General features: G+C 36.5%; 4 protein-coding genes across 4 annotated transcripts; 3 read left to right on the top strand and 1 right to left on the bottom strand.

Annotated features, from left to right (window-relative positions):
- The first annotated feature begins 22,920 nt into the window (after positions 1–22,920).
- LOC128558828 (uncharacterized) lies at positions 22,921–26,951 on the top strand. The gene is made up of 4 exons (XM_053549040.1): positions 22,921–22,996; positions 24,881–25,007; positions 25,916–26,061; positions 26,723–26,951. Exons 2-4 carry the CDS (start codon positions 24,912–24,914, stop codon positions 26,796–26,798), a joined length of 318 nt encoding a protein of 105 aa, XP_053405015.1. The 5' UTR covers positions 22,921–22,996; positions 24,881–24,911; the 3' UTR covers positions 26,799–26,951.
- Positions 26,952–30,820: 3,869 nt separating this feature from the next.
- Positions 30,821–33,115, bottom strand: LOC123553981 (uncharacterized). Its single transcript, XM_045343787.2, has 2 exons — positions 32,892–33,115; positions 30,821–32,119 (listed from the first exon to the last, which is right to left on the bottom strand). Exons 1-2 carry the CDS (start codon positions 32,989–32,991, stop codon positions 30,993–30,995), a joined length of 1,227 nt encoding a protein of 408 aa, XP_045199722.2. The 5' UTR covers positions 32,992–33,115; the 3' UTR covers positions 30,821–30,992.
- A 3,642-nt stretch (positions 33,116–36,757) lies between these two features.
- Positions 36,758–48,851, top strand: LOC123553982 (uncharacterized). The gene is made up of 10 exons (XM_045343788.2): positions 36,758–37,048; positions 38,741–38,779; positions 39,151–39,234; positions 39,835–39,940; positions 42,375–42,413; positions 43,427–43,539; positions 44,662–44,833; positions 45,515–45,658; positions 47,917–48,114; positions 48,549–48,851. Exons 1-10 carry the CDS (start codon positions 37,037–37,039, stop codon positions 48,785–48,787), a joined length of 1,146 nt encoding a protein of 381 aa, XP_045199723.2. The 5' UTR covers positions 36,758–37,036; the 3' UTR covers positions 48,788–48,851.
- A 7,679-nt stretch (positions 48,852–56,530) lies between these two features.
- LOC123553983 (uncharacterized) lies at positions 56,531–71,195 on the top strand. Its single transcript, XM_045343789.2, has 11 exons — positions 56,531–56,735; positions 59,026–59,067; positions 62,548–62,589; positions 62,898–62,981; positions 63,402–63,504; positions 64,463–64,498; positions 65,092–65,210; positions 65,738–65,894; positions 66,247–66,393; positions 66,919–67,116; positions 69,246–71,195. Exons 1-11 carry the CDS (start codon positions 56,724–56,726, stop codon positions 69,425–69,427), a joined length of 1,122 nt encoding a protein of 373 aa, XP_045199724.2. The 5' UTR covers positions 56,531–56,723; the 3' UTR covers positions 69,428–71,195.
- Positions 71,196–72,089: the final 894 nt, after the last annotated feature.

The raw sequence follows: 72,089 nt of genomic DNA, 5'->3' as shown, positions 1-72,089 counted from the left end.
AAGTTTCATTAAATTGTGTCAAGTGGATGAGGAGAGTTAGGCCAGAGTTTTTTAATAACTTGGGTTACGGGAGCGCCGGTCCTAATTCTCCAAAAATCCAAATAAAAATAAAATTCAAAATTGCGATTTTATTTTTATTTTCCCCGACGCTTGCATCTATGTTCCGTGGTGGAAAAAAAAACAGTGTCTAATAAATATCACAGCGCGTACAAAGGACTTCCGATATTCCCAAGGACTACAAAATCAATACACCGTGACGTAACTTTACTAGAATGACGTGACTAGCTCCGCCCCATAACTAATCAAAGCGGTTTAACACTTGATGATTGACAGCCCCGTAAAAACTGCCGGCAGTGTTTGAAGTGTGTGAAAGTATCGTGTCTGATAGAGAACGTCTGTAAATATAAACCGTTATCCAGATCAGCTGACATGTTTAGAAGGCGTTAATTGCAGACAACAAAAGGCTTGGATTAAATTGGTGAAACAAGCTCCTAAGTTGGAAGACAAAGTAACTTAATTGTGGAAAATATATCGATAATTTCAGCACAAAAACCTCAGCAAGTAACTATATTTTAGCAAATGACATTTCACATCCAGTTTAAATTAATACACTTTTTCCGACCGTAATAAATTTGCTACTTACTTCGGATTTTCATCAATGATAAATCCGTTTACAGTATTTTTAGAAGAAAAAAAAACATTCAGTTTGTCTCCTGACCTCTTAAAAACTGATATCTTTGACACATTTCGACCAGCACATGGCGGCTGACATCAAAAGGAGTGTCGGCAAAATTTTCCTTTATTGATTTTCTTTGATGTGGGATAAAAGTTAACTGGTTGGGTATTGCAAGGTGAATGACGTAATTTGACATAATTCTACTCCAAGTAAAATGTACTTCAGATTTTTTTAAGTGGATTTTCATTTTGTAGCTGAACAACAGTAAGTCTGGTGATTTTAATAAAATGCTGACTGTTGCTATAAATTTAAAAAACAATAAAATATTTTTTGATAAATAAGATGTTTTCTAATCAATCTAGTGGTCCTTTTCTCTAAAATCTATTACTTTATGCACTGTTCTGAACCAATTAGTATGATGATGAAAGTAATGATTCACGCTGTCGATCACCACTTGAGCCATTTGCGAAAAAAAATTAAATGTGGCTCTGAAATTTTCTAAATGGCGAAAATGGCCCGAAGCTATGTCTGTCTGCACAAAGAGCTATAAAAATAGTATTTCATACTTCTTTGGTCTGCAAAACTACGAATATTGCCAGTTTTACGAACCAAAAAATCGATAATCTGTGTAGACACAACATCCGTTATTGAAAGGGAGGGAGCCAATTTGCAATTTTTTTTATTTGATCAGGCAGTTAATTGGCGATAATTAGATTATTGAATAACAAACTGGATAATTATAATCAACATTTTGTGCACCTGATACGATTTTATGAGCAGTCGGCCGTTAGACAAATTTTCTATGATTGCCGAGGGTTAGTTTGGGCAAAAACAAATATAAATGCTTTACACAAGCAGACATTGTAAGTATTGAATAGCTATGATGATAGAAAAGCAATAAAACATAGGTATTTTATCAAATACTTAATTCTAACTTACGTTTTCTGAATTTGTCACCCGTTTTCGCGACCATGATTTTCGGATATTTCTGTCATTTCTGACGAGATTTTTTTAGTGCAGTCTTAATAAAAAGCCAATAAAAAGTCTACATTTAAGAAAAATATGACAACTGTTGCAAAAGGAGCTCTTATTTTGAAGTATTTTTCGAGAATACAACATGCGAAGGCATCGAACCCCACCCACTTATAGGCAATGTGCAAAATAAAACACTGTTTTTTTTTAATTTTCTATTTTGACATCTTTATTTTCAATGTGATTTTCAGAATTTTTTTATTAAATGGCAGAATGATGTTTATAAAAATGATAATTTTAGAAATTAACACAAATTTATTTTCTAAATAGCTTTTTAAAGGGTTACTAAGAAATATGTAATAACTACATTAATTTCTTGAGTAGTATGAGTACTTTGGTACATATAATGTAGTCCTACAAGAACGTCAATGCTATGCTTTCGCCGTTGTTGGCCTCATAATTTTATCTTCGGAAAAAGCAGTGGCTCAGAGAAAAAAAAATTCCCAGTGTGACATCATAATTTATGATGATGATGGTGATGATGATGGTATTGAAAGTAACTGTACAAAGTGAAAATATGTAGGACTCCAAGAAAATTTAAGAGGGACTCCAAAATCTAAATGTTAGGCAGTCCTGACTCCATGAAATTGAATCATAATGGAAGCCCTGCAAGGGTACTGAACTCCATGTATGGACCAATTACTTTTAACATTTTAAAACATTTGAAACTGAGTAATATTACAAAATCTTGAACTATTAAAGAAAACGTATGTGTAAGTTTGAATGTAGTACCTTTGCTGATTGTTTTTAAAATTCGCAATTTAAATTTTAAAGTCTACCTCAAATTACTTTCAAAGTCGTAGCCAGATATGGAGTTCAGTAACTTTTAAGAGACCCCTCACACTTAACAGGCTTGGGACTGTCTGGCATATATTGTGTAAAACGGCCCATGTCGGAGCATAAATACATCCGTGCAGACTGATGATTGTCTGCACTGTTCGCTATTCAGTCAGTACATTTTGAGTGAACACCCCTTCGAATGATAAATGGTATTGCCCAAATTGAATGATGAACCTGTCCATTTTAGAAACTTAAGAGTGCTAAGGGTTAAAAGGTCAGAAACACAATATGCATAGGATGTGACAACAATACTACACTACACTATATATAATCACACCAACACCAGAAACAGAATACAATGCCAGGCATGTTTAGTCTCTATTTATTAGCAAGCTATATATATGTTTAAAGCAGGCAAGCAACATGCAAAAAAAATTCAAGCATTTAATAGTTTCTACAACATAATATTATAACATACAACATGGAGGCTTTAATAAAGAAAGTGGGAATAAAATGCTTCAAATTGGGAAAATAACTTGTCTGATTTATCTAGACTGTGTTGTGAATATACATTTGCCTGAAACAACAGTTTTTTTTAACCCAGTGGCACTTTTTACAAAATAAAATTTTTTGTTTTTTTTTCATTTCATTTTTATTTTTTTTTTCCGATGCTAACATTTTCCTACTTTATTTTTATTTTTATTCCCTCCTCCTTATGCTCATTTTTGGAAAATCTCCCGTAACCCAAGTTATTAAAAAACTCTGGCCTTAGTGCGCACTTGATTGTGTCTACAGACAGACAACCTGAAACCAGTATACAAACCCTGTCCCCACCCTTACAACTTCGTTGTTCGGGAGCACAATAACTATGTTAAGTTTCAGGTCAATAGCTTTGAAAGTATCCGAGATATTGGACGTTAAATAAAACTTAAAACAAAACATTCTTAGTTATAAAGGGGCATAACTCTGTCAAAATTCAATCAAAGTTATGGAGATTCTTTCTTCTGGTTTAGACTTTGATAGTCGATATAACTATTTAACAGATATTTGACGTAATAAAAAATTTAACAAAAAATCTAAATTAAAAAAGGGGCATAACTCTGACAAAATTCAAATCAGCGTTATGGGGATTGTTTCTCCTGGTGTAGACTTTGATAGTAAATAACTATTTTAAATTTAACCGACGCCGGGGCAAGTGCAATAACTTTCCTTTTTTCTCGAAATGTCGAGCTGAAATGACCCCTTCTCCGCATATTGTACATTTAATTTATCAGATGATCAGATCTGATGAATCATTAATCCTTCTTACTTTAAACGTTTAGAATATCCTATTATATATAGTTATTATTTATTCTGAGCAGAACGTTCTTTGTGCTTATACCTGGTTTATATCAACACATTTTTTTGTCAAGTGACTTGCCTTGTGATTTGTGATCATGTTCACATGGGCCTATGGCCTATGGCCTATTGAATCTGAATTAAAATCTTCTTTTGAATTTTGGCATCTGGTGAGAAGTAAACACAGTTAGCGTGACACCATGATCAGTCACAATTTACTTATTTATTTTGTTGGGTTTAACGTCGCACCGACACAGTTTTAGGTCATATGGCGACTTTCCAGCTTTGATGGTGGAGGAAGACCCCAGGTGCCCCTCCGTGCATTATTTCATCACGAGCGGGCACCTGGGTAGAACCACCGACATTCCGTAAGCCAGCTGGATAGCTTCCTCACATGAAGAATTCAACACCCCGGGTGAGGCTCGAACCCACATCGATGAGGGGCAAGTGATTTGAAGTCAGCGACCTTAACCGCTCGGCCACGGAGGCCCCATAATCAGTCACAAGTCGTAAATTTGAAATTTGGGGTTGAAAAAAAAAACAACAACAAAAAACATATAAACTATTTATTTTACGGGACGTTTTCTTTATTCATTCGGGGAAGACAAAACAAAACACGCTTAAGGTAAACTATAGCTAATTTTGGCAAAGGAAATAGCCTTTATTCAGCTGTTAAATAATTAAAAGCATCAATGACTTGCTTTCAACAGGAATTTAAAAGGACCATGGGCGAATAACAAAATTTGACTTTCATTTGTCATTTTAGTGACTGAACAGTTCGAGTACATCAAAATACGATTTGATTCATTACATCTTAGCTGTGTTTAAATTCAATCAAATATATTACTCATGGTGTTTTTAGTCTATTTGTCATAAGGAGGTCAAAGGGAGGTAACTCCTGAAGGTATTCAAATTTTGCATAATTATGCCGTTTTTCTCTGTATTCAGATCTTGTCTTTTTCACACAGGAGATATCTCCCGAGGTTACTCAAGCTCCTTTTCTTCTAAAAAAAATAGGCTCTGCATAATCAGAGCTATAAAAAAATTGCTGCGAGAGTAAAGGCGAAAAAGTAGAAATTCAGAAAAAACAACTAAAAATGGTTACTAGTATGTAATCAGTTGCCGCACTAAATAATTATATGTGGTCATAATATTCTGATAACATTATTGCTTTCATCCATCATTATTTCATATAAAATTCTAGAGTAAAATGAAAGAAGAAATTTCAAGAAAATCAAAGGGTTTGTTAAAACATTTCCTCAGACAGAACTCTTTCCTGCCAAGATAATTTCCATAGACCGATTTCTGTTTTGATTCCTACTCTGGTGGATTTATTTATTAATTATTTCGCAGTGTTACAGTTCAGTTTTTCCTTAGGCTAATTCTTTTCCTTTAAAATTATTTCGCAGTGTTACTGTACAAGCTGTCAAACAGTCAACCAGAAAAAAGTAGGGTAATGTAAGGTATTTTTAACAAAAAGTAGTGATAGTAGGGATTTTTTTTACACCTTTTGCGACACCACAGGGGGCACCAGAGCACCAGATTAGAACAAAAGCGTCACTGGCGAGGTGCAAAGCGCCGAGAAGGGGAGGTACGGAAGGGGAACCTCAGTTTGTGTGATCTGGGATCAGTGGGGGTTCCCCCATCCCCAAACTGAAAGCTTTTTTTTATTAACATGTTGAACTACAGGCATGAAATGCTGGGCTCTAGTGCATTTTTTGTCAAAAGTTTGAGAAATGGGAGGAAGTATCCCGTTCATGGGCCTCTCCACCTGGAACATTGTGAAATACAGATATGAAATGGGTGCCGCTGTTGAATTTTTTGGTCTACATTTTGAGGTGATGTGAAGGGTACTCCTCTCACCCCGGGAAAATGTCAAAATATAGGTATTAAATGGAGGTCTCTAGCGTGTTTTGGACGCAAATATTTTTAGGAAATATCATTCCTTTGCCAAAATAGTTGGCTGCAACGTTGATGAGTATGTCACTTCTCAGTCAACTGGGGGAGGGGGGGCACGGGCCCCTCAGCCTGGACGGGGGGGGGGGGGGAGGCACGGGCCCCTCAGCCTGGACCAGAACCCGAGCATGCTAATTGATGAATTACTCAACATTTTTCTTCAGTTGTTTTGATCCGATGATTGTACTTCAACGAGAAATAAAATTACTTTAAATTACCTAACTGGCTAATTGTTCTACTCATCAGATAACCTCAACTCCTTAAGTTATACCGGTACCCCTCTTGAACCACTGCACCAGGCAAAATCTTCAAAACACTGGAAACAACTTTAGTAAAGTTAATTCCTTTGAACAAATATACTTGATTACCTTCTTCTATATTTCGATGACATTATTTTTACAAAAAAAGTAGATATAGTAGGGCTTTTTCAGAAAAAAAGTAGGAAACTGTAGGAGTAGGGAAAAGTAGGACACCCGCTTGACTGCCTGAATAACTGAAGTCTGTGTATGGTATTCTGGCTGTAAACAAGAAAAACGCCTTATTACAGTTCGTATGGGAATTATAAAGTAAATAGCAAATATATATTAAGGACCAACGGGTTAATACTTGTACACAAGGTAAGCTTTACTTGAAAAATCTTATATTTCCATTATTTCTCCATTCATTAATCAACAATCCTGCTATATTATTACTTTCTCCTTTCCCTCTATAATCTAAAGCCATAGTTTTCTTAATTTAATCATTATTTGAACTATAATAATAGTCTATAACATGTATTTTCCGTAAAGTTCTTTTATTGTCAAAAAATTAGATCATATAAAGTTATAATAATAACATTTGTAAACACCAATTTTCAACGCAAGATCACAGGTGCTCGGCGCATACCCCACCCATACTCTACAACCCTCCATATACTCCCCACATCAACCCCCAGTAAAAACTGAACACTTTAAATTGTCCAATCACATGTAGATATCATCCGAATATCATGTTACAACATTGTCACAACTTTTTGAAATTGTTTTCTAGTGACATATGCCGAGCACATGTGCGCAAGATATGAATTATAAAAAGAAGAAAGAAAAAAACTTAATACATTTGAGGTTGGGGAGGATGAGGGTGGTGGTGATATGGCAAAAAAAAAGTGGAACAAACTAATAAAATCTTATTACGCGCGGATGAAATGACCAAAACAGGGACGAGTTGACCATACAGTATATCCGTTAATCATTATTAACGAGATTAAGATTTTTACACTAACTTTAGATGCAAAAATTATCTTCCTTTGCTCCATACGTCAGGATCTGCCTACAACACTGTGTACGAGTATGCTCAGGTACACACCTGTAGTAAAACCCCATGTGCAGCTCCTGGCGGGATTCCTGGCAATGGCAGAACGTGCGATAGTCCACATGCTACTATTTTACACACAAAACGAGGTTTCGAAACCACATTAATAGGGTGCAATTAAGTGATTCGCCTTTAACCACTAGGATGACTACTCCACAGGGAGGTCTCTGCGAAGATAGGCCTATCATATAAAGGCTGGAACAGTTTAACAGTTATTGCTTAGTGCCCTATATTTTTTTCTTTCAAGATTTTGGAATAAAACTCTTAACAAGTCAGTCTGAAAGATAAGTTTATTCCCCGCTGCTGTTATGAATGGTGAAAGGGTTGATGGTATTGGGTGGAAGCATTAACGTTTTTAAGTAAATTTTATAGTCCATGTATGACGACATCAATACCTGAAGTTGTGACCTTGACCTTGAGCCTACATGGCTGACTCATTGGTTTTGCTAGTCGAATGTATTTGACGATGACGTGAGCATTACATTTCATTTTATCGTCACCGTCAGTATATAAAAGACCATATTTAGTTATGGTCTCCAGAACTAGGGTTTTGCAAACCATCTCAATAAGGTGAACACTTGAAGAAAATCCTTCAACTTCAAGTGGTTTAGCAGAATATGAGGGGGCAGAAAATTGAAGGCTCAAACATTTGAGCTGAGACCTTGAGCTGGCATGGGTGACTTAGGAGTTCTGCACATCCTCTTGATGAGGGGAATGTTACAGCCAAGTCATAATAATTATTATTATTATACCAGATTTATACAGCGCCCTTTTCATGATCAATTTCACGTTCAAAGGCGCTTTACATAGTTCAAATGCAGCCATACAGGGCGCATAATTCATCCTCTAATAGTACAGATACAGAGCGATCTGACCAGAGGGACAGAGTGAGACGAAGCCCCCACGACAGAGAGATCAGAAATCAGATACAGGCTTGTAGACAGCATGGGTCTTTAACGTGTCCAGTGTATAGCACTGATACACGCAGGATTGCCTGGGTTCCTGACCAGTACACCTCTAGCTGGGTGGGAAACACTGAAAAGCGTTTCTGAAAATTCCCGAGTAGCTGCCGGGGATCGAACCACCGGCCTTTGAATTGGAAGGCCAGTGTGCAAACCACTGAGCTATCCGTCCACCACCCATAGCATCATAAAATCCTTCAAGGGGTTTAGGAGACATAGAGCGGACCCAGAATGAAATGCTCAAAACTTTAACCATGAGTTGTGACTTTGACTTAGTCTAAATAATGAGACCTCGGGTAGACCGATTTTACATTCTGATATTTCACGTTGTCTACCTAGAGGGGATATCGTCCAGTGAAAAAATATAACGATATTCACCTCTTGAGTACAATTATTTGGACTAACTTTGACCTTGAGCCAAAATGTCTGACTCATGAGTTCTGCACATCGTCTTCATGAGGTGATCATTTTTCATGAAAATCCTTCAAGGTGTTTAAGTTGTATGGAGCGGACACAATTGTTACAGACGGACGGACGGATACCATTCCTATAATAACCCTGACCACTGCCAAACCCTGTCCACCTGTGGCAGGAGAGTACCAAGAGTCAAACAGAAAAAAAGCTACTTTCAAAGAGTGTCCACAACGCAGCAATATTACGAAGATTACCGCTAACTGATGAATGGCAGTGAACTGGACACGAGGCGAAACAGGCAGAATTTCTATGTTCAAATAGCTCTTTTAAGTTTGGAAAACACCCTGTGAACGATTATGGGTAAGGATCTAGAAGTTAAAAGTCAAACAATTACTCACACATTTCCGTATAATCCTGATAAAACGCCAATCCTATTTAACACATCCTTCCAGTTTGAAATCAAGCGTGGAAATGAGATGAAGCTGCGCCAAATTTAAAATCGTGGGCTAACCGACTTTGATTGGCTGATTTTCCCGCTGCATCTCGCGCGTATTTTTAGAAAAACGGTTGCTGTCAGTAATTTACCAGGAAAAATGTAAATTTCAGCACTCAGTTTACAGAAATTGTACACGTTTGTTTATACATGATCAGGCTCACACCCGTTAACCTGTTCCGAGCAAAACAGTTCGTGGCGGACAAAACAGTTCACCGATATTTTTGCCGGTATCTGCATTGGGGTAAGTATTCTCTATCCAAGAATCGGTTGGTGCAAAATATGTTAAAGATTTTTATTTCTGTAAAAAGTAGCATAAACGAAAAACATGTCATGTGCTTCCCGTTTAAAAATAACCTATATTTAATAAGTTATGACGAGTTAAAAGTGTGATTTTGTTGAAAAAATGTGAAAACGAAAGTTTATCACATTATATTTAATTCACTTTTCAATTTCGGTCTATAATATTAACGTCAACCTTTATAATAATGTTTGCCCTGAATATTGTCCAATTTTTAAGCGACAAAACGCAATATTCAACGAGTTATAGACATTCAAACATGATATGGTCGAAAAAAAAGTGTGGCGGCATTGCACAGCTTAAGGTTATTTGTGTTGCGAGCAAGAGCAGTCCTGAGTCTTTTTTATTTTACTTTAATAAATGGTCTAAACAGTGATATCCAGCTCGTAAGTCTTGAAAAATAACCTCTGTAATCAGACAACAGCAATTTACACTAATTTTTATTAACAAACAGATGTAAATCAAAGTATATATTAGTCATACAACCGTCTAACAATGTAATATATCATCAACACTTCTTCATACATTTTTAAATTATGTTTACAGTGGTACGTGGTTTGGTGTGATGCCTTCCCATTTAGGAACGTTCCAATTACTGTATTATATCATTTGTAATATTTCTTTCAGGATCACAATGCATATGTACCTGTGCTACTACTGCAATACGACAGCTGACGTTTATAGGCACTTCATTCAGCACCTCTGTAATAGCCATAGGTTTGACACGTTAAAGTACAAACAACTTGAGCTTGACTGTCGTACAGGAAAAACTAGATATCGAACAAAAATATTTGAATGTATTAAACCTGTGTCACATATATTATCCGTTGATGAAAACAATCAGTTACACATATCTCTTCCTGAAGAAAACAACACTGAAAATTCTTTTTTATCTGAAGTAGCAGAAGACAATCTTTCACTAGACGTTAACGAAAACAAGGAATTAGGAAACACTTCAACATTCAAATCAGAATCCTCTCCGTTTTTTTTCAGAAGAAACGGACCCACCTGAAATAAATTTAACTGATATTTATGACAATATACCTGAGGTAATAGAAACATGACATGAACATGGTCAGTTAGAATTATATATATAAAAAAATGGCTATCACTAGTCGCTAGTAAACAGTTCCCAATGGAAATCATATATTATTTGTTGTTCCTCGATTTTGTAGAATGGTCTTCGAAATCCTCTTCATCCCGGATGAGATATATGCACGATTTGTTTTTTTAAAAAAACTGGAAAGTTGGTTACAAACTGTTCCATGGGAAATTGTTGCGTTTCATGGCTGGTCCCCGAAATACAGGTCGAGTTGTAAGTTGGCAGCAAGTTCTTGGTGATTGTTCTACACAAAACTCAAGTATAAACTTTTCAGTGCCTTCTAAACCAATCATAGCCAAGGACGTATTGGAACCAATACTACTAGGTGTTTTTGTAGACACTATGAAGATGTTTGCAAACTATGTAGGGGAAAATTCTATCAAAACTGGCATAGACGGAAAAGGGGAAAAGGCAAAACAATGGGAGATATAGATTGCTGGTGGTTCGAGCCTGATCCAACACTGACTGACAGAAAAGTCCATTTAAAATATGTTCTTTTTACAAAATACATGTGCTGGTTTAATAGTGCCAACTATGGACTGGTGATGTGTATAATCATCACTATATGCATACGAATTGCATCATGTCATCCCCGCTGTATTTTCTGAACATTGCTGAACTAGTACCACTTGTTTTTGTCAGATTATAACGAGTAACACGCTTGATATCATCATTCAGACCATTTATTAAAGTAAAATAAAAAAAAAGACACAGGACTGCTCTTGCTCGCCACACAAATAATTTTGAGCTGTGCAATGCCGCCACACTTTTTTTCGACCATATCATGTTTGAATGTCTATAACTCGATGAATATTGCGTTTTGTCGCTTAAAAATTGGACAATATTCAGGGCAAACATTATTATAAAGGTTGACGTAAATACCATAGGCCGAAGTTGAAAAGTGAATTAAATATACCGCGATAAACTTTCGTTTTCACATTTTTTCAACAAAATCACACTTTTAACTCGTCATAATTTATTAAATATAGGTTAGTTTTGAACGGGAAGCACATGGCATGTTCTTCGTTCATGCTACTTTTTACAGAAATAAAAATCTTTAACATATTTTGCACCAGCCGATTCTTGGATGGAGAATACTTATCTCAATGCAGATACCGGCAAAAATATAGGTGAACTGTTTTGTCCGCCACGAACTGTTTTGCTCGGAACCGGTTAACGGGTGTGAGGCTAATACACCGGCGGTGGACAGAAGACAATAAATAAAAGCACTCATCAAAATTATGTTCGATACAAACTTTGCATTTTCAGACAGATTGTTAAAGTTCATCCTACTATTTTAGAGTACAGATAGGAGTGGGTGCATGAATCCTGCTGATAAATGTTAAACACCTACAGGAAAAGTGATGCATTTATTAAAGCCATTCCAGACAAACAATCTGAGCAAATCAGGTCGACACATGTGCTTAAAAAAGAAAAAGATTTCAGCCTTGACCAGGAATCAAACACGGGACCTCTCACACCTATGGCGGAATCTATGCCACGTCGCTAAAAGGCTAACTTTAGAAATAGTAAGGAAGTACACGTATTTTAAATGCACCCTTATACTCCAGATATACCTGCCCGCTTAGCTCAATAGGGAGAGCACCGATCTACGGGTCGCGGGGTCGTGAGTTCGATCCTTGGGCGGGCCGTATGTTCTCCGTGACGATTTGATGAAAGACATTGTGTCTGAAATCATTCGTCCTAAACCTCTGATTTGTGTGGGGAAGTTGGCAGTTACTTGCGGAGAACAGGATTATACTGAAACAAAATCCAGGCACACTGGTTAGATTAACTGCCCGCCGTTACATAACTGAAGTACTGTTGAAAAATGGCGTTAAACCCAAATAAAACAAACACACTTTGAGTAAAGATACCGACCGAGATACAAGGGTCTTCATAAAGGACTTATGAAAGTTTGCTTTGTAAGCCATACAGACAAAAGCTCTAGAGAATTTTGTTGCGAAATAAACCTCTACTTGCCTAAATACTTGATAAAGATGTAAAAATATCGGTTAATAGGGTCCCCCCCCCCCCCCCCCCCCCCCTAGACATTTTGAAACTCAAGACACAAGGGTGTATTTTAAAGCCCTTTTATACAAAAAAAAACTCTCAGATCAGGTTGACAAGTAGCCTGGGAAATTGGAATACAGCTACTGTTGGAATTCGCGGGTCCTTCCAGAGAACTCTTTGAAATCTACTAGTACATCTTAAATCCATTATAGACAACAAAATCTAAGCAAATAATTCTTACAAGTGCACAATTTAAGAGCTTTTTTTTTTAGTTGAGCTTAACGTCACACCGACACAATTGTAGGTCATATGGCGATTTTCCAGCTTTTCTTCAATCGGGTAGAAGAAGACTCCATGTGCTCCTCCGTGCATTATTTTATCACGGACTGGCACCTGGTTAGGACCATCGACCTTCGTAAGCCAGCTGGATTGCTTCCTCACATGAAGAATTATACGCCCCAAGCGAGGCCCGAACCTCAACACCTCCACCGATAAGGGGCAAGTTATCTATTTATCATATACCTTAAAATAAATAGTATCAAAAAAGCCGTTAAAATGGTCATTACGTCCGCCATTGACGGATCCGTAATGGCACAGTGTGCCTTATGCGCCATAATAATAATGGCACAGGTTAACCGGAATATCAGAACGTTTTGACACTGACGTCATAAATCAACGTCATTATGGCGGATGGAAGACTGCTGGTTCATTTTTAGAACGATTGTTAAATTATGATGACATTGTTGATGAAAAAAACAACAAAGAAACAATACAAATGATGCTTATTGATTTATGGTAAACATGTAAAATGAAACCACCAGGATAATTATGAAGCAAAGATAAATAATAAAAAGGTCAACAAATGGCTGATGTGTGCCTTCTAGTCATAACGGCTAATGGAACGTCGCCCCGACAAACGTCGTCTTTTTGCCTTCCGGAATAACATTGAGTATTGATTTCTAAGCTAAACAATTTCGAATGCCGATCTACGACCTGCTCTTTTCGGATGTCGATCTACGACCTAGACATGTTTAGTGTTGATCTGCGACTGCAGCCTCGGATCTGCATTAAAGGTTGGTCAACGACCTGAACAATTTCGAATGTCGATCTACATTTACAGGCGCAGTCTACATACGACCTAAACAGTGTCGATCTTCTAACCATCTTCACACAACTTGTATTTTATTTATGTATACATGTACAATAAATCGTGTTTGTTTCAGATGGATGGAAAACTGCATCATGGAAATAATGGGCTTGGAATTTGTATGTTTATACAACAGCGAAATCATGATTTGCTTGTATTATAGCAACCAAACAGTACAGGAAAGGTGAATAAAATATATCTATTTGGAAAGAAAAAATGTTCTCCAAGCCAACATTATCTGGAAGATAAAGGGATACTTCCGCATAAGTGTATAAGTGTATTAATGGACAAGGGTCTGAATGAAGCAGAAGTCGTGTAAGTACGAAATGTCACCAGATTCATTCGAAATGATAATGAATAGTACAAATAATCATTTTGCATGAATGGTATAATCGTTTTGCATGTCATGCATGATTTGTGTGCCCCCAATTTATCTGTCCGTCCGAATTTGTTCCGAACATTTCTCAAAAGCATTGACCTAAAGAGATTATACCTCATAAAATTAATGTTCTTCAGTAGGAAGTTGTGTACCACGAGTTTTATTTAGATCGAGAGCTATGATCATTTACTTACTGAAAATATGCTTAACATGCCAAAAGGTTAGTGTCGCACTTATCTCAAAAATATATAAACCAGGGGCATAAAACATTAGAGGATTGCTACAGTACCTGGTGTTCTGTTTGGGATTTCAGTCGGCCAGGCCAGAGCTATGGTCATTAACTTACTGAGAAATATACATGAAGTGATTGGAAGTTTGTGTTGCATACATCTGAAATAATATTTGACATAGTCATAAAACCATGTAGGAATATTATTCATCGTTTGAATTTATGCACCTGGGTTCAGTTTAGAATTTTACTCACAAGACAAGAGGTATGACCCTTTACTAAGTAAACACTCATCTTAAAAAGAATTGACCTGGAGTGTTAAAACTTTATAGGAATATTGTAAACTGGATTTACTTGGGACCGAACTCCTCATACTTCACTACTCCAGAAGAAATAAAGAAAAATCAATTTTCTGTTATCTTATGTTTCTTGATATTTTTCGTAGTATCAAACCTCTAACCCCACCCCACCACTCCTGGTGACTCATATACCCCACCACTCCCGATGACACACACACCCCACAACTCCTGATGACTCACACACCCCACAAATCCTGGTGACTCACACACCGCACCACTCCTGGTGACTCACACACCCAACCACTCCTGGTGACTCACACACCCCACCACTCCTGGTGACTCACACACCCAACCACTCCTGGTGACTCACACACCCCACCACTCCTGGTGATTCACACACCCAACCATTCCTGATGACTCACACACCCAACCACTCCTGATGACTCATACACCCTACCACGCCTGATGACTCATACACCCCACCACTCCTGGTGACTCATATACCCCACCATTCCTGGTGACTCATACACCCAACCACTCCTGGTGACTCATACACCCAACCACTCCTGATGACTCACATATCCAACCACTCCTGGTGACTCACATATCCAACCACTCCTGGTGACTCATACCCCACCACTCCTGATGACTTACACACCCCACCGCTCCTGATTACTCATACACCTTACCACTCCTGGTGACTTACACACCTCACCGCTCTTGATAACTCACACGCCTAACCCCTTCTGACGAGTCACACACCCCGTCACTTCTGATGACTCACACACCCAAATGCAAGAAAATATGAATGCTTAATTAGTCTTGAATTGTCAACAAGTAACATATGACCATACAGTGACAGGAAGCGGGGACACCAGTGACCTATGGATATACAGTGACAGGCAGTTGGGACACCAGTAACCTATGGACATATAGTGACAGGAAGCAGGGAAACCAGTAACCTATGGACATACAGTGACAGGAAGTGGGGACACCAGTAATCTATAGACATACAGTGACAGGAAGCGGGGACACCAGTGACCTATGAACATGCAGTGACAGGCAGTGAGGACACCAGTGACCTATGGACATACAGTGATATGAAGCAGGGGCACCAGTGACCTATGAACATGCAGAGACAAGCAGTGCGGAAACCAGTGACCTATGGACATACAGTGACAGGAAGCTGAGACATCAGTGACCTATGAACATGCAGTGACAGGCAGTGGGGACACCAATCACCTATGCACATACAGTGACAGGAGGCACGTACACTAGTGACCTATGGACATACAGTGACAGGAAGCGGGAACACCAGTGTCCTATGGACAAACAGGACAGGAAGAGGGGACGCCAGTGACCTATGGATAAACAGTGACAGGAAGCGGGAACACCAGTGACCTATGGACATACAGTGACAGGCAGTTGGGACACCAATGACCTATGGACATACTGTGACAGGAGGAACGTACACTAGTGACCTATGTACGTACAGTGACAGGAAGCGGGAACATCAGTGACCTATGGACTTACAATGACAGGAAGAGGGGACGCCAGAGACCTATGGACATACAGTGACAGGAAGCGGGAACATCAGTGACCTATGGACTTACAATGACAGGAAGAGGGGACGCCAGTGACCTATTGACATACAGTGACAGGAAGCGGGAACATCAGTGACATATGGACTTACAATGACAGGAAGCGGGGATGCCAGTGACCTATGGACATACAGGACAAAAAGAGGGGATGCCAGTGACCTATGGACATACAGTGACAGGAAGCGGGAACACCAGTGACCTATGGACATACAGTGACAGGAAGAAAGGACACAAGTGACCTATGGACTTACAATGACAGGAAGAGGGGATGCCAGTGACCTATGGACATACAGTGACAGGAAGCGGATACACCAGATACCGATACAGTGACAGGAAGTGGAAATACCAGTGACCTATAGACAAATAGTGACAGGTAGCGGGAACCCCAGTGACCTATGGACTTACAATGGCAGGAAGAGGGGATGCCAGTGACCTATGGACATACAGTGACAGGAAGAGGAAACACTAGTGACCTATAAACATTCAGTGAAGGCATTGGGGACACCAATGACCTATGGACATACAGTGACAGGAGGCACGTACACTAGTGACCTATGGACATACAGTGACAGGAAGCGGGACCACCAGTGACCTATGGACTTAAAATGACAGGAAGAGGGGACGCCAGTGACCTATTGACATACAGTGACAGGAAGCGGGAACACCAGTGACCTATGGACTTACAATGACAGGAAGCGGGAACACCAGGGGCCTATAAAGTGACAGGAATTGAGAACACCAGTGACATATGGACATACAGTGACAGGAAGCGGGAACACCAGTGACATACGGACTTACAATGATAGGAAGAGGGGACGCCAGTGACCTATGAACATACAGTGACAGGAAGAGGAGACACTAGTGACCGATGGACATACAGTGACAGGAAGCCGGAACACCAGTGTCCTATGGACATACAGTGACAGGAAGCGGATACACTAGTGACCTATGGACATACAGTGACAGGAAGCGGATACACCAGTGACCTATGGACATACAGTGACAGGACGCGGATACACATGAGACCGATACAGTGACAGGAAGTGGGAACACCAGTAACCTATAGACAAATAGTGACAGGAAGCGGATACACTAGTGACCTATGGACATACAGTGACAGGAAGCGGATACACCAGAGACCTATGGACATACAGTGACAAGAAACGGGAACACCAGTGACCTATGGACATACAGTGACAGGAAGCGGGAACTTCAGTGACCTATGGACTTACAATGACAGGAAGAGGGGACGCCAGTGACCTATGAATATACAGTGACAGGAAGCGGGAACACCAGTGACCTACGGACATACAATGACCGGAAGAGGGGACGCCAGTGACCTATGAACATACAGTGACAGGAAGCGGGAACACCAGTGACCTATGGACTTTCAGTGGCAGAAAGAGGGGATGCCAGTGACCTATGGAGATACAGTGACAGGAAGAGGAGTCACTAGTGACCGATGGACATACAGTGACAGGAATCGGATACACCAGTGACCTATGGACATACAGTGACAGGAAGCGGATTCACCAGAGACCTATGGGCATACAGTGGCAGGAAGCCGATACACCAGAGACCTATGGACATACAGTGACAGGAAGCGGATACACCAGTGACCTATGGACATACAGTGACAGGAAGCGGATACACTAGTGACCTATGGACATACAGTGACAGGAAGCGGATACACCAGAGACCTATGGACATACAGTGACAAGAAGCGGGAACACCAGTGACCTATGGACATACTGTGACAGGAAGCGGATACACTAGTGACCTATGGACATACAGTGACAGGAATCGGATACACCAGAGACCTATGGACATACAGTGACAGAAAGCGGATACACCAGAGACCTATGGACATGCAGTGACAGGAAGCGGATACACCAGTGACCAATGGAAAACAGTGACAGGAAGCGGATACACCAGAGACCGATACAGTGACAGGAAGTGGGAACACCAGTGACCTATAGAAAAATAGTGACAGGAAGAAGGGACACCAGTGACCTATGAACATGCAGTGACAGGCAGTGGGGTCACCAATGACCTATGGATATACAGTGACAGGAGGCACGTACACTAGTGACTTATGGACATACAGTGACAGGAAGCGGGGACACCAGTGCCCTATGGACATACAGGACAGGAAGAGGGGACGCCAGAGACCTATGGACATACAGTGACAGGAAGCGGATACACCAGGGACCTATGGACATACAGTGACAGGAAGCGGATACACCTGAGACCTATGGACATACAGTGACAGGAAGCGGGGATGCCAGTGACCAATGGAAAACAGTGACAGGAAGCGGATACACCAGAGACCGATACAGTGACAGGAAGTGGGAGCACCAGTGACCTATAGACAAATAGTGCCAGGAAGAAGGGACACCAGTGACCTATGAACATGCAGTGACAGGCAGTGGGGTCACCAATGACCTATGGATATACAGTGACAGGAAGCGGGGACACCAGTGAACTATGGACATACAGTGACAGGAAGAGGGGACACTAGTGATCTATGGACAACAGTGACAGGAAGCGGATACATCATGGACCTATACAGTTGCAGGAAGTGGGAACACCAATGACCTATGGACATACAGTGACAAGAAGAGGGGACACCAGTGACCTATGGACATACAGTGACAAGAAGAGGCGACACCAGTGACCTATGGACATACAGTGACAGGAAACAGATTCACCAGTGAACTATGGACATACAGTGACAGGAAGCGGGAACACCAGTGACCTATGGACTTAAAATGACAGGAAGAGGGGACGCCAGTGACCTATTGACATACAGTGACAGGAAGCGGGAACACCAGTGACCTATGGACTTACAATGACAGGAAGCGGGAACGCCAGGGGCCTATAAAGTGACAGGAATTGAGAACACCAGTGACATATGGACATACAGTGACAGGAAGCGGGAACACCAGTGACATACGGACTTACAATGATAGGAAGAGGGGACGCCAGTGACCTATGAACATACAGTGACAGGAAGAGGAGACACTAGTGACCGATGGACATACAGTGACAGGAAGCCGGAACACCAGTGACCTATGGACATACAGTGACAGGAAGCGGATACACTAGTGACCTATGGACATACAGTGACAGGAAGCGGATACACCAGTGACCTATGGACATACAGTGACAGGACGCGGATACACATGAGACCGATACAGTGACAGGAAGTGGGAACACCAGTAACCTATAGACAAATAGTGACAGGAAGCGGATACACTAGTGACCTATGGACATACAGTGACAGGAAGCGGATACACCAGAGACCTATGGACATACAGTGACAAGAAGCGGGAACACCAGTGACCTATGGACATACAGTGACAGGAAGCGGGAACATCAGTGACCTATGGACTTACAATGACAGGAAGAGGGGACGCCAGTGACCTATGAATATACAGTGACAGGAAGCGGGAACACCAGTGACCTACGGACATACAATGACCGGAAGAGGGGACGCCAGTGACCTATGGACATACAGTGACAGGAAGCGGGAACACCTGTGACCTATGGACTTTCAGTGGCAGAAAGAGGGGATGCCAGTGACCTATGGACATACAGTGACAGGAAGAGGAGTCACTAGTGACCGATGGACATACAGTGACAGGAATCGGATACACCAGTGACCTATGGACATACAGTGACAGGAAGCGGATACACCAGAGACCTATGGGCATACAGTGGCAGGAAGCCGATACACCAGAGACCTATGGACATACAGTGACAGGAAGCGGATACACCAGTGACCTATGGACATACAGTGACAGGAAGCGGATACACTAGTGACCTATGGACATACAGTGACAGGAAGCGGATACACCAGAGACCTATGGACATACAGTGACAAGAAGCGGGAACACCAGTGACCTATGGACATACAGTGACAGGAAGCGGATACACTAGTGACCTATGGACATACAGTGACAGGAATCGGATACACCAGAGACCTATGGACATACAGTGACAGAAAGCGGATACACCAGAGACCTATGGACATGCAGTGACAGGAAGCGGATACACCAGTGACCAATGGAAAACAGTGACAGGAAGCGGATACACCAGAGACCGATACAGTGACAGGAAGTGGGAACACCAGTGACCTATAGAAAAATAGTGACAGGAGGAAGGGACACCAGTGACCTATGAACATGCAGTGACAGGCAGTGGGGTCACCAATGACCTATGGATATACAGTGACAGGAGGCACGTACACTAGTGACTTATGGACATACAGTGACAGGAAGCGGGGACACCAGTGCCCTATGGACATACAGGACAGGAAGAGGGGACGCCAGAGACCTATGGACATACAGTGACAGGAAGCGGATACACCAGAAACCTATGGACATACAGTGACAGGAAGCGGATACACCTGAGACCTATGGACATACAGTGACAGGAAGCGGATACATCAGTGACCAATGGAAAACAGTGACAGGAAGCGGATACACCAGAGACCGATACAGTGACAGGAAGTGGGAACACCAGTGACCTATAGACAAATAGTGCCAGGAAGAAGGGACACCAGTGACCTATGAACATGCAGTGACAGGCAGTGGGGTCACCAATGACCTATGGATATACAGTGACAGGAAGCGGGGACACCAGTGAACTATGGACACACAGTGACAGGAAGAGGGGACACTAGTGATCTATGGACAACAGTGACAGGAAGCGGATACATCATGGACCTATACAGTTGCAGGAAGTGGGAACACCAATGACCTATGGACATACAGTGACAAGAAGAGGGGACACCAGTGACCTATGGACATACAGTGACAAGAAGAGGCGACACCAGTGACCTATGGACATACAGTGACAGGAAACAGGTTCACCAGTGAACTATGGACATACAGTGACAGGAAGCGGGAACACCAGTGACGTATGTACATACAGTGACAGGAAGCGGAGATACCAGTGACTTATGGACAGGAAGCGGGGACACATATGGACACACAGCGACAGGAAGCGGGTACACCAGTGACATATGGACAGGAAGCGTGGACAGCAGTCACCTATGGACATACAGTGACAGGAAGCAGGGACAAAAGTAACCTATGGACATACAGTGACAGGAATTGGTGACACCAGTGACCTATGGACATACATCTGGTTCAACTATATTTCTACATGAATAGATCTATGTGCATTAAACCTACAGACATACTTGTTAACTTACAGAACTTCTATAATAATCAAAATACTATTACCTAAAGTTAACTAGATGAGTGAAGAAGTGTGGGTTTTTCATGAGCTAATATGCCTATTTTTACGTTATCATTCTACAACTACACTGATACCTTGTTTCTCTAAACTCCTCTTGCAGGTTCTATCGAATTCAAATAAATCGTGGTATACATCATCAACATGGAGTAGACATGCACATCTTGTGGAGAATTTTATAACCATTGAATCTTTTCTTGAGTTAAGGCCCCTTTCTGACTGTACAAATTAAGATTACATCTTCATTCGTTTGTGTACACAACTCCTCCTTCATTTTCTTTCTTGTTCTGAAGGAACTTGTTATACATCATTACAATAAAGTAGACAACATGCATATACGAGTACATATCTAACGGGGAACATGGCCAAACGTTTTGTGTTTGTTATGTAACTTTTACACTTTATTTGATCACTTAACTAGGTTTGTTTAGTATTTTTCAGAGTTACTTCGTCAAAACGGAAGACTACAGAAGTTGAGGTCATCCGAATCATTCGTCTGCCGTGAACCTGACCACGTGCCTGTTTTCAAATCAGGGTAGCGAAACAATCTGACAATTTGAAACATGCTGATATGTTGTAGGACATTTTCTGCGGGTTGGTAGGTGAAGGTGAATTTGATGAAATTATGCTAGTTTTTTAGAATGACCAAAGGGTCTGTTTTATTACTAATTTAATGGGCGTCTAGATAGAATTCATAGGACGCTTATTTTGTAAAGAGATTATCACACGTTCGCGTACACACAGAAGTACATGAAGCGTAACATGTGGTTTTTAAAACTGGACTTCACAGGTTACGGTTAGAATGTTTCCAGTTCTTGCGGACTTAGATCCGTTTTGTTCAAGAATTGCTTTTCTATATATACGGCATTGGTCAATTTTCCAGAAGTGCATGCCTATTAAATATGTTTTTGCATGAGCTCCTCAACAAGGTCACGTGACCTGCCGCTGATATGTAACATACAAGACTTAAAATATACCCGAAGTCTGGCTCTGCTGGCATACATAGTTTTATACCAAACATACAACGTTTTAGTCGGTTTGTACTAGATCTACGTCATAATGAATGAACTTTGGTACCGATAAGGTGTATATGGAAATACAAAATATTAGAATATGGGTTCAAATTTTAGCTTACGGAACATAGTGCGGATGCCTTTATGTAGGCGTTGTATCATTGTTTGCAAATATTTTTAAAGCTGATACGCGTAAACATTTTCTAAGCAAAGCAATATCTTGACCCTTTTCCAGGCTGTAAGCACTAATGAAAGATACTTATTTAAAATGGCACGTATGAACAATTTGATAAACTTTTTATGATAAACAAAGGCTTACGAATATGAGAAGTAAAACCCTAAAACAAATATTCACCCGAGAGGAGGCTTCAAAACACACCTTGAACATATTATAATAACTGAATAACTAGATGCAGCATCACCATTTTTTGTCGGTCCCTTATAACTTTTATATTTAAATAAGAAAACCTCAATTTAAAGTCGGTATGCGATATAAAAATAAACTTTAGCTATCAGCTATTTTTCGACAAAAAGTGATCACAAAAAACGCATAACATACGTGTACTTTCAGGTTGAACATATTGACTATATGTACATGCGGGACATGATGGTAGACCAGAACTTGTTACACTCCGCATTTATTGATGTAAGTTTTTTAGCTCGACTATTCGAAGAATAAGTGGAGCTATCCTACTCACCACGGCGTCGGCGTCGGCGTCACACCTTGGTTAAGTTTTTCGTACCAGTCCACATTATGACAAAGTCTTTTGAGATAAAGCTTTGAAACTTTCAACACTTGTTTACCATCACCATGACCAGTTATAGGCAAGAATACATAACTCCATCAAGGATTTTGGCTGAATTATGGCCCCTTTTGACTTAGAAATCATGGTTAAGTTTTTCGTACCAGTTCAAATTTTGACAAAGTCTTTTGAGATAAAGCCTTGAAACTTTCAACACTTGTTTACTATCACCATGTCCAGTTATAGGCAAGAGTACATAACTCCATCTAGGATTTTGGCTGAATTATGGCCCCTTTTGATTTAGAGATCTTGGTTAAGTTTTTTGTACCAGTTAATATTTTGCGTAAAGTGTTTGACATATGGCTTTGAAACTTTTATCACTTGTTCAGTATAGTAGTCTCTATCTGAAGGAAAGAGTACATAACTCTGTTATCTATTTTGGCTGAATTATGGCCCTTTTTGGACTTGGACATTTGTTCTTTTTTCATAAAAGTCAACTCTTGTCAAAACTATTTGACATATTGCTTTTAAACTTTGAACACTTGTTTATCATCATGATTTCAAAGTACTAACTCTGACAACTATTTTGGCTAAATTATGGTCCTTTTTGGACTTTGAAATTGGTTCACACATTGCCATTTAGTGCAAGACTTATCGAAATCCACAAGTACAGGAACCTTGTTTGTCTAATCTTTTTTCTTCTTTTGTCTGAATATCTGTGGTAATATTTTGACCCCATTCTTCAATCAGTTCTTCGAATAGTCGAGCGTGCTGCCATCCGACAGTTCTTGTTATTTTATGCTCTTCAGTGAAATACTGAAATTTACCAGTGAAATAAGGTTTGTATTTTCATTGTTTCAAACTGTGAAAATATCATTTTCATTTTTCACTGGTGCGGAACTACATTTAAATGCGAAATATGAATTATAGGCCTAAATGATGGGATTTCCTTGCAAAATGTTCTTCAGTAAAGGTAAAATGATGTATAAAAATAAAAAAATGATCATAAATATTTACATTTTATCATAATGAAATGTAATTTGAAAAACAAATCAGGAAACGTAATAGAACTATTTAGCCTATAGTTTTTTCTACAAAGACATCCTGACGTCACGACATTATGACGTTATGATGCGATGCACGTGAGGTTGCGCGGACAAACTAAGTACAATTTGGTTAAAAACATTAAAAATGCATAAAATGAATAGAAAATTTGTTTGTTTCAGTGTAAGTTCGAAATATATTTCACTCGTGAACACCATAATTTACATTTTCACTCGTGGCTGTGCCACTCGTGAAAATATTGCATTATAGTGTTCACTCGGTAAAATATATTTCGGTCTTACACTAAAAGAAACAAATATCCTCTAGATCTATATATTCTTTATGTTAACACGATAGGTATTTCAACAACAACACGTATTATGTATAGTTTTTTTTTATCTCATCAACGTTTCGGCTAACGCCTTCATCATGATAATTCACATACAAAAATTTATATAAACAAAGGACGTGACGTAAAACTGATAACGTAACGTCAAATGGTGGGAAAACGTTAACCAAAATGCAAATACATAATCTATAAGGTACTATCCCGGATATGAAAATACCAAAAACTATTCTTTATGTTACACATATACTCAAAATGCCGTTGAATAATGTTTTCAATGATGTTATAACAACACAACTTTCTATTATATGAAAACAAAACAGTACTTTCTATCGAAATAACAACCGATGTAGAAAAAAAGACAAAACATTTAATATTAAAATGCCTCCATTTTCAGAGCATGCAGCCAGGGTCTATGGGCGAACGTCATGTCCAGTGGCAACGGCAGCGGTAGGTTCGATTTCGACGCATCCTTCGGGTCAGAGACCAATTCAAAAAAGTACAGGGAAGTTACTGGGAATAAGGTAAGCGTATAGCTCGGAATAAGGCAATGTTTGTCCGTTCTGACTGTTCAGTCCCAAGAAGTGATTACAGTTTTAAAATTGATTTTTACTTTATTTACAGTTTTCTGTTACACATTTTGACAACATTTGCTAGTTTTTGTGTTGTATCAAACGAATTTTACCCGCTACGCGAATGATGTAAACAGGTGGTCATCTCATTCACATGAAGATTACTTAATAAAGTATCTGATTCACTATTCATATGTTGAAAAAAATGATTAGATATACACGTTTTCATTTATGGAATGCCTTACACGTCATAATGTTAAAATAGAAAATTGTGAGAAAACAATTGGTATTCTCTAACCTTTAGACGTTATAGGGATGGCCAGGCACAAGAGATAACACTATGCAATAAAACAAAAGTATGTGCAAAAGTATACACAAATTGACCCTGTGGAGTAATAATTCAACGTCCAATACGTATCGCCTTCGTAATGTATTGACTGGACCAAGCAGAGTTTTATTTTAAAATGTTGACATAAATGTGCATCAACTTTTATTTTTATAACCTTTGTTATTTTCTTACCTGTCACGTTATCAGATCTTTGGAAGAGGTGCCAATAAACAACACGTTGATAGAAGAGAGTGGAGAAGTTGTTTTTGTATAGTGATGGATGGTGGGTCAAAACGTGGCGGTCTAAAATTCTTGTAATCTGATGCGGTTTCTTTCACAGTTGTGCTAGTACTTTTTCACAACCGTATAAAGAGGATAACCAGGATAAATTTCATGGAACAGCAGATAACACATTATCTGTAACTATTACTAATCATAAACAAAGTTATAGTAAAACAATATGACTTAAAACGTTTCCCTTTGAAAATTGTAAATATGTAACAATCAGTCGAACATTTTTATTTGCATTTAGGCTCGTGCAAAGCCAGGCCGAGACAACGGCGATGTAATGTCTGTGAGAAGACTCTTTGCCTCGTATCCACGGAACCTTTATCTGTGGAAAGCACCAGTATGGCAAAATTATTGGGGGGAAATACGGCTCAGGTTTCTTATAACAAGGTATGTCAAACATTTTTGCCATGAAAATAAAATTCTAATATTCAGAATATTTATTTCTATAAGCAGTTTCTTCCGTTGAAAATATTTTACAGGTGAATCTTATGTCGAAGTTACAGTTATTTCCTAATTTATATTTTGTGTGTGAGGTATAGAGAGAAGCGCAAATTCCCAAAGATAGAGACGTATTAAATAAAGTCTAAAAATCTATATTTTAGTCATTCAAATAACCAAAGTGTATCTTTTTGAAAGTTTTTTTTTGTTATATCAATAACATAAGATTTGATGTTTATCTTAAAATGTGTTGTCAAAGAATGACAAATCTTGCCTCGAGAAAGACTTTACTAACATCAATATCTATTAGTTTACTTCCCTTGCACTTACACAATTCAATTGGAAATGAACCAGTGTCATACAAAGACAATCAGGATATATTTGAATATATATGATTTACCCTTGCGTCACTGCTTCAGATGTTTTTGTCAGCTTAGTTATTTAAAAATTAAATGAAGTATCACACAGCATTTTATAGCAAAGATACTACATTTCTGCTTGTCTGTAATTGCAGGCGTTGTAATATTAGTAAAGGTGTAACTTTATTCATATTTATCTGTATTGTCTATGCCTATATAAGGACTTTACTAAATCAACAACAACTATATAGATCTAGATCTGAGTACCTACTCGGTGAGGGGCAAGTTGGGCACGAGAGATACACGATCACCACCACTAGATACTAGCTATACCTTTTACAGAGTGCAAGACGATAATATCTAGAAGATATCTTTACCAGGTGATCAACAAATTGTTGTGTTGCAGCAGTTGCATAGTGTACATGACTTCGAGGCAGCAGACGATGAGAATGTCTTTGCTATGATGACTAGAAGACGGAGAGAAAAAATCTGTTACAGTAAGTAGGAATTTGGAGATAGAAGTGTTATGTACAGCTGAAACTGTCTTAGCAGCGTACTGTATTAGACAGTATATACCTTTACCATTCATGAAAGGATTTTGAAATTACTTGGCAAAAATGTTCCCTGTAATGAGACGACGTGTCATGCGCAAGATACAGACCCCTAGCTTTAAGGTCAATGTCACACTTCTTCTTCTTCTTCTCGTACGCGACTGCACCGTCAGACCAGTAGCCTCGATGAAACTTGTGGTTTTCCGCAGATCCTCAATGCCTCCGTATAGTTTCTGGTGGATTGAGGTATCTATCGACCATGTCGCAGCTCGCTCCTGCTGAGCTCACGACATCTTATTTCGATCGATCGACATCTTATCTTGACCATACGACATTGTATATCGAACGCACGACTTATCACCTAAGTCGCACGACATCTTATTTTGAGCTCACGATACCAAATATACATAAAACAAGGGCTGTCTATAAGACATCACGTTCGACTTTTCCCAGTGCTTGACTCTGAATTAGAGCTTTGCTAGAAAAAAGGGCATTAATTTGATAATACGCTTGTTTTAAATGCTGTCTTTAATAGGCAAAGAAAGAGAACAATAAAACAATTTCAAAATTCAGCAGGAAAAGCTTACATGTGATTAAAAGAATATAACATTTGTGTCTTTCCACATTGAAATTATTAAACTCGTTGAATAAAATTGATAAAATGCTCGGCATACCGCGCATTTTATTTATTTTATTCAACTCGTGTATTAAATTCAATATGAAAAGACACCCATGTAATATCATCTATTTACACAGAACGTTCCCAGTAAAACGTTTTCAGATATTTAATGCCAGCAACATAAGATACAGTGCACTTCAAATGCGTTTTGAAATCCAGGCAGGTCTAGTACGTTCTGTAACGTAGCAGCGGTGTACTACTGAACGTAGCAGCGGTGTACTACTGAACGTAGCAGTGGTGTACTACTGAACGTATACTACTGAACGTAACAGCGGTGTACTACTGAACGTAGCAGCGGTGTGCTACTGAACGTAGCAGCGGTGTACTACTGAACGTAGCAGCGGTGTACTACTGAACGTATACTACTGAACGTAACAGCGGTGTACTACTGAACGTATACTACTGAACGTAACAGCGCGGTGTACTACTGAACGTGTACTACTGAACGTAGCAGCGGTGTACTACTGAACGTATACTACTGAACGTAACAGCGGTGTACTACTGAACGTAACAGCGGTGTACTACTGAACGTTGCAGCGGTGTACTACTGAACGTAGCAGCGGTGTACTACTGAACGTAACAGCGGTGTACTACTGAACGTAACAGCGGTGCACTACTGAACGTAGCAGCGGTGTACTACTGAACGTATACTACTGAACGTAACAGCGGTATACTACTGAATGTAACAGCGGTGTACTACTGAACGTAACAGCGGTATACTACTGAACTCCAATGTAGAAATGCTACAGGTAGGCTCCAATTAACATCATAATTCACATGCCGATCCATTGCTCCTTTCCGTTTTGGTTTCGGGTTTATCCCGCGACCAAAGTTAAAGTGTATTTCTGACAATCGTAGCATCTTTATTTGATTCCAAGTCACATCCAAAGGATGTTCATGTGCTACACAAAATAGTCCCATTCATGAACAATGCGGATGAATTATCAATGAACAAGTAGTTCTTATTCAACCTGTATCCACTCACACTGACCATTTGATTATATAAGATCTATCAATGATAAGGTATTCCAGCCCATGGTTACATCACAAGCTGGGTCAGGCAGAGTTCATCTTAGATATGAGGCACATTAAATTTGTATTTGTTTCTCATTCATGTATATTCATAGACTGGCATTTAAACAGAAAAAAAATCTACCAAAAACCCGCAACCATCAGACATTTCAAGGCTTTCATTTATTTCTGTTAACATATAAACAATGAATGTTCTGGTTTATATTCGCTGTATTCATAGTAACATGAAACCATGAACAGAAAATTCGGCAAGGCAACTAAATGAGAGTTGAAATTATGTGAGATAAGAACAACAGCAAGTACACAATATAAAGCTGTGTGCTAAGTAACAGGGCACCTAGTAATATCTAACACAATATACACTTGCCTAACTTCGCTTGATATCTGGTATAACTTAATAGCTTTGTCTATTCATAACATATCTAATGTTAGGTATAAGGCCAAGCAAAATTGGGTTATAAAATATTTTTATCGTTTTTTTTCTATTTATTCGATTGAAAAATGCCAACAGATAGGTAATGAAAACTCGGATACAAAATTATACACAACTGAACAAGTTATAAAAATATATCCATCGTACTGATTTTTTTATGAAATTCAAAGTATATTATTAAAGAATTTGTGACAAGAAGCTTGTCCCGAATCTACAATATAGTACTGTCTTACACTGTAGAAACAAAGTGTGGTCTAAACTTAATATCTCATGTACTGTGCAGTAATTGTTCAAGGACTTGCTTTAAAGGCGATTTATGCCAGTTTGTTTTTTCGCAAAAATCAATAAAATGTGGGTACTGTAAAATTCAACAATAATATAAACTAACACAGTCTCTTGTAATTCTAATTTTAGAATGGCTTTTTATTAATTTTATCATTGTATACTAAGATGATACTATAATAAACTACGAGTTGAGTTGAGTTGATAAACATTCGACATATGAATTTTGCAAGGTATCCTAATGAATAACCAAAAACATTGTGCAGAAGACAGAAAACGTAAGCAAAGCTTTTGAAGTAATGGATAAAATAAACTGTTTCCTTGTCTTTTTATAAATATTTAACACTTATTTTTACTCATTTGATCATTTCAGTGTCATATGTTTATTATGTTCTAAACTTCACCCCAAACGTGGGCGTGTATCTTTAACGTCTTAGCTATCACGCTAATACGTATGCATACTTGTACTGACTCATGTAGTTAATTACTATTTTACTCACCAAAACACGGGTTTTGCGTTCATTGAGACTGCAAGAAATGTCCCCGTACTTGGACCCAGTGGTGTTATACTTTATAATTCTTAATGATCATGGAATCCTTTTATATCATTGTAATACTGTCCACTTTAAAAAGCCGATTCTAGGGGTGTTCACTAAGATAAGATATTACTACAATCAGCGTTCTTTAGACTGATTTATAGAATGACTGGTATTGATTTTATATCTCAAGAAAGAAAAATTCTTGTTACGATCAATTTATTACCGTTTTTTGTCTCGATATTGTCTCAGTACTGTAATGATTTTAGTATGCGTTTATTCAGAACCGTAATTTTAAAGATAATATTTGTGCTGCCTCGCATGTAATTCACTATTCTCAGCAAAATACAAAGAGAGAGAGAGAGAGAGAGAGAGAGAGAGAGAGGGAGAGAGAGAGGGAGAGGGAGAGAGAAACGGTTATCGTAACACACTTCCACTTGTGCGGTGATAAATGAGCTATTTTTCTGTTTTTTTTTTTTCCCAAACTGTGTAAAATGTAGTACAGCAGCTTCGAAATAACACTATTTTCCTTTGTAAAGGTCGTTTGATTGTGAAACATGTTTAAAATCTTTATAAATCGGGAACGTTTTAGAGAGATATAAAGAGGGATTTTATCCATTTTATTTAGCATCTAGTTTTTCAAGTAAGTGAGCAATAGTTGTGTCTAATTATCCAATATCATACAGGCTATAGATTTATTTATTATATAGATTTGTATAGATTTCATAGAGCGGTGGTTCCAACGCTATGGCGGCGGGGAAAAAGTGGATCAGTATGGCCGAATGACGGTATTTTTGCGATCATTAAATCTGGTAGATTTGAAAAGGTCTGAAAGGTCTTCGTATATATTTATTCCTCATCTTAGAAAAGGAGTATAAGACGTATTATTTGATATGTCAGTGTAAATTGCATTCTTTAGGAATACCTGTTACTACAATACATCGAAATGTTTCATAGAGTTTATATGCCGTTAAAGGTAAAACAAATAATAATCTAAGCATTAACAATTTATTTGTTCAGCTTGGATTTTAGCATTTCCAATTTAGCTTTATGTCTTGCATTGATTGGTTCAGTGCTCCCTAATAGTTCAAGGTCGTGTCTTGTATCTTCGCCTTCCTCTGCATGTACACTATCATCGTATATCGCTCTTGCGTCTTCTGCAGTAAATGGATGTTCTTCTTTTGATGATGTTTTGGAACCTACTTCCTTTTCATCTGGCTGGTTATTTTTTGCAAGATATCTCTTTTTCATAAGCTCTATGTCATCAAGGATAGTATCAGATACACTCGCTAATGTTGATCCCATCATAGATTCATCTTGGTACTGTGGATTATTTATAATCCAGTCTGCATATTCTTGTCTGTCCTTCTCAAGAATTTGCTCCAGATTTATCATTTTCAGTAAGTTGTCATCTAATCCAAGGTCCTTAATTTTAGAAATGTCACTGAAAACATCGTGCACAGCTTTAGAGTCTTCATTAGAATGATCATGACCTAGATTAGAGTCACCGTGCATGAGTATCCCGTGCAGATCGTTATTTGGTCCGATTTTATTGCTATCTTGTTTTGATTCAGCTGGCTCTTCATGTGTGTGGTCTTTGCCAGTTTCAGTGTCTCCATGCATCATAACTCCATGGAATTGTTTTGCAGCATCTTGAGGTCCAACTTTCCTATCCTTATCATTTGTTATGTCAGTATCTTCTCCCAGACCTTCCCTGTGTTCATAGTTAATATCACCATGCATTAAAACACCGTGCATAAACCTTGAATCAAACGGTCCTTTGTTTTCGTTCTCGCCTAAATTTTGTTCCTTATTCCAGTCATGATTTGTATGTGTACCCTCTTCTCCGTGCATTCCTTCGTGTATTACCTCAGACAAATCTTTTGGTCCAGCTTCTGAAACTTTTTCAGGAAGAACCTCTTTATTCCCCGTATGATGTTCCTTTGCTGTGGAATCACCGTGCATTAAGATGCCATGCATTTGCGCTTCTGCGTCAAGAGGACCTTTACGGGGATTTTCAGTATCAAGAACTGCTTTATATCTGAGATACTGGTCTTCAGCTGTGTGCTTTTCTCCCTGAGTGTCGTCATTGTGCATCAGTACACCATGTAAACAGTCCATGCCAACACAAGGTCCTTAAAATATAAGAATATCAATAGTGTCGGTTATACACATATCTAACAATTGTAAACAATATAACATGTCTTTTTTGTAATATTCAGCGATTATCTTGACAAACATCTAATAGTCGACACAGCAAAAGATTTTGAAATTATACAATTGTAATTTGTAAACGACATAAAATATATCAGAGATTGTAAAGTTATGTCCTTCAAGGACAACTAAATATATTTGTAATGCGGTTATTTGGAAAAGATCGATGGTTTTAAACTTTATAAAAATCTATGACGATGCTGGTTAGGATATTACTACCAGAATCATTGTTGCAAAACAGCACTACATCGAAAACAAATACTAAAAGAAATTGAACCGTTGGTATCAAGATCATTTCTATTAAATCATCAAAAACTCAGTTTACAGTTTATTTAATACTCTCAGCACAAATACAGTTGTGACATGTAGATATAACCCCCCACCACCCAACCTTTTATACACACATACACATCAATTTGCCAGGCTGCAAACAAATATAAAGGAAATTGGAGATGCAGAAAAAACGCATCTCTGATTAGTGTAAATTTGACTTAGACTACGTGCGAAAGTGATCGCAATAGCTCAACCTGAGCTACAGGTCCGGATTTATGTAAATTTAAAGACAACTACGTAGAAAGCGATCTCAACAGCTTACTCTAATGTTATATTTATACAAACTAGACTGAGCTGTACGTAAACCTTTAGACTCTGATATTGTCTGTTTCTTTACAACTTTGCAATTCACATACAAACCTTTCTGAGCCTCAGCTTGTTGGTCCTTTGGTTTCATTTGTATTATGTCCAAAAGAAACATAAAATTGGCAACAATAAGCGCACTAGTCCGTAATATCATATTCTTTGCAACAATTTTTCTCAAACTGTAAAAATTCTAAAGTATTATCAACTGTTTAATTGTCCAGTCGTCAAAAAAATAATACGTTTAATGTAATTATTAATATTATTTATATATTGATCAGATAATTGTTTACGTAGCCTTACGTTCAAAACATAATCGAACGTGGTATTTTCATCAGAAAGGGTTAAACAAAAAGTTTAAGTTTTCACATAGCACCGGAACGCAAAAATGCAATTTATATTAACCATTACTTCATTTCGTTGTTCCTTTACAACCCCGCCCCCCCCCCACCACACACCCCAAAAAATATCTAAACTTCTTTGTCCAGAGTTACTGTCCGCTTTGTACAAACAATTCCAGGTACCTCTCTTTTTCTTCGCTTTAACGAATTTGATGTCATTGCATTATTCATGAGTTGGTCCTTTAGAACTTTTGTAACCTACCATATTTTCAAACACGCCCAATCAATGGCCTGGTAATCCTCTTGCTGTAACAGATGTATGCCGCATTATATGGTACAATTCACAGGCGATAACTTGACAATTGTATACACAACAAAAACTACCAATACGAATGTGATTGAATCAGAGGATTGTTTTGGCTACCTGATCAGCATACATTATCTTCTAAATAGCCTAACATACGTAGATATTATGTGTCTTCTATGTAATTCATTTTATAAATCGTTCTACAAACAGTAGGCTCTCGGAAAGATCGCTGGTTCCGAGAGACACTTTCGTACCATCAGTTTGTACTTTGATGATATTTGAACACACTGAAGCCTATTAAGGTCATTGGATACAATTGTATATATTGTGATTATGACATCTGTATTGATGAATATAAAACTGTTGATTATACAATGGTATAGAATTGCGATACATGTCGATAAGTGTTAGGCAGAACGGGATAATCTTGTTAATATACCATGATCAATTCATGAGGAAAGACAACATCTGATATCAGTTTTTCTCGTCAGGCTGTCATGTGTACAACGAATGGCATTAATTATCACTCTACATCTATACATAGCCAACTGTCACAAAGATATTATTACAAGAAATGACGCGTATAAACAGTTCATATGAATAAATCAATTCCTTTTTACATCTGTATAATGCACAACTATTATTGATGTAATTGATGCAGTTACAAGAAAAATTTCAAGAAAACGTAAAGAAATTGTGTTTAAGACGATGCCATTGTTTAATCGTCTATAATACATTTATAAAAAGGAAAACATAAAAATAATAAATAGATCAACCTCGTCAATCCAAAACTCCGTTACTGCACTAAAATAAAATGATGGACTTAGGGGTTTTGTCAGAGAATGCAGTAACCGTTTTAAAAGTCCTCATCTAAAATTATCAATATGAGTTGCGTTGGAAGAAAGTGTATACAGTATATCCTTTCCGCAGCCTTAACGTACTAAAACGTATTAGCGTCTGATGGCCCTTTCACGCTTCCGTAGAAACAACATTTATTACACGAAACTTATATTGAAAATATTTCTGAAATGTCTAGGTCTGCAGCTCTCAAATACGGTTATATCTTACATCTGAGGCATATACTGACACTCTCAGACAACATCAAAAATGACATTTTGAGCGATTTGATGAAGTTCCAAATTTATCAATGTACCCTTGGTCCGTTACGGACCCCTGTGGGATTTCTGTTTATCCAGAGCTCAAATGTTTTTTCATAGATTAAAAGCTGACATGCTGTACTAAAGCCCAGGTAATTTCAATTCGTAATAAAGTGCTGAGAATTGGCTCCCCAATAGAAAAAATAAAAAAAAAAAAGTCCACGCTCATACATTTAGACGGGGTGACCCCTGCGCGTGACCCCTGACTATCTACGAATCAAAATGCGGCTTTCGTTTTCAAGTTTAGCATTTCTACTTTCATTTTATTTACTTCCGGAAATAGCTGAAGGTCGGGTGACGTCATTTTCTGTGTTGTCAAAAACATACATATGCCTGTCGAGATTGCATAAATATGTGCTGGCCGTCCTAAGGATATAACGCGGACCACAAGCACACTTGGTGCAAAAATTACACTCGAACATAAAAGTTATGCAAAACCCTATTACCTATTGATAAAAGCAGAACAACTTAAACATGTCTATATGTGAGATGGTATTACTAAGAGAATGCAAGTTAAGCTGTCGTTTACGTATGTGTGTTGTAATTTGTAATACTTTTTCATAAATCACTCCTGTGTTTCTACCAGATGCGTAATTCTCCCGAATGTGGGCTATATTTTTGTCAGTGCAAATGCTCTGTGAGCAACTTCGCTGGTTAAGGCTGCGGCAGCAGAATATAAAAAATGTAATAATATTGTCTCGTAATTAATGGTTTTTGAACCATTTTTTGTTTTACCAGGGTTTATTCGTTTCATATTTGCGGTGTTCGTGATTTTGCCGCTCATTCGTTTGGCTTCCTGGCACGGACGCACGCTGATATGCGCCGGTCTTGCGAGATAAGCGGCCAGCTGTTTGAATCGTTTGTTACTCCTTGCTTAACTATTCCAGTGAAATATAGGGTTTTGTCATAAGAACAAGAACGTAAACAATACAACTCACCTTTAATTCTGTATATTAAATTGAATATTAGCAATGCATGCATACACGGAGAGCTAGGGCGGTATCCATTATATGTCAGTAGATATGTGAGAATAATTAAGTGTTTGCTTAAAGTATTAGCTTAAAGTGTTAGAAAGTAATAACAGTGTTATAAATGTATTATAGAAAGTTTTTTGTCAGAATGTCAATAGGTAAAAGAAATTGGGCTAGTTGTGTTAAAACTCTGTTGTATCAGCATGGTTTTGGATACTCAGCAGTGTACATCACCAAAGTTATTCATTTCAGAATTTAAACAAAAACTGATTGACTCTTTTACACAAGAAGGAATGAAAATAATGCAAATAGGGTACTGCCTGTGTATAGATATTACCTGGATAAAATGATACCTTAACTAAATTCATTGTTTACATGTGGAAACCGGGAGATATGGACGTACTCGTGTTGAAGGAAGCGATAGACTGTGCCTTGTGTGTGGTGAAAAAATATCATTTGACTTTGATTTGTCCTAAATACGCCAAAGTTTAAGAAAAACTCTAAATACCACAATGCTACTGAAAGAGACCAAGTATATGGAAACTGGTTGAACTGTTTAGTGCCAAAAGTAACAACACTTTTAAAAAGCTTTCGACATACAAAAAGCATTAAGAATTAGAGATTCTTTATCAAATTTTCAGCTGGATGCTTGAAATTTTTTGATCACTCTTTTTTCATCGTTATATGTATATTGTACACTTATATGTTTATATATGTATGTATGTATACCTTGATTGACTCTTTCTTCATACATGCAATGAATGAGGAACTTGTATGTTTAAATTCTAGAAATAAAATTCTGTTCTGTTCTGTTAATATGTAAATGCTGTTATGAACTGCTGTACGTAATGCATTCTTGAGCCGTTCGAAATACGACACATGCACGTAAAGGGAACAAATCAACATTTGTGTAACTAAGGCCGCAAAATACATAATAAACAGATTTTCTTTTTATCAAATCTGTTTAAAATGGGTCTCTTAAATGTAACTTGATATACTTGTACTGTTTTGCAAGAGAGTTCATTGATAAACATAGATAATAAAGAGAAATAGAAGTAACAGGGATATTTCTATAGTATATAATTACTTTTTAAAGCTGATCATTTACTTCCCTTTCAGAGAGCAGCGAAGCGGGACAAAATCATTCAGCCCATTGCCTGCTTTGAATAGAGTACTATCATATTACTTTATTTAAATGTTTATACATGCTCAATAATAGTTTAAAATTCAAATATTTGATCTTGTTACGTTCGTTTATATGCTACTATTGTAATTTGCTGAAGGAATATTTAAAGTAATCGAATAAATTAGCGCATGTGTTTAACATAATAGCCTGGAATGTAAAGAGTTAAAGTGACTTTACAGAAATGAAAGTATAAACACATTAACAGATATTTTGTTCAATCTTACACACCAGAATATCGACATGAATCCCCTGGTGAGTTTATTTTCTTGCATGTATTCCTTTTGCTGAAGCTTATAATGAAAATATTTTATTTAAATTACGCATCTATATACAAGTGAATGTGTCTGTATTCTAGCATCGAACACATACACAGGCATGTTTGTGTAAACTAACAGAACTTCTGGTATAATGTGTAATGTAGTGATGGTTTTATTTTTCATCTTAAATGGTTTGAAAATCAATAAATCTTGCCCTTATTGATTATGATTTGTAGTACTTAAATCTTCCCAATGCTTCCTGTTCGAGCAATCAAATAGTAAAAGAATAACAGCTTTATGCAAAATGACTTAGTCATTTTGAAGATCCTGATCGATCAAGTTTTAACTACAAAAGCTATGAATACTGACGTCAACGGCAAGGTCTTGTTCAAATTATAGAACAGAATGACATGATCACATTTGTTAAGTCCTTCATTGTAATTAAGAACACATGTAAGGCATTTTCTTGTTATTATAAACTTTTACGCCACTTACTACCTGGTTATCTTGTGTGACAGTATAGATTATATGAAACTATTTAATTTCAAGACTAAATTTCAGAAAATAAAGGTACGCGTGTGATTTAAACATATCTTATTTCATATTCTTTTCGTAGCTTAATTACCAGTATTTTCCATGAAAGAGGATCGGACAGGAAGCTTTATATGTTTAAGATTTTCCACTCCTTGTTATAAAAATGTGCATACATACTTCATGGTATATAATATATCCGGGTGAATACATGTACTTACCTCATCTAATAGGGTTTCATTAAAACGCAATGTCAGTTTTGCTAGTTGTATATGTTATATGTGTCATTGTATATATATTTCCTTTGTACACTGTCCGCTGTTGTATTGTGACTATGTTTGTCATCATGGGCTTTTTAGCCTATTTGATTTGAAATAAAATGTCTGTCTATAAATACCTGTGAAGAAAATTAAAGTAATAAAAATATTTAATTGAACTATAATAATGATATCAGTTTATTCATATAATTTTAGAAAAAATCAGTAAAACAATCAGGAGCAATTAATATAATATGTAATTTTAAGAAGATATTGCTTAGGTGTCTCTGATATATATTGTACACCTATCGATTGGCCGCTAAACCACTCAATAAGTGTTTTATTACATGACAACAGAAATACGTTTTTCTCATTTTCATTTAACATTAGCCCAGAAAAGATGTTTTGAACTATAGTCCGGCCAATTGCACAACTTATTAACCGGCAATTTATATATAGAGTCATATAATAAAATATACGTTAATATACATTAAAATTATCTGTCTGTCTGCGATGTTACACTGGAAACAGCAAAAATTACTACGTTGGATTCACATATAGTTCAGAATTTGCTTGAAAAATATAGAATTTTATGTGGGACTGCAAAATAGTTCTTAATTCATTTTGAGTAAATTTTGTTCAATAAGTTGACAGTTGCATTGTATTAAGTCTATAGCTGCAAGCTATATCCCTGTCTGGAGAGATAAGCACAATAGTAATTTCAGATAAAAACAAAAATTGTAAAAACATTGCTGAATACATATTTCAACACTATCTGGTTTAAAAACATATTTTTGTAGAGACACTTGGTAAAAAAACATCTGATGGGCAATATTTTTTTCTTACTTTGATCACATGCTTTTAGGTTACTCTTACTATGAAAACTTTACCTATTGCAGGCAAAAACACAACGAGAAGTTATCCGCCAACACAATGAGGTGAGTTATATTTACGTTGTTAAAACATCAAACCTTATATATTCAACGTGTTGAAAATAATACGTCACAGTCTAGATTAGGACCAGAAGTCTCCTATAAGATGACGTTGCTAAAGTGGACGATAAAAAGGGGTTAATCAAACGTTTTAAAATTTTGCTGACAGCCTCACAACATGAAAAATGTTTCGAATCTGTTTAAGCTTTGAAGAAAATTATCTCGATTTATACGTACAAGTATATTTTTCAAGTTAAAAGTCAATGTTGACAACATAAAACATGTAGAAAAGTACAATACAGTATAATATCAATTAAAATGGATATATTCTTCTTCAAGAATCGCTACTTTGTTTTTTATAATACAATTTCTCATAGCGAGACACTTTCGAAGAGGCACAAGTGGGAACTCGCACAGATGATGTCTCCTTTGAAATGCGACCCGAGCACAAAGAAAAAAGGGTATGTAACGTACCATTTCCTAACTTCACATTATAGTTTATTAAAGAAATATTTTTAGCAAAAGATTTCTTTAACACTATTTATGCACGATGGGCGGTTACACGTCGGGCGTAATAATTGCACGAGGGCGCAGCCCGAGTGAAATTGTTTGTACGACGTATTACCGCTCGAGGGTATAAATAGTGTTAAAACACTCTTGCTATAAATTATTTCGATTCTAATATGCCCTTAATCTAAAATAGTAGATGAAATATAGAAGCGCTTTTTCTCGGTCGCAACAAAAACTTTGACGTCACCGCACGTTAACGTGACGTCATTCTAGTGTAAGGGTGTTTTAACAGAGACAAGCATATTAGAATTTGGCTTGTTGCATTGTAAGTGGTAGAGATACATAACATTAAGATTATATAGTCCCTATGTAATACATGTACTGACTACTTGATGAGATTTGGTATTTGAATGATTGATAAGTAAAACGTAGTCACACAGTAATCATGTTTGTTAGCTTTTATATATCTTAATTTGTTATAGGCCTAGCTTTAATTTAAACAACATGACGACTCAAATATCGTACTGCATGTATTTTATTTTATGGTACAGGTCTATTTTTTGCCAAAATGTTTCCTGCTGATGGTAGCTGTTATGGCACTACTGGCTGGAGTAGTTGTTCTTATTTATTTCTACAAGGACAAAGAGTCAAAACATGGTAAGACAAAAACAGTTAGAACCATTACTTTGGCGATAATTTGACACGCACATTAATGATTTATTGGCTTTTTTCAAAGGTGCTCAGGGACGATGGGAGTTGGGTGGGGTGTTAAAAGTGAATGTTCAATCTAATATTAGTAAATTACTAAATATGTTTCTGTTTGTATTCCGTGGCGTCCACAACTTTACCAATGCGCATCGAGTATTAACCAAAATTTGATGACCAGCTGGATTCACTATGTCTCCCTGAAGTTACGGCCCTTGAATTGTTCAACATGACGAAAATTGACAGTGTCCATTCCCTAACATGAGCAGTTTTTGTCCACTGTTCACCAAACTGGAACACACTGTTTGAGCATGATATCTTGGCTGAGTTCGTTAACCAGACGAATTATCATAGAGGCTCTAAAGTCATGGCTCTTGAATTATAATATTTGCAAGATTTGATAGAGTCCGCTCTTTAACTTGAGTAGTTTTTATCGAGTTTTCACCAAGATAGGTAACAGTATTTATGGATATGATGTTTCGGACAAGTTTGATGAAAAGCTTAATACTATGTGATTATTTAACAGTTTTGAGTATAAAACTTAATTCTATCGGACGAGTACACAACAGCAATAATCGATATTTGGACGAAAAGCTTCCATTTGGTTGAAAATATGTAAGCGTGAAATAATCTCAGTTATAGGTTAATGTTTATTCTAATATCAAATGTAGGTTTTCGTTTGTATTTGCCAGTGAAACGAGCATGTGGCGGCGGAGGACGGGCGGCGTCCGCAAAAGTGGCCCGCTCTCTTACTTGAGCAATCCTTATTAAACTTGGTCGCAACTCGGAAAGGTTTGATTACCAGCTGGTTTCCAATAAACACCAACCTGGGTCACACCTCGACCAAGTTATATAAAAAGCTGTATTCTCCCAGTCACTCTTGTGTTACTGTCCTTGAAATACTAAAATTTGCGAATATCGACAGTTTCCACTAACTCACTTATGATCAATGTTCTCCAAATTTAGAATGTTTTGGGCCTGATATCTTGGTCAAGTTCGATTACAAACTGTATAGTTTTTGCCGCTCTTGAGTTGTAGTTCTTGAATTAGTCTAAATTGAGAACTAGTCTTCGCAATAGGTAGAGTATTTTAGAAGTCAAAGGTAATTGGCTGTGACGATTGTGTCAGTTTGCAAGTCTTGTTTAATTATAGACTTCCTGAACATGACTATCTCAAATACATGTCTTTAATAAAAAGTATATCCAACAGAACTAAAATAAAAAATCAAGATAGAAAATGTACCTTTAACTTCAAAAAGAAAAGCTATTTTGAAAAGGTTTACGGACATAAAAAGGGCAAATAAATTCCTATATGAACATCAAATAAAAAAAGAAACACTAACAAATAAAGCTGAAACGAAATGGGAGAATATTACTTCAAAAGCAAATTTAATATGGAAATTAATATATAGGAATATCTTTACAGCAACGATAGATAGTACATTTAGAAACTTCCAGTACAAATTTATACACAGAATAATAGCGACAAATAAACTTCTACTAAAACAAGGCCTTATCGAATCAAACCTTTGTGATTTCTGTCAGATGCATGTTGAATCCATTGAACATCTTTTCTGGGAATGTCCACATATACAAACATTTTAGAGAAATTTGAGAAAATTTCTTCAACAAAATAACGTGCAATTAGAACTCACATATGAGATAGTGGCCTTTTTAATTACGGAACCAGTTCTACAAGGTCAAGCTAAAAATGGTATCATTTTAACAGCAAAATTTAATAGCGTTACAACATGACAAATTAAATGAATATTACAATAAATGGAATGGATTCCCTCTACAAATAACTACATAATATAAAAACTCTCCCTAAAATACTTTTAGATTAGAATATTGCAGTTACAAAACGTAGATATGCAACACTATATCTGCTGATATCACATATGTATATATGGATATGTGTGAGTGTGTGTGTGATTGCGTGGGAGGTTGTTTGTATGAGAATGTGTGTCTTTGAGGGTGGGTGTGAGACTAGTGTGAGATTTCAAAAGAGATTTCCTGATGTACATTAAACAAATGATAGTATATGAGCATCATGTTATAAAAAGGAAAAAAAAACAGAAGACATATATTCGATATTTAAAACTAGTTGGTAAAATTGTATATGTATTTTGTAAACGTTATTGTTATTGTCTGTATGATGTACATGGAGAAAACAGTAAATAATAAAAAAAAGTCTTGTTTAATTGTAAAATACAAATAAGTCCATATCTTAATTACAATAGAATATACCAGATCAATAAAGCGCCATTTTCATGACAAGTATGTTCCAAGGCGCTTTACATACAATATGTTATGAACAGCAAGATAAAGGGGCTAATATCTACCTGATATTCTTCTGTTTTAACTATATCTTTTTTTCTGTTTAGAATTTCGCGGAGATATACAACCAGACAAAATACCCGAAGGTGAGCAAGTGTTTTTGTCAGTACTACTTTTGTTGTTTTCTTTAACTTTTATTCTACATGTATACAACTAGACGAAAATGTCGCTCTTACGTAATATCGCAACAATTTACTCTCTCTCTCTCTCTCTCTCTCTCTCTCTCTCTCTCCCTCTCTTTCTCACCCTCTCCCTCTCCCCCACCCCCTCTCTCTCTCGCATTTGTGTAGTGTCAACGCCCCTTTATAGTTTTTGTGTGTGTAACATTACAAAGATAATAGATCAATAGATAAATAGAAAGGGGAAGACAAAAACGTTGCTTCATTGGAACTGATTTTTGTACCTTCACTAAGTCTCTGTTAAACTTTATAGTTAAACTTTATAACTGATATTGAGAAATTATATAAGTGAAGTGACATTCTGATATTGTATATTTGTAAAATCCCATTTTAGAGATACTGTCCCATCACACTGGTTACAGCTGCTTTGCTCCTTATGAAATATACCTTTCGTATTTTCAGATATGCTAAATTTAAGCAATTCATATGTCATTTTGTTTATTCCAGAGGCAACGTTTCATTAAGCATAGTTTTAAGAAGTTTTGATAAAACTTTTAATACTGAGATCAAGGCGTTGTAAATGGTATTGTTAACTTGTTAAGTATCAAGTATATCTCTAATTAACTTCCATACTATCGGCCCAGCCTTTATAAGCCTTTAGGGTGGTATTATAAGTTGATACCATCCTACGAAAAAAATCGTGTTCTGTATCTTATTGTCCGTTACATTGACTGTCTCTGAAGATTCACAATTTTGTTCAACGAGTTTTATAAATTCAATCTGGTAAGACACAAATATGACCGGTTAAATGGAAAATATATGGATTTAGGACTGCGTTTTATTTTGTTTACTATAGTATTACTTTTGAGTATTTCTTAAACGTATACAGCCAATAAGTAGTCAATAAATAGTTCCATTTCATTTGTGACTGCATTATATAATACTAGTAACGACAAGGCCCTTTTCTTCACATTTCACAGAAGAATGTCCGGACGTTTCAGTGATCCTTGGTGAAGATGTTGTTATAAGATGTAAACTCCGTGAACCTGTCCCTGGAGAAGTTCATGCTATATATGAGAACCTGATTGACGCAGTATGTATAATCATAAGAATCTGTCCCTGGTTGAAGGTGTGGGTGGAAATATCTGGCTCGATGGCAACAATTAAGGCGGTAAAAGATGCCGTGCAGCGTCAGCGCCCGAGATTGACATCCGCACATTTAACTGATGACAGATTCTTTCTCTCTTTATTTAATAGAAGAAATAACATGAAACAAAAGCTTTTCGTTTAAGCACTGTGTTATTTATGTACAGTGTGAAATTACACATTCATTCCTAAATTGTGAGCCATCTTACACCTCGAGGTTTACCAGCACAGGCAAAAATTACGGGAGAATCCTGTCTTGTATTCAAGAATATTTTTCTGATTCATTTCAAAGTGAATTCTGAAACAAAAGTATACAGTAAATTATGAACTACACTTTTGCTTGGTCAAACTGGCTAAGCAGGGGCGGATTAAACACTTTGGTTTGGATGTGGGTGGGTATTCCATCGTAAGAAGTTCTTCGGATAGTGGTAGCATATGTGTCCAATATGCACTTTGTCTTCATAAATGAACCTGAGTATTTGGTTCCTCAGCTCTCCTCACACCGGATTCCAAATAAAATTCATAGATATCTTCGTTGACCTCATGTTCGTCCTTTACAGTAACCTATTATACTGTTTGCGGTGAAAACGAGGCACAACGGCTTCTATAATTGTTTAGGTCTTCCTGCTTTTCCCACGCAAAATATATGCCTTTCAGAATTTAAATAAAGCGCGTGAAGGCTTCACCACCTCTTCAGGTACCACACCTAATAACCATTTAAATATTAAGGTGGTAGGTGCCACTGGCGAAAATGATTCTTTGTGAAAACATATGGTTCGATGATGATTTCACAAAAACAAAAGCAACAAATACAATCTGAAACACCTTACACCAAAGATAGTTTTGTTTCGTTTGAAATCGCACCGGAACAATCTCGTCACGATCTAATGACTTTTAAGCTTAAAGTATGATACAAAGTCTTAAAAGTTGCGAAACGTTATTTAAATGAGGGAGCACACGGTCAGAAGATAAATTAAGTTGCACTATGTAGGAGCAGTATAGTTTACTCTTTAGCGCATGCATTATTACAGTGTTATTGTTGATTTCTTGATTTTTCTTTTTATTTTAGACAACTGAGGACTTTACCTGTAACAAATCTGGTGATAACATGAATGTAAACTGTAAAGCAAAGGGGAAAGCGAAGTGTAGTTCCCATAGAAATATAATTCTTCGCTTCTTTGATAGTTACGCAAATGACAAAAAAGTACTGCTTATTAAGAAGGTCAAAGTAAATATCGTAGGTAAGTATGATTTTATTTCTATTTTGAATTATATCTTGATGTCATGCATAAGGTACGAATAGTTTTGTTTGTTTATTTGTTTTGGGTTTTATGCCGTCTTTCAACAGTATTTCAGTTATTTAACAGCAGGCTAATAACCTAACTAGTGTGCACCTTGTTACCTCATGAAAGTACTTCCCCTTGACAAGATGTCAGTTAAAAGTGGCTTATCATTGTTTATGTGACTGTGCCTTTATAAAACATTACATTGTTATTTCAAATGGACTTCAATTAAAAATGAGTAATGTTCCGCATACTTAGGTGAAAATGCTGGCTCAGTATTGCGGTCTTGTGCACCCGGACTCGCTTGAGTAGTTCATAGGTTCACTGGCTGTTGACGTGTCTAGATCGACCGAAGTTTTAATAGCTCGAACGTTATTCTCCTAGTGTAGTAACTTGATATTTTTCAATATTCTGAATTATGATTTTATGGTTTTTATGGTAATAAATTTAGATATTTTCAAAGATACCTAAATAATTAAAAAAAGATCCTTCTATCTATTCTGAATGGTGTATCATTGGTATTTGAATCTTGCATATTAAAGACGCAAGTCTCCAAAAAACCAGTCACTAATTAGGCAATTCAAACACTAACTAATGGGAACAAAAATAAACTCATTACATTGTTAATTTCAATTTCAGTGCCAGACATTTTTCATGTTGCTACAATCGAACAGATATACAACACAAGCATCTCACAGTCAGAATTCCATCTGAAATGCGAATACAGAAAAGACTGTACAAGTTATCAACTTGGATTTTTTGGGAATGATAAAAACCTGGCAGGTATACTTAAAGACGTAGTCTTTCTCCGTTAAAGATTCTTCATCCCGCCGGCTCAGCTCAATAGGGAGAGCGCAGATCTACGGATCGCAGGGTCGTAAGTTCGATCTACGGACGGGCCGTATGTTCTCCGTGGAGATTTGATAAAAGACATTAGGTCTGAAATCATTCGTCCTCCACCTCTGATTTATGTGGGGAAGTTGGCAGTTACTTGCGGAGAACAGGTTTGTGCTGGTACAGAATCCAGGAACACTGGTTATGTTAACTGCCCGTGTAATGAAGTATTTCGACCCCCATAGAATAATGACCCCCCGGTCATTATTTTATAGAAAAAGTGACCCCCCGGTCATAGTATTATGACCTCCAGATCATAGTACTATGACTCCCCCACGTGAAGTAAACTGAACCTCACGAAGAATATTGACTCCCATAAAAAAAAACGACCCCCGGTCATTTGGTCAAATTTAGTGAAAACTCATGTATCTAAGGCCTAATTGCTGCATTTTATGCCCCCACTCGGGGGAGGGGGGCATATAGATTTGCCCTTGTCCGTCCGTCCGTCCGTCCGTCCTTCCGTTTGACCATTAGCCTCAGATACTATCACTTGACACAGAAATCAGAGCATTCCGCAACGGGAAAAGGGATTCTATTTCTAGACGCTGTATCTTGGTGTATACATTTTTTTCAGGAAAATAACAATTCACAATACGTTCACAAAACACACCAGTGTCAATAATCCCTACAAACTTCGGTATGAAGTAATTCTTCAGAAGAAAACTGCACAAGAAACTGCTAGCATAGAACTTAGTATTAATAGAAGTTGCAATACTTAGCAGTGGCAGTAAAGTACGGTAGCGGCAACAATAGAAAGTAGTAGTAGTAGTAGTAGTAGTAGTAGTAGTGGTAGTGGCAGTGGTAGTGGCAGTGGCAGTTGCAGTAGCAGCAGCAGCAGCAGCAGCAGCAGCAGAGGAATAAGTGACAGCAACAACAGCAGCAGGAGAAGAAGAGGTAGATGTACACGACGTATTAGTGGAAGCAGGTATAGTAGTATCAGTAGTAGCAGTTGTAGTAGTAGTAGTAGAAGTAGTAGTAGTAGTAGTAGTAGTAGTAGAAGAAGAAGAAGAAGAAGAAGTACATGTAGTAATAGCAATAGAAGTAGCGGCACCAGTAGTAGTAGTACAATCAAAATGTTAACTATTGGCAATGGAGGGTATTAGAGTTGTAGATCTAGTAAAATTGTCCGTTAGGTTTGGTGGGGATCACTTTTTAATAGATATTATCGTCGAAAGTCTTTTTAGGAGCCGGTGTTTTACACGGAAAGAGTAACTTTTTTAAATAGAATAACGTCCGGGAATCGATATTGTATGAGAGTTCGAATGTAGTAATTTCGGCAGTGAGTATTTTACATGGAAGGAGTCACTTTTTCTATAGAATAATAACCGGGGTCGTTATTCTATGAGATTCGAAGGGAGTCAGCTTTAGGGAGTCAGTATTTTACTTGGAGGGGTCAGTTTTTCTATAGAATAATGACCGGGGGTCGTTATTCTATAGAGTTTTCAAAGGGAGTCAGTTTTTTATAAGGGAAGTCAATATTTTACAGGAAAGGAGTCACATTTTCTATAGAATAATGACCGGGGGGTCGTTATTCTATGGGGGTCGAAATACTTCATTACACCCGCCGTTACATAACTGAGATACTTTTGAAAAACGGCCTTAAACCTAAAACTAACAAATAAAATAGATTCTTAAACGCGGTTTGAATTAGATTTAGACCCCAAATATATCAACTGAAGTTATGAAACTTAAATTGATTAACCCAGGTTGTGCTATCTTTCAATAATTGTCATGTTTTGGCATTAAATGTCATTATCAGTTGATACGTTTTGATTTAGTATTTTATAAGTCAATCAAAATTCCAAGACATGATAGGAAATGCGTTATATGTACTACACAAGAAGATGATTTTCACATTTTGTTAGAAGGCAAATTATATAAAGTCCTTAGAGTTACATTTAACACACGTATTACTGAAATTTACATAATTATTACCAAAGACAAATCATTCAATAAATGTTTTATTACATGACATTAGAAATAATTTTTCATAGATTTTTTGATATTTTTGACTTTAGCTCCGCAAAATTTTGTGTTGAATTAACACAAAATATGATACGGCGATTTGTTTAAGGATTCACAACATTTATTTTTGCTATTTTTACACTACAATGTATTTTGTCATTCTCTTTCTATTCGTTTTCTAGATACTAAATCCTGTACCACCACGTTCTCGGACGAAGACGGTTATACTGTAGCTTGCAGTGCTACTGTATCCAGTGCAGTTATCTTAGAACATGGTAATCAATCAAAACTGTACTGTCAGTTAATGCATGGCACAACAGTGGAAAAGCAAAAGGAACTGGCATTACCTTCTTGCAACGACTATGCAATACAGAATGAAAGTATGCTATTAAAAGACTTTGTATTCATTGTAAAATCCATGTTGGTTTTACAATGTTATGATATTTTGAGAAATTTATTACGACCAGCTTACAGAGACAAAGATTCAATATTTGATAATTGTCTTGCAGAAAACGGCCAAGATATATAATAGATTGTTAAATTATTACCATTTATTACACATTTAAAAGTATTTGATATGTACGAATCAAAGATAATTGCTTGGTGTTATATAACTGAGTGAATAATCAAGTCTCAAAACCCCAGCACCTGGTTAATAAACATCTTGCAAGTCTGCTTACTGAGAGTGGACTCCAAACAAATTTAAAAACGAACATAGAGTGGACTCTTAAACAATTTTTATAACAAAAAAATAAATGTAAGGCTTATACATGTATTTGTTTTGTAATGTCATCTCTATTGTCTTTTGTTTCAGAATGCAACGCAAATACAACAGAACTATTTGATTGCGAAGACATATCAGCAACCATGGAAAGCTGTACCCAGCAGTGTTTGGTGGCGAATGAATGCTTTTCAGCACGGGTTCAAGAATTATCCAATTCCTCAAACCCTTGTCCCTGTGCACTGAAATGGTGTAGGCGAAGCGGCGAGGACCATACAATAGACACTTCTGGGATCCTTTCTTTCGATTATCTCTGTCCTTCTGCTCAATAGCTTTTTGTAGTTGTGTTTATTTCTGTTTCCTTGATCAAAGACCATTAAAGCGATATAATTTGGACCTAGTTGTTGTACTCCTTTCTGTCGACTCAAATGAGGAGGAACAAGACAAACCAGTAAACAGTCTTCATTGTGCTTTGTCTGCATAACGGAAATCTTAGATCCACGGAGAGACTAATTTGCAAAAGTAATTTTTCAAAGTATTAAAAACATAAACGAAATACAATTATGTGAAATCTTATAGCTTCACTGGATCAGTCTATTGTATGCATAGCGTCGGAATCTATTATGCTTGTACGATATTCTTGTGTTTGATTTCCTGATAAAAACTGAAATTAATTTTTATGTATACAACTACTGCAGTTATAGACATTTGGATGTCAATAGGTAGTAATTATAGATATAGTATAGTATAATAGATGTATAACTGCTGACCGGGGCAGTAATTGCCATATTACATACCGCGGTGCTACAAGAAAACTGATGGCGGATGTGTGACTGTCGTGATGATTTGAGCCACTTCTATATTTCGAGTGCTTGCACCTGAAACGCTTCTTACGAATCAAATGAGTGTGTTTCAGCAGGGTATACGATATTTATATCTATTTATTCTCTACAAGTTGTTGATGTACATATGACTATCTTTTTTATTAGCTCACCTGAGCCAAAGGCTCATGGTGAACTTTGTGACCGCTTGATGTCCGTCGTGCGTCGTGCGTCCGTCTACAATTATTAAAAACTCTTCTTCTTTAAAACCACAGGGCAGATTTACACCAAACTTCACATGATTCTTGGGTGTCCCCCTTTCATTCAAAGAATTGAATTCCTCATAGAACTCTGGTTTCCATCACAAGTAAAAGGAAAAACTTGAAAATCTTCTTGCCCAAAACCGCAAGGCGTAAAGCCTTGATATATGGCATGTGATATCCACTACCAAAACTGTTCAAATTATGCCCCTGTAGTGAAAAGAGGTCCCGCCCCGGGGGTCCTAAATTTTACATAGACTTATTTAGGAAAAAAATCTTATCTGAAACCACTAGACCTAGGCCTTTGATATTTGGTATGTAGCATTGTCTAGTGATCTTCTACCAAGATTGTTCAAATCATTACCCGTAAGAGAAAAGAGGTCTCGCCCCGGGTGTTCCAAGTTTTAGGCAGACTTATATAGGAAAAAAAATTAAAAAATCTTCTTGTCTGAATTTGCAAGACTTGGGCTTTTGATATTTGGTATGTTGCATTGGCTGGTAGTCCTCTAACAAGATTTTTCAAATAATGCCTTTGAGGTGTAAAGAGGCCCCGCCCAGGGGTCCCAAGTTTTACATAGACTTAAATAGGAAAAAAAATCTTCTTGCCTGAAACTGCAAGACCTGGGCCTTTGATATTTGGTATGTTGCATTGCCTAGTGGTCCTCTACCAAAATTATTCAAATTATGCCCCTAGGGTGAAAAGAGGCCCTGCTCTGGTGGGTCGGAAGTTTTAAATAGAGTTATACAGGAAGAAACTTTTGAAATATTCTTGTCTGAAAGTTTAAGGCCTAGGCCTTTGATATTTGGTATGTAGCATTGTCTAGTAGTTCTCTAACAAGATTGTTCAAATAATGCCTATTGGGTGAAAAGCGACCCATCCCCGGGGGTCACTTGTTGTATGAGTTATATAGGAAAAACTACTTCAAAACTTATCTGATTATATTTCCTAGACTGTTTAATTACATTTACCTGGTGACCCCAAATAATTTAGGGTCACTTGACAGTGACCTTTACCTACTAAGCTACATTCTTGTTTTTTAAGATAGAGCCTTGAAATTTGGATGTCATACACAGTTTTGCACACCGGTCTTAAAACTTACTTTTAGTGACCATGAATGTGACCCCCTGACCTACTTTCTTAATATTTTAGCACCAGTTTGACATTTAACAACTAGGAAAAGATTTCAATGCTTTCTTATATTTGACTTTCTTACCTGATCTTTACCACTTGTCTATGTAGCTCATATTACTCAGGTGAGCGATCCAGCGTCATCATGACCCTCTTGTTTTGTTTTGTGTACGAATGTCCTGGTATGCATACGACAAAATATCATAATATTCGCAAATCATGTTTACGAATGTTTCTAATGTTACAATACAAACCACATTCTAGATTTTGTGATCTATCAGGAGGACCCAAGCTAACTTTCCGTAGCTGTTTAGGGCACTGGCGCAAGACCAGAAAGAAAATGCCTCTGTACATATTATACCCTACCCCAAGGTATTCTATAAGAACTATGGTCATGAACGGGAAAATATACTAACCCGTTTCAATCGCGCATTTCATACCTAAAACACGCAGTTCGGTAAATGTGTACTGTTGATATCAAACAAGTGGTAATGTACACTGGCGCCAGATCAGAAAGAAAATGCCTTTGACATGTTATACCCTACCCCTAGGTATTCTATAAGAACCATGGTCATGAACCGGAAAATATACTAACCCATTTCAATCGCGTATTTCATACCTAAAACACGCAGTTCAGTAAATGTGTACTACTGATATTAAACAAGCGATAATTTATCTTCCATCATGCACCAGTCACATTGTCTCAATATTGCATATTGCAGAGATACTCCATATATTTTATGCTTTAGTCAACGTTACAGAAAAAACTTGCGTGAACTCCCCTAATGAACATCCGGTCTAGAGGTCACGGTAGTGTGCACATGTTAAGCGAAATGTAAACAAACAAAAACAGAATGCAATATATTCACAGTTTTACGATAAGACTCGAAATGATGAATGAAATTCATCTTGTATATGATTTTGAATTTGAAATCATACATTGGTATACATCTATTCTGTTTATTTAATTCATTTTGCACATTTATGCTGCATATAAACATTTTAGCGTACACGTGTAGTAAAATGACGACTGACATACATTTTCACATCAGCCAACCAGAGTGTGTCTGTAATCTAGACCGGAACTTCACCAGGGAAGTTCAAGCAAGTTTTTTGTGTACCTCTGAAAAAACTGCAAACTACACGTTGTTTTTCTAAGATAAGAAGTATTGAAGAAATGTGACCGGTACACAACGGAAGATAAATTACCATTTGTTTAATATCAATAGTACACATTTACTGAACTGCGTGTTTTAGGTATGAAATACGCGATAGAAATGGGTTAGTATATTTTCCCGTTCACGACCATGGTTCTTATAGAATACCTAGGGGTAGGGTATAACATGTACAGAGGCATTTTCTTTCTGATCTGGCGCCAGTGGTAATTTATCTTCCATTGTGTACCGGTCACATTTCTTCAATACATCTTATCTTAGAAAAACAACGCGTAGTTTATAGTTCAACGTTACACAAAAAACTTGCTTGAACTTCTCTGGTGAAGTTCCGTTCTAGATTACAAAACCATTCTGACTGGCTGTTGTGAAAATGTATGTCAATCGTCATTTAACTATACGTTTTCGCTAAAATGTGAAAATTCAGCATAAATGTGCAAAATGAATAAAATAAACTGAACAGATGCAGACCAATGTACGATTTCAAATTAAAGATCATATACAAGATGAATTTCATTCATCATTTCGAGTTTTAGTGTAAAATTGTAATTTTTTTAAATTCTGATTTTGTTTGTTTACATTTTGCCAAACATGTGCACACTGCCGTGACCTCTAGACCAGATGTTCATTAGGGAAGGTCACGCAAGTTTTTTTCTGTAACGTTGATGAAAGCATAAAATATGTTAATAATCTCAGCAATATGGAATATTGAGACAATGTGACTGGTGCACGATGGAAAATAAATTATCGCTTGTTCAATATACTAGGTACCCATTCAACGAACTGCGCGTTTAAGTTGAGAAATGTACGATTGAACGGGTTAGTATATTTTCCCGTTCATGACCATGGTTCTTATAGAATACCTAGGGGTAGGGTTTAATATGTACAGAGGCATTTTCTTTCTGGTCTGGCGCCAGTGGTTTAGGGGTACAGATTAAATAGAACTGCATGAACCAGGCGCTTAAACACACTTCAAGCTCGTACGCTGGATATTCTATACCCCTCATCGGCCATGCCAGTTAGCGGGACGTGAGCATACAATGTAGGAAGTTTCCGATTTGCTGGAGAGGTTAACTGTATGACTGGTGCATTAAAATAGTTGTTTCCCCTGAGCTTGGTTACAGATCGTTTGCAACACTGTGAACTGAGGCTTTGGGCTGGTAGCAGAAAGGTTAAAGATTTACAGAAGAAGAAATAAAAACAATTTTCTTTATACATGACTGCTCGCCATTATCACTGATTGCATCACTTATTACATACTTAATATTAAAATTGATTAACTTCTCATAAGCTATGACAGAAGTTCTGCATTACATGAATGGTAAAATTACGCTAAATGACTGGCAGTATTTAAATAAACGGCGGTTGAAGATTTATTCTAATAACTTTACAGATAGTCGAGAAAACATTGAAATTAAAATATTCAAACTAGAACTAAATTTAACTTGAGCAGTATAATATCTGCCATTGAATTTAAGAAATTCGCTGATTTAATTAAGGAAGTCAGATAGAATATGATTTGGACACGCACTGGTTACCTACTGACTTACTTTACTTGACTTCCTGGTCGATAATGCATATTGTTTTCAAATTGTTTTGGTGGCAGAAAAACACAAAAGATTAGTATACGAAAGACGTACTACGAACGCCCGGTGGTGACTTCTCGCTTCATATTTCTAACTTCATAGTTCACACTTCACAGTTCAGACTTCATAGTTCACAGTTCATAGTTCACAGTTCACAGTTCATACTTCAGTGTTCACACTTCAGAGTTCGCACTTCATAGTTAGCAGTTCATACTTGACAGTTCACACTTCAGAGTTCACACTTCATATTTCCTAGTTCATACTTCACAGTTCACACTTCTTCTTCTTCTTCGTACAGATTACTACACTGTCAGACCAGCAGTCTCGATGAAACTTGTGGTTTGCCGCAGATCCTCAGTGCCTCCATACAGTTTCTGGTGGATTGCGATATCTATCGGCCAAGTTGCAGCTCGCTCCTGGTCATGCCTTTTGCATCTCTGTAGAATATGCTCCATAGTCTGATCTTTCCCGACGCATTGACAGGTTGGTGATGGTACCAATCTGTATTTCTTGTACATGTGAGCATTGGGCTTGTTGTGCCCTGAGCGAAGCCTGACCAGCATCACTTGTTCAGACTGAAAAAGGGGATAAAAAGGATTTTCCTCTATCCTTGGTCTCGTTAATGCTATGATGATGGTAACTTTCTCCTTGTAGCTCACAAGTGTTGTTGGTTGTTCTAAATGAGCTCCTAGCTTAGCCAGTTGGTGTGACTCTTCATTGCCACAATGGGATGGAATCAACTGAAGTGCTACTTTGCAGGTTATACTAAGGCTCTGCATTCTCCTGGCTTGCTGCGGAGCTTATTGTTGATCAGAGCTTACAAGACAGACAGTGCATCTGTGAGAAAGACGACGGAGAAGCTTTCTTATGCCGAGTCGTGAACCATTAAGACGGCCTTCATGAGTGCTTCAGTCTCTGCCTTGTGCTGCAGTGTTTTCCTGTGGCTGCATGTTGTATTTTTCTCTTGCCAGATGGGTATTGAATGAAAACTCCTGCTCTTCCATCTTTGATGGCGCATGTGGCTGATCCATCTGTATAGACAAGAGTCCATGTTTCCGGAGGATAGTCTTCATTGATCATAACCAATGTAAGGCTCTTCCGAATACCTTCATCCTCTTGCTTCCCGCGGTCAAGATGAGGAACAGCAAGTCTCACAGTCACTAGGAAAAGATCATTCGCTAGTGGGTTTAAAATGTCTTCACTGCCTAGGGGAGTCGTTGGTATGTTTAGCTCAGTTTTGAACTCTCGAGTGAGTTTCTTCGCCTCGAGAACGAATCTGCTTCGTTCGAGCCGGAAGCCGGTGTGAAGTATGAATTATGAAGTGTGAACTATGAAATATGAACAATGAAGTGTGAACTATGAAGTTTGAATTGAGAAGTTTGAACTGAGAACTATGAAGTGTGAACTGTGAAGTATGAAACTGATATTTCTATATAATATATATATAACATTATGTATGAACTGTGAACTGTGAACTATGAAGTGTGAAGTATGAACTATGAACCACCGGGCTTTCGTACACGCCTCATTACACCGTGATGTTTTCTATAAAACATAGAGCTATGAAATATGAAATTATGAACTCCTGATTTCACACTTCAACAGTTCATCCTTTTTCATAAAGCGCGAAATCGAAAGATTCGAAAACATGAACTTGACGACTTTTTATGGAGTATAAAATTATGAGTCCAACTTTCCATACTTCTCGACTTTTTCCTTCCAGAAAATTCAAAATCGGGAGATATGATATGATGAATTTCATGACTTCATGATTTTCAAAATTTCATAAAAGAAAGAAATCGCAAGGACGTAAATTGATATGTACGTCCTTTGAAATCGTAAACTCAATATTTCACACTTGATAATATGACATTGGGAAGTTTGAATCCATGAAGTTCACGAGTTCACTTTGAACGACTTCACGATCAACAAAACAATAATAAAAGTTGAAATAGGGAAGTTCAAAATATACCAAAATGCATTCCGTTGAAACATTCCTGCTAACCACATACTGCTCTCTTGTAACGCATTTTGCCGCTTACAGGATTAAACTGCGTTGCTGCTATTTTTATGCGTTAAGAGTACTCCTCCAGCACTTTGCGCTGGAAACGTTTTGTCGAAATGTCAAAATGTAATTGCTAATCCAGAATATAATTAGCGTAATGGTTGTCAATGTGTAAAATATATACACCACGTATGAAACTATGGGATGTTAACAGATTAGATTATTGCAATGTCTAAAATACACAAAGTTACTTATCTTAGAATTAACTGGCATCGTATGAATAGAACACCAACTGGACGACACATTCAACTGGAATTTTTTCAGTTTCAAACATTTGAAAGTGGCTTTAATTTGAATGACTTAATCAAACAGCAAAGGTCACAATGAACAGCCTTGCCGTAATCAGCAAGCACTAATACAATCTACAGACTCTTATACGTGTAAACAAAGACCGATACAGTTCTGTTTCACTACAGATACATACTTATATTTGTTGATTTTCAAACATAATCGTGTTATCATGCTACTGCATTGTGTCGTTGTGCTGTCCCATTGTTTTATCGAGCTGTCGCGGCTGACAATACGATATTATTATTCATGTTGTCCTTGTGTCGCGATCCACTTAAACATGTTCAAAAATCTATTATGCTATTGATACCTAACCGCCACGTGGTAAAACGGTGTTCATGTCGTAGAGCCGCACTGTCGTTATCGACACCACGGCAACCCGACGCTATTGCACGATTTAAATATCGTTTCATGGGCCACTACACCACATCATTGTAATGCGATAGCACGACAACACGCTGCAGCATCACGACAACACGATGTGATAACGCATTATCAATGTCATGCTGTTGCATTACGTCTGCGCGCTATCGTATCGTGTTATAGTGCTGTTAGATCGTGTTGTCGTGCAACAGCATCATGTTATCTTGCAGGCGCGTCATGTTGTCATGCTGCTGAATCGTGTTATCATAGTATCGCTTTTACTCCTGCAGGGATCAGCGGTACGAATGTACGATGGCCCTTTCGGAACACCGTACATTACGGCAATGACTATTAGCTTACCGTGTTTATGGCTATTAATGAAGATTTGTTACATTACAAAGGGTAACATTTCAGTAAAGAAAATTCCTATTATTTTATCTAATATAAAGCTAACCTGAATATTTGTTCGTTGTCTAGATCAATGTCAAATCTTACCCGTTTCGGATTATTTGAATTCCTATGAAAAAGCATAAAATATTTTAAGTAATGTGAATTTGGTAAAATTGAATCATTAAAAGGACATTATGAATAGACTGGTAAGACTTTTGCTATCTCTTTCTTTTAAAATATATTGGAATATTTAAAAAAAAAGATGTTTCCAATAACTAGATTTTCTCTCTTGCTTGAAGCTGCAGAACATGTACAGGGCATTTATTATTTCATATACAATTCATTAATCGTGATGGCAGACAAAGGTTTAAATGGTTTCGCAAAGATATTCCCAGAAATCTATATTTTAAGAGTGAGTGAGTGAGTTAGATTTTAAGACGAACCGACACAAAAAGGCCATATATCGCCGAAAACAAGCGCTTTGAAAACGTAAATTGTAAAGCATCTCTGAAAAACAATTATGTAAAAATGTATAATCATATAAAATGTAAAGTAAATTGTAAAGCACGTCTAAAAACATTTATGCAAAAACGTATATAAAGGGTTACAATATTAGTGACAAACAACAATATTGCAAAATGTGTAAAGAACAATACAGTGTATATGATTTCAGAATTTGTGATAAATGCCTATCTGCTTTAAAAAGGACAAGATATTGCTGACTGAAATGTTTTCAAACAACTCTTTCAAAGATTGAACGTCATAGTATGTACTGCGCTGTGGAACGAAGTCCACACAGTCGACTAAAATATGTTTAATAGTAAGCGGTGTCTGACATGGTACACATTCAGGTTGTTCTTCTTTGTTCAGAAGATAAGAATGAGTCAAACGGGTATGACCTATTCGACAACGAGAAAGAACAACTTCCTCCCTGCGAAAAGATATGTTCCCTTGGCGCCATTCACCTAAAGTAGGTTTAACATCATGAAGTTTATTGAACGAAGCATTGTTCCATGACGATTGCCATTTAGATAAAATGTATTTCTTGACAACTGGCCTAAAATCAGTATATGGTAATTTCATATTAGCTTGCGATAATAAAAGGGATTTCTTTGCTGCAGTATCAGCATCCTCGTTTCCATCAATACCAACATGACTAGGAATCCAGCAGAATATGATAAACTTTTTGAAAGATAGTGCATAAACCCTGAGAAGAATATTTTGAATATAAGGATTTTCCATGTTTCGGTTGTGAATTGACTGTAAAACAGAAAGCGAGTCGGAAAAAATAATAAACTTTTCTTCATTATATTTTGATATATAAGATTTAGGGCCAAATCAATAGCTTTTGCCTCGGCTGAAAATATTGTTGCGTTATTTGGTAAGCGTAATTTTGACTGATGAAGGTGGCTGATGGCCGCACAGCCAACCCCCGAATCATCTTTCGAACCATCAGTGTAAATTGGAAAATAATCCTTGTAAAGTGACTTGATCTCATTATATTTGGATTTAAATATTTCAGGATTTGTTTCTGACTTTTTAAAGGCTTTTTTCAAATCAAAAGAACTGTAGGGGAAGCAAGGGTCCATGGTGGCGTATCCGGAATTGAATTTTCTTTGATATCTTCGAATTCAAAGTCAGTTTCATTCATAGAAGATTTTATGCGAAATCTAAACGGTTTGATTTGTTTTGGTTTATTCTCATATGAATCAAAGTAATTTGGCTTAAAAATGATTTTATGAGCAGGGTTGGATTTGTTGGCAGCCACCCTTAAAGCATATTGTAATGAAAGTTTTTCTCGGCGTGTGTAAAGAGAGGGTTCGTTTGCCTCAACATGCAAGCTTTCACAGGCGATGTTCTAAATGCACCGATAGCAATACGAAGACCTTGATTATGGATGGTATCTAACATTTGTAAATAAGATTTTTTTGCTGAACCATAAACAACACAACCGTAATCTAACTTGGATCTAATCAAAGCTCTATACAGTCTTAATAAAACCTGGCGGTCGGCTCCCCAATCAGTATTTGAAATTACCTTTAAAAGATTCAATGATTTCAAACACTTGGCTTTCAAATATTTTTATCAAAAACAACACCAAGAAATTTTGCTTCGTCAACAACGGGTATTTTGGTACCATCTAGGAAAAGCTCAGTGTCACAGTGTTGTTTCCGTATTTGACAAAAGTGGACACACTGAGTTTTAGACTTGGAAAATTTGAAACCATTTTTCATGGCCCAAATTTGAACTTTATTCAAACACTGCTGTAACTGGCGTTCAATTGTATATCTTTTATTTATATAAAACTATTTATATATTTTCCTTCTATTTATCATTTTGTGTACTTTGCTTCACTGCATTGGATTGTCTGGACAAACTCATATCAAGATACTACAGAAGTCATATATGTTTTATGCGTACGTGAATCCTGTTATTTATCCACATACTAGTATATACCGTTTTTTCTTTTTTGGTGAAAATGTTTACATTTTTCAGGCTCGAACACAACGTGATATTATTCGAAGTGACATTGAGACGGTGAGTTATAAATTTAACATACTTATATGAAAGAAAAACCTGATAAACATGTCCGTCCAAGTTATTACCCGTAACATAATACAGAAATATATACCATGATATCTTTCTTTTCGTGAATGTTCCGTTTAATATGACCATTAATGCAGCCATTTAGACTTTCTTGTATGTATAAAGAATACCGGCTTTTCATTGTTTCTAGTTGTTGTATGTGTCATTTAGTGATTAAATAGGAATGCCTTGCTAAGTGTATCTCTTAGAATAGAGACTTACCCTTAGCCCTCTTTAAAAACCGTTTGTCACTCCTGATCCTGTTAACATATGGGTAGCAGTGATTGTTTTCTTTCCGAGAATAGCTTTCTCAATATATTTTACCTTGTTAAATTCTGTGTTGTTTTTTTACCTAAAAATCGTCTGTTTGTTGACAAAGTTTACAACATCACAACAAAAATGTCACACTTTCTTTAATGAAGTGACCTTTTCAAACTGCCGTTTTGTTGCAGTAGTTATGCATGTTTTTTTCATGCCTAGAGGTAACAAGTGTATGATTTGCATGAGATTCTATGTACAAAGTCACGTAAGCCTAAAATAAAGTTTAAGCGACGTTGTCTCCATCTTCTCTAATGATATTTCAGATATTTCTCAGACTGTGTACTTTGGAGAAATTCGCTTCACAAATATCTTAAATAGGTACTGCCTAATAGAAGTTTGTATTTTTCATTTCCAATGCCTACCTAGAAGAAAAGAAATATTTAACGCACACATGTTAGAAACCCGCTTTTTAAATGTCAAGTGGACTTAATACAGAACCCCACAATCTGAATATTCATGGCGTTACATCCGTACAAAGTTTCAACATAAGCAAATAATCAGTCCAGTTTTAGCTGAACCTTTAAAAATCACTTGAACATAATAATAATCATAATAATATCAGTTGACCACGTTCAGTGGATATTGCACAGATATTTAGCATTCCAAATACCGAAATTAATCACTGATGTGAATTAAACAGTTTAAACGCACGTGTTCTAAAATATTTTAGTTCTTTAATTTTAGCTCACCTGAGCACGAGTGCTCAGGGTGAGCTTTTGTGATCGCCCTGTGTCCGTCGTCGTCAACAATTTGACTGTTAACATTCTAGAGGTCACAATTTTAGCCAATTCTTAATGAAACATGGTCAGAATGTTACCCTCAATAAAATCTTGGATGAGTTAGATATTTGTTCATCTGGGGTCAAAAACTAGGTCACCAGGTCAAACCAAAGGAAAGCTTGTTAACACTCTAGAGGTCACAATTTTGGCCCAATCTTAATGAATCTTGGTTAGAATGTTACACTCGATAAAATCTCGGAAAATTTTGATATTGGATCATCTGGGGTCAAAAACTAGGTCACCAGGTCAAATCAAGGTTACCAGGTCAAATCAAAGGAAAAGTTTGTTAATACTCTAGAGGCCACATTTATGACTGTATCTTCATGAAACATAGTCAGAATATTAATCTTGATAATCTTTATGTCAGGTTTGAATCTAGGTTATATAGGTTCAAAAGTAGGTCATCAGATCAAATTAAAAAAAAGCTAGTTAACAATCTAGAGACCACAATCATGATCATATGTTAATGAAACTTTTCCAGAATGTTTATCTTGATAATTTTTAGGTTCAGTTTAAATCTGCGTCAGGTGGGGTCAACAGCTAGGTCACCAGGTCAAATCAAAGGAAAAGCTAGTAAACACTCTAGAAGCCTCATTTATGACCATATCTTAATGAAACTTGGTCAGAATGTTAATCTTGATGATCTTTAAGTAAAGTTTAAATCTGGGTCAGGAGGGGTCAAAAACTATGTCACCAGGTTAAATCAAAAGAAAAGCTTGTTAACACTCTAGAGGCCACATTTATGGCAATATATCTATGAAACTTAGTCAGAAAGTTCATCTTAATTATCTTTAGGTTAAGATCAAATCTGGGTCAAGTGGGGTCAAAAACTAGGTCAATAGGTAAAAGAATTAAAAGAAAAAAGTTATTATTACTCTAGACGCCATATTAATGACTGTATCTTCATGAATCTTGGCCAGAAAGTTTACCTTGATGATCGTTAGGTCATGTTTGAATCTGGGTCTTGTGGGGGCAGGAACTAGGTCACCAGGTCTAGAGGCCCAATTTATGACCGTTTGTCAGAATGGTAATCTTGAGGATCTTTAGGTCAAGTTCCAATCTGGGTCAGGTTGGGTAAAAAACTAGGTCATCAGGTCAAATCAAAGGAAAAGCTTGTTAACAATCTAGAGGTCACAATATTAACCCAATCTTAATGAAGTTTGGTCAGAATGTTACCCTTAATAATGTCTTGGACGGGTTTGATATTAGGTCATCTTAGGTCGAAAACTAAGTCATCAGGTCAAATCAAAGGAAAAGCTTGTTAACAATCTAGAGGTCACATTTATGACTGTATCTTCATGAATCTTGATCAGAATGTTAACCTTGATGACATCTAGGTCAAGTTTGAATCTGATTTATGTGGGGTCAAAAACTAGGTCACCAGGTCAAATCTAATGAAAAGCTAGTTAACACTCTAAAGGCCACATGTATGACCGTATCTTAATTAAACTTTGTCAGAATGTAAATCTTAATTATCTAAAGGTCAAGTTTCAATCTGCCTCAGGTTGGGTCAAAAACTAGGTCACCAGGTCAAATGTAAAGCTTGTTAACAATCTAGAGGCCACATTATGATTGTATCTTCATAAAACTTGGTCAGAATGTTTATCTTAATGATCTTTGGGTCAAGTTCAAATCTGGGTTATGTGAGGTCAATAACTAGGTCACAAGGTCAAATCAAAGAAAAAGCTAGTTAACACTCTAGAAGCCACATTTATGACCATAACTTAATGATATTTAATGTTAATCTTAGATGATCTGATCTTTAGTTCAATAGGTCAGGTGAGCGATACTGGACCTTCAGGACCCTCTTGTTTGTGTGTAACCCTAAGAAATAAACATAAGCTTTAATTTTTTTCTTAGAATTACAATTTATTCCAATTCACCTAAATGATGTCTCCAGTACCTGAATATGCACTTTAGTATAATCAGTTACAAAAAACTAATTATTTTGTTCGAACACTTGCACCAGGTATCTAATTTATAAACAAATGCCACAGCTGTAAATTTCATTCTCAGCTATTTTTCAGCCAAAAGGCCTATTTTTTGAAGTCTTAGCACAAAAATCTAAATAAACATAAACAGTTTTAATTATATGATAGGAAATAAAATATATCCTGAAATATTTCCTAAAAAAGGCCTCCAGTTAGAATTTATAACTTAAGGAACGCCTTATGCATATGTTGAAAGTCCAGTTTTGAATGTTTTTGAAATCACTTTAATCCAGAACAAGACTTTTCTAAACGGCTTAAGTTATAGTGTTACTTAGTTATGTACAAATATGTTTTGAAATGGTTTTGTTTTAATGAAATAGAATTGACATTTTATCTTACAGGCAGATGAAACAATACCGAAATCAACAATAGCATCTGACATTGTAAATATGATTTGTTCTGTTCAAATTCTTTCATGTCAGAAAGAAGAGTAAATTCAATTTGAATTTAGTGCTTAAATATTTTTTCTGTATGCTTTAATATTTGAATAAAGTCTCAGGAAAAAGCAAATGGTTTTAAGAAACGAAAAAAGTGCGTTTGTACGTATACTATTAACTTATATCAATAAACATATACGTCATCAATCTTTGGAAACGAAATGCATGCATCGTACTTAATTTTCTTTTTCACATCTATATACGATATACAAATTTGAATTAAGTGTTTTCACTTAATTTCTTTAATGACAAAGGTTAATGGAGAACCGGAAAGGTCTCCTGGATACCCATTCGATGTAGACGACAGGAAGAACGACGACAATGAAGATCACAATACGGTAAAAATATTTCATAGTGTCCTTGTTTCCTTGTGGCCACATGTAATAAATGATCAGTTTATACAGTCCTTCTAAGTAAATAGGAAAATATATCACAAAACCTATAATATATAAAACCATATCTGTATATAATGGGCCTACTTTACGATGCATGGCTCTATAGATGTGTTTCGGGTGATCTGCGCTTCCTACTTTTTATCTTCTATAACATTTACACATAGTTGGTTATGTAACCAACAAGATCAAACATTCAATACAAGTTTCCGATACAACTGAGATGAAACAATAATGAATGAATATTTATGATGTTCTGCAAACAAATTAATCATTACAAAACATTAACTGTAAAGACGGAAGACCTGTAGAAAAAAAATACGTGCATAGTCGTAATTATATACCAGTGGTCTGAACTATTTTCAGGTTCCCTGTTGTTGCAGAGGGCTTCTGTTTGGGCTTGGTTTGCTTTCCCTGCTAGCTGGTGGCATTGTGCTGATTGTGTTGTTTAAGGAACCAACTCCAGATGGTTGTATCACTTTTACATACTTAGTTTTAAGAATATTTATCAATTTACCTTGTACAGCTACATTTTGCACCCAGTCTAGAAATAAACATTGATGTACGTCAGTTTTGTTTGAAATATCTTGCCACTAAAATTCCTAGTGAATTTATTTTTGCACATATTTCTTTATCTTAGTTCCCAGTTACATGGAAATGAAATGTAGAAAGAAGAACAGAGTTTGTCAATAATGTCTGTAAAATTTATAACTTTTGATAAATGGTGTAATCAAGTAAATCGCTTCATGCTAGTAGTTAAAGGCTTCATAGCAAAATCCCTGAAAATGAAAGATTTAACATATCCAATGCAACCTCAGATATTTATAGACTGAATGACAAACTATGTTATTGACATAAACTGAACAGGTTTTTGTCCTACAATTTGAATACCTAAATAAAGCTTTTTAACAAACAATGGTAGAAAAAGATAGTATGTGTGCATGAAAGATTATGAAGGACGGGTCATTTATTCAAACAGCTTTACAACGAAAGAAGGTCTAAATACTCAAGAGCACGCAGGAAACATACAAATAATTACAATAAAGATGTTCTTAGCTTGCATTCTTAGCATGAATCTGAGTATTGTATTGAAATCAAACCGACTTCAATATCGTTGCCGTATTAGCTGGAACAGAAAGGCTGTTTATATTTTATGTTTGTAGCAAAAAGTACTTTGCTTGCAAGTCTGCGAGACGCCTTTTTTGGTCTGAATTTTCATTTTAAGTTTACTGTTGTTGATAGAAAAAATAACCTCGATTAGAGCTCCTGATAGCATGTTGATTGGGCGAATTGCATGTTGTCCCGAATTTATTAGCATCAAATTTCTTTGTTGGAGAAACCCATTAGTCTATAAAATATCTATTGCCTTATTTGTAAACGACTATTTCTCCTGATTACTACTTTAACAATGCATTTTTTCATTGCAGCATCCAGAGGCGTAATTACAGATAACGAAGTTAAAGGTAATCCAAATAGTCACTGGAAATAATTTCACAATAATGTTCCTTCAGTAGCACGCTATAAATAATGTCCAAGTTACCTTTACTGGTAACAAAATTTTGCAGACGGTGGGTGGACGTGGTCACCTTTCCCTGTACGGTTTAGTATTTAGTATTTTCTTGTCAGAAAATGCTTTCCATATCTTTAAATACTTTCACACAAATGTTCCATGGGTGACATTTTGCCCGGATTGTTCAAGTTATTCCCCATGACCACTAGAAACCATTCTCAGTTTTCCCTCTAAACATATAGTGGGTATTTTGAAAACTCCCTTAACAAAAATAATCTGGTCGATTTCACATAATGTTTTACAATTATTTGGCATTCAGAGTTACTCGACAAATATATTCCTTAGATGACTTAACTAAATTGTTCAAGCAGAGCGATTTGTCATAAAATATAGCCGCCTGTTGGTGGGACTGTTTTTTACGTACTTGTTCAAATAATTTGTTTTGAAAAACAATGTGTCCATATGTGTCCCATGCCTGTTAGAGCTAGTGATCTAAGATAATAGCAACCCTCCTTTATAATATTAAATTTTCTGTTCTTTTTGCAGGACAGTGTAACTCTTTGGTCAGCTTTTCTTCTGTAAGGTTAGACTGTGTTTTGAAAAACAGGCCATACTTCTTAAACAATGGAACTGTCGAAGCAGCATATAGGAACGGATCAATGCTGGTAAACTCATTGCCATATTTGGAAAAGTTATATCATAGAATCAAAACTGAGTGATAGGCGACAAGTAATTTTTCTTCTTTTCCACATAGAGTCGCTTCACGTTAATTGCCTAGATCTCTCGTTGCGTAGTTTAGATGCTGTCAGCGCGCGTATTTGTCAGCCAAAATCTCTAACCGATGGGGTTCGGATTATAAGTTTAGTAATTACAATTTGAAATGATCATATATAATCTGATTGTTCGATATAAGTCCTTTTTTCGAAATATTTCTACTCTTGACTGAATACAACTTTCTTGTTATTATATTTTTTTTCATGCTTTGCTGCGAAAAACTGGAAGTGTATTAAGTAAACTAAAATTGATATTTTCACTAATATCCTCTATATATGTAAATTCCTATGTTTTGTTGAATTGCTATATTAGTACAGCTGACCACTTGTGAAGAGCTTATTTCATTGAATATTGCTTTTGACTGCCTGATTATATTTCGTTAAAAATTGATTAAGACTATCAATTCAATTCTTTATAGCCAGCAGATGCAGTCAACTGCATGAATGGCACGAATAGTTCGTCTGTGGTGTGCAATATAACATATGCGGTAAAGTGCAGCTCCCGTGAATCTCTCTTCGTTAAATTCCTTGACAGCAATAAGGACGTCGTATTCAAGCATACAATTAATGCTGCAGGTAGGTAGTGTAAAATTCCCATTTGTTAAACTGAAAGAAAAATCATGTAGTTAAAGAGAAATATATTATGAACATGGGTGTCAAACGTTTGCACTAGCCTAGCATCCGTTATTGTCAATAAACATATAAGAATTAACATTTTTTTAAAAGTAGATTTACCATAGAACAATGATGATTATATGAATAGAAACAGTATCCGTCAATAGGCTATATAAAGTCATAAAAGGGTACTGTCGGGATTCAAGAAAAACAGTTTTTATTTCCTTACTGATTATGGCGTGAACTATTTTATGGTGTGAACTAAGTACTACACCGGATCAAAATGCACTGTAATTTAATTTTACATTTTCAGCTCCAGTCGGCGAGATGTACACACATATTACACAAACATTCACGAATAATGTAACTACATCTGAATTTGATTTAGAATGTTGGTATAATGATACTTGTTACAGCTACTACATTGGATTTTACAATGAAATTGGTACCGAAATAAAAGGTAATGTTGCATCAATACAAACACTGTTTTAAATATTAAGAAACAAGAGCAAGACGTCAAAATCGTCTCATTTTCGTGTATATCAGAACACATGTTTGGATGCATTTAGCATGAACTGAGTTAGAGCCTTATAATTTAACGATGACAAAATCCGATATGCTTTCCTTTTAGTCCACCATAGATTATCATTTAAAAGGACATAAATTACCATTTTTTTCATTTTCTGCCAGTCAGGGGCAGATCTTTGATCGAAAATTGGTGAAGGAAAAAGTTGTGTAAAATGAGTAAAACTCTACTCTCTGAAATGGCGTTTTATGGTCCTCTTCCAAAGTTGCACACTCTCTAACCTGTTTAAGCTCTGAAAATCAGATGAGCGATCTAGAACAATGATGCTCCTAGCAGTGTGGTTCTCAACTCTCTAAGTGAATTCATGTGTTTATTGTGATGCACAGTTTATTTACTTCCAATATGATATTTTGGCCTTAAATCCAGTTTTTTCCATAGCGATACATTATGGTTTTGCAGATGGTAAAGAATGTACCAGCTCATATTCGGATGATGATGGATATACAACAAAGTGTAGAAGTGTAGTCTCCGGGGATGTAATGCTGGAATATACCAACGGTTCCCGACTGTATTGTGAAGCTAGATTCGGAAGTATGAATATTACTCGAAAAGAGTTTGAGTTTCCAAACTGCGCAACGTTAAATTCCACAAATACAGGTTTGAAATATACCTATATTGTTAGTGATAATTTTTTTCCTATATCCTAAATGGTATTAGAAAATGGTGAAGAAAATGCAAATAAAAGAGTCAGTGAATGAAATGTAGCAATTACTAAATATGCAGAAACGAAAAGGGCATGAATAAAATTTATTCAACGCTTGTTTTACATTTTTCGTTTGGGCCACAAAATATTTGAAAACATATCAAATACATATAGATGATTAATTGTGAGCCTTTCATCAAGAAGATGTATTCAGATTCTACATCCGTCAAACTCAGTCAATTCTGGTAGACTGACAGAATTTATCTGTAAATATACAAATGTACTAACAGATCTTCTATAAAAAATGCCTGATCTCATTATATTTTCTTATATAGCTATAGCTTTCAAAAAATTAAATTTTATACTCATTTTTTAGCCAGTTATCATGCAATAATTACATCATTACATCTAGCTGTGACATTGACTATAGGAGTCAATGGTAAGACACAGTGCTTGCCTCTAGCTGTGACATTGACTATATGAATCAATGATAAAACACAGTGCTTGCCTCTAGCTGTGGCACTGCCTATAGAAATCAATGGTAAAACACAGTTCTTGCTCTAGCTGTGACATTGACTATAGGAATCAATGATAAAACACAGTGCTTGCCTCTAGCTGTGGCTTTGACTATAGAAATCAATGGTAAAACACAGTGCTTGCCTCTAGCTGTGACATTGACTATAGAAATCAATGGTAAAACACAGTGCTTGCCTCTAGCTGTGGCACTGACTATAGAAATCAATGGTAAAACACAGTTCTTGCTCTAGCTGTGAAATTGACTATAGGAATCAATGATAAAACACAGTGCTTGCCTCTAGCTGTGCCTTTGACTACAGAAATCAACGGTAAAACACAGTGCTTGCCTCTAGCTGTGGCACTGACTATAGAAATCAATGGTAAAACACTATGCTTACCTCTAGCTGTGACATGGACTATAGGAATCAATGGTAAAACACAGTGCTTGCCTCTAGATGTGACATTGACTATAGGAATCAATGGTAAAACACAGTGCTTGCCTCTAGCTGTGCCATTGACTATAGGAACAATGGTAAATCACAGTTCTTGCTCTAGCTGTGCCTTTGACTATAGGAATCAATGGTAAAACACAGTGCTTGCCTCTAGCTGTGCCTTTGACTATAGAAATCAATGGTAAAACACAGTGCTTGCCTCTAGCTGTGGCACTGACTATAGAAATCAATGGTAAAACACAGTTCTTACTCTAGCTGTGAAATTGACTATAGGAATCAATGATAAAACACAGTGCTTGCCTCTAGCTGTGCCTTTGACTATAGAAATCAATGGTAAAACACAGTGCTTGCCTCTAGCTGCGCACTGACTATAGAAATCAATGGTAAAACACACTGCTTGCCTCTAGCTGTGACATGGACTATAGGAATCAATGGTAAAACACAGTGCTTGCCTCTAGCTGTGACATGGACTATAGGAATCAATTGTAAAACACAGTGCTTGCCTCTAGCTGTGACATTGACTATAGAAATCAATGGTAAAACACAGTTCTTGCTCTAGCTGTGAAATTGACTATAGGAATCAATGGTAAAACACAATGCTTGCCTCTAACTGTGACATTGACTATAGGAATCAATGGTAAAACACAATGCTTGCCTCTAGCTGTGACATTGACTATAGGAACAATGGTAAAACACAGTGCTTGCCTCAAGGTAAACAAGTGAGCGAGATAGTGATACTTGTTAGTTACTCTTTAGTAACTTCTGAAAGGTGTCTATTTATCCGAATAGTAATGAGCGTCAGACGGCTATTTGTGGTAATTGGCGTCATGATATCGATAGGTCCATGCGTATTTCGTTGTTAATCGCAGAATATACAATATACACTCATTGACTTCCTCGCTTATATTTAACAAAGGATACAACCTCGAATCAATATAACAGCTTGGAAGAATGATATGATTGTAGATGTAACAGACCATATAAACACAAATACCACATGCAATTTGAACTATTTCCAGGTGTACCTACTCGACAGATACTTATCAATTAAAACAAATGTATTACATTTTATTACTCACATTCTACTTATCATCATAGTTTTTCTTTTTTTTCAGCCTGTAATAATCCCGACATTGGTCCCTTTAACTGCAGCAGTATGGATAGAGATAAAAATTGCTCTCAGGAATGTACTGTGGCAGAAGAATGTCTCCCTTCAAGATTCAAGAAAGTGGAAAACATAACTTGCCCTTGTGTCTTAAAATGGTGCAGACAAGACGATGATTTTATATGTTCTTAAAACACAGTTCGATTATTTATATCCCAGCGTCAGTGTACATAAATTGTTAATGGTTCTAAGCAAGCTAATATCTTCTTTAATCACTTGAAACTTCACTCGTGCGCATGTTTTGTACTATTAAATTGCCTACCGAAAGATGCGGAAAAATATCTAAATTTAACAAATCGTATTAATACAAATAAATGGAATAAAACAAGACATACATCAAAACAAAACAAAGAACAAAAAAAGTTGAAAAGTCGTAGAAATAGATCTTGTATGAGGACAACGTACTGTGAAGAGTTTACTTTGACAAAAATGGAAACGATAGCAATGGCACAATTTAAATCACATAGGAGTAAAGAAGATATTATAAAGACAATAGGATTAAACATAATAGACTGAAAATGCAATATATGACCATGGGAGTTCCGAAACATCCTCTAAGAAATCTATAAATTTTATTATAACTTAAATTTTATTAATGAAGACAAAAGAATACATGCAATTTTACAGTAAGGAAGGGTTGGGTTTTATGTTGCCTAAAATTACGAATTTAGAATACATCAATGATTATTATAGATATGAATTTTGTATCAAAATGTTGGTGAATATGTGTTTTATCTCATTCTTGATATCACCTAGACGCAAAAAGTACTGTAACTGACTTTTTCAAAATTTTACAGGAGACATAAAAAAACTGATTTGTTTATTTCCAGTAAACCTTTTTAATACCATACCATAGTGTGATGTTAGTATTTATCAGACAGATTTATTTTCTTTTAAACACTTTGATCATTCATGTATGACCATAAAAAGTAATTAAATATTCTTTTCCAGTTACATGACTCTTTGCGCTAATTTTATTACGCGCAAAAAAATCATGTAAGTGCAGTTACCAGAGTTTTTGCACTAATTTTAATGTGAAAAAGCCAGGTTACAGTATTTCATATATATTTTAAAAATGCTCAGAATGTAGTTATTTCGTAAATAAAGCCAAAAAGTGTGTCCAGCGTTACAATCACATTTAATACATCAAAAAATATAGTTGAACTAGAGTAACAGCTTGCTTTAAATCAAGGATGCAGATACAGTTAACACAAAAATAATTATCATAATCAGAACGGAAGAAACAACAACAACAGTGAAATCTATTTTACATGAGTGACAAGTTCTCCTAATAGTGATGGTAGGCAGATGGAATTAAATTCTTTCTGCAAAGACTTATTACCCAATCATTACTTTAAAATTATGTCTCTTGACAATTTTGGTTGATTGGCATCTCTAAAAAGCGGGTAAAGTTTGGGCAGTTGTGATCTTTTTCTAAAGTTTGATTTTAACCGAATTGCTATTTCTATTTCCACCAATCCATTTTATTTGAACCAATCAGACGACTCGTTTCAACAAGCGTTTGACTAGAAGGGACTGGGCTCAAATTATGGCTTAAATCATTTTCTTTAGAATAAAAGTTTCGTCATGATGAACATAATAACATTAATCTAACCCGGGCCGCTGCGGCAGTTTGGTGCAGTTGACGATCTTTTACTTATTTAGACTTTTTTTTAGTTGAATAGTTGGGGATAATATTAGTTAATTGAATAAAATTTGTTTTAGCAGGTAAAGATTTAAAATGTTGGTTTGTATGTAATGGAAAAACTTCTGTTTACAAGAAAAACACGAAGGGTAATGAAAATGCAGTACGTGGTTGTGACCGTTTACTTTTGCAAGATGTATTCGTGCTTTATTTAATGCTTCTTTGTGAAATACTGGAATAAAAAAGTGAAAATATTATTTTTATTTTTCACAGAATATGCAACTACACTTGAATGCGAAAGATATGAATTAAAAATAATCAGAATGTTTTGCAAATACACTTCAGTAAAAGATATTGAAGCACTAACATAAAGATATATGCTCCACCGTAACAAAATGTAAAAGAAATCTGGAAACTTCATAGAACTATTTGACAATTGGTCCCTTAACTGCAGCAGTATGGATAGAAATTGCTCTCAGGAATGTTCTGTGACAGAAGAATGTCTCCCTTCAAGATTCCAGGAAGTGGAAAACGCAACATATAATGATATGACACACCAAGACAACGGTCATCATGACACAAAGCATGTGACATTGGGTGTTTAGAATGGTTACAAGTTTGTTGAAACCATTGAAAATCATAAAAAAAGATAATTTGTTTGTCTTACCTGTAAGATAGAAATATATTTCACTTCTGAATGCCACAATTTCCATTTTCACTCACAGCCATGCCACTCATGAAAATAATTATATTGTATATGGTGTTCATTCAGTGATAATGTGTTCTTACACTGAAACAAACAAATATCCTCGATATACTGACATTTTATATCTATTTTGAAAATAATTGTACAGGAAATCATATCTAACAACACAGGCTACCAGACAGAAGCAAAAGAAAAACTGTTTGTTGAAATATTTTATCTAGAAATGTGTTATTTTTTGTTAAGATCAGTTTAAATCCGAGTAATGTATCTAAATAACTCAGAAAATAGTATGGATACCTATGATTTTTACATATTTTATTCTGTTGTGTATGATGTAAATAAAATCTGGAACGTAGATCCCTCGGAAGCACCGAGAACAAAGCAAACAGTGAAAATTGCAGACTCGGTTTTATTGAGTCTGTTCATGAGCAGTAATGGAAAAT

Source organism: Mercenaria mercenaria, chromosome 7, assembly GCF_021730395.1.
Source record: "Mercenaria mercenaria strain notata chromosome 7, MADL_Memer_1, whole genome shotgun sequence".
Taxonomy (NCBI): domain Eukaryota; kingdom Metazoa; phylum Mollusca; class Bivalvia; order Venerida; family Veneridae; genus Mercenaria; species Mercenaria mercenaria.
Note: the sequence above shows the minus strand (reverse complement) of the source record. Positions and strands in the feature narration are given on the sequence as shown.

Bases quoted from the DNA above. Each gene is read 5' to 3' on its own strand.
- LOC123553981 (XM_045343787.2), bottom strand. From the start codon at position 32,991: ATGATATTACGGACTAGTGCGCTTATTGTTGCCAATTTTATGTTTCTT. The intron at 32,120-32,891 runs GTTTGTATGTGA...TTATATTTTAAG, and splicing joins ACAAGCTGAGGCTCAGAAAG to GACCTTGTGTTGGCATGGAC.
- LOC128558828 (XM_053549040.1), top strand. From the start codon at position 24,912: ATGTCCAGTGGCAACGGCAGCGGTAGGTTCGATTTCGACGCATCCTTC. The intron at 25,008-25,915 runs GTAAGCGTATAG...ATTTGCATTTAG, and splicing joins GGGAAGTTACTGGGAATAAG to GCTCGTGCAAAGCCAGGCCG. The intron at 26,062-26,722 runs GTATGTCAAACA...ACAACTATATAG, and splicing joins CTCAGGTTTCTTATAACAAG to ATCTAGATCTGAGTACCTAC.
- LOC123553983 (XM_045343789.2), top strand. The intron at 59,068-62,547 runs GTGAGTTATAAA...TTTATCTTACAG, and splicing joins TTCGAAGTGACATTGAGACG to GCAGATGAAACAATACCGAA. The intron at 67,117-69,245 runs GTTTGAAATATA...CTTTTTTTTCAG, and splicing joins GTTAAATTCCACAAATACAG to CCTGTAATAATCCCGACATT.
- LOC123553982 (XM_045343788.2), top strand. The intron at 44,834-45,514 runs GTAAGTATGATT...TTTCAATTTCAG, and splicing joins GGTCAAAGTAAATATCGTAG to TGCCAGACATTTTTCATGTT. The intron at 45,659-47,916 runs GTATACTTAAAG...TTCGTTTTCTAG, and splicing joins GAATGATAAAAACCTGGCAG to ATACTAAATCCTGTACCACC.